At 43.9% G+C, this 66,774-nt stretch overlaps 1 protein-coding gene across 4 annotated transcripts; it reads right to left on the bottom strand.

Annotated features, from left to right (window-relative positions):
• Nucleotides 1-17,046: 17,046 nt before the first annotated feature.
• Nucleotides 17,047-42,990, bottom strand: GJA5 (gap junction protein alpha 5). Of its 4 annotated transcripts, none has more exons than XM_055102271.2 (4): nucleotides 42,804-42,990; nucleotides 27,344-27,502; nucleotides 22,698-24,682; nucleotides 17,047-21,474 (listed from the first exon to the last, which is right to left on the bottom strand). In XM_055102271.2, the coding sequence occupies exon 4, from the start codon at nucleotides 21,439-21,441 to the stop codon at nucleotides 20,365-20,367; it is 1,077 nt and encodes a 358-aa protein (XP_054958246.1). In that variant the 5' UTR covers nucleotides 21,442-21,474; nucleotides 22,698-24,682; nucleotides 27,344-27,502; nucleotides 42,804-42,990; the 3' UTR covers nucleotides 17,047-20,364. The 4 variants fall into 4 exon arrangements, with proteins under 4 accessions (XP_054958246.1, XP_054958247.1, XP_024782024.1 ...); XM_055102272.2 differs by lacking the exon at nucleotides 42,804-42,990 and adding an exon at nucleotides 31,232-31,492; XM_024926256.4 differs by lacking the exons at nucleotides 22,698-24,682; nucleotides 27,344-27,502.
• Between the last annotated feature and the right edge of the window lie 23,784 nt (nucleotides 42,991-66,774).

Raw genomic sequence — 66,774 nt, 5'->3', positions numbered from 1 at the left:
AGAAGCAGTTGGGAACAGAAGAAGCAGAAGTAACTTCCATTTGCATGGCTTTTTGCAATTTATAAAGATTTCATAAGCATGTCCTCATTTGAACCTCCCAACAACCCTGGCAGCTGGGGAGACATGATCATTCCCACTAAACAAATGAAGAAACTGAACTCAGATGAAGTGACCTGCTCCATGGAAGATCTGGGTTCATAGCCTGGTCTTGCCACAATTTTTGTATAGCCAGAGGCAAGTCTTTAGTGTCTATCTCCTCCTCTATAAAGTGTGCACCTTCGATTAGGTCACCTTAAATGATCTTTTCAGCTCTTATATTCTCCAATTCAACAAATTAAGTAAATAGACCCTTCCCAGCATACAAATCACGCTCAGTGAATGCCCATTCCACACAAATGACCATTCCAGCCAAGGACTCGCATCCCTGAAGCAAGGAAGCATTCAAACTCTCCTCTCCTCCTTGCTGCTGGGGACACTTAGGCACCCACTTCAAACACTAGAAACTTCAGGAACTCTCCTTCCCTGCCATTTATACTGGCTGAGGGCACATTCTGCCACTACATGGGCCCTGTGCAGGGGAGAGGACCTTCAAGCGTGTGGCCAGGGCTGTACTTGGAGGAAATGGCATTCATACTGGAATGCAAAATGACTTTTTCTGTTGGAATCAGATTTTAAAAGCTTCTTGAGTTCTATAATGTTAAGATACTATAGTTAGTTACATTATGAGTTAAATTGGCTCCTCTGGAATAGACTGGAAACCTCACTTTCCTATTCATAGGTTTCTCCAAAGTGAACATTTTAAGTTTCCTGTGGTTCAGGAGCACAATCTGTCTGTCTACTGCACATTATCCTGACTTGTACTTAACCGTCTTTCTTACCTTTCAGGGTTGTATCACCCAGAGTCTCTGGTCCAGAGCCTGGCACATAAGTATACTCAATAAATTATCTCAGATGGCTGCTTTTCCCCCTGTATAACCACTTGCCTCCCTTGCTAAGTTCCTGCGTTCCTCCATTCCTCACAGACTAAGCAGTCATGTGTTCACCTCAGATGATAGATCGAGAGTCGAGTAAAGGGACTAAGGCAGTGTGGTGGATGATGTCCAAATGTTTTGATATCAACACCATACTCTGCCCCAAATCGCCAGCCTGGCTCCACGGTTAGACACAACACTGGGCTGAGAGGGGCGGGGAGGATTCTTGGCCTATCAGGGTGGCATTTCTTATCTAGTGATAACCTACCATAGAACAAGGAGTAGAAATTGTGGGGGTCTTGAAAGATCAGCATGTCCTAGGCTCAGGATGGTTGCTCTTAGTGTTTAGATATCTATAGAACTATTCCAAAAAGGTTTTTATAAACTCCAATACGAGAAACTCATCAAATATTTCTTTTGTCAATTCTATTTTTGCTTTCTAAGAGCATACAACATAATAGGAGAAACAGACATTTATAAATAACTCTGATACTGGGCAGACAGATAAGTGCTAGTGTAGATACATGATATACAAATACAGTGGCTTGAGAGACTATTTCAAACTAGAAGATCTTAAAAGGAGTTTTGAAGGACGTGAGATTAGAACCAGGCCTTAAAGAATAACAGATCTTCAACAGAAGACCCTGGGAGAAGGCAAGGGAGGTTGCAGAGAGGAAGGAGAATGGGTAGAGGGCCCAACACGAGTCAGCCAGAGAGGTGGGGCCTGTAGAAGGACAGGTGCATGAAGAATCATGCTCAAAAGGAGGTTGTGGTGTAATTGTGGAGGACTTTGAAAGGCAGGCTTAGGAGTTTGGACTTTACTCCATAAGGATACATTGAAGGAGCTGAAGGAGGGAGTGCTGGGATAGGTCAAGTTGTGTTTCAGGAAGATCATGAGAGCATCAGCGTGGAGGATGGACTCATATTGGGTGATGGAAGGTGGGTGCCAGGAATAAGGCTGAGCGAAAGCCTAGGTGGAATGTTTGGGGCATCTAAACCTAGACAGGGTCAGTGACGTCCAAGCTTCCCATACTCACCTTCAAGGGCCCATTAACTGGATCCTTCATGGCTTCCTCTCCAATGTCATCTGCAAACGCTAATACTGTAACCATTTAGTCCCATTTTGGTCACATCAAACTGCTCATGGTCTCTGGCCCTGCCTGGGTTCCTAACACAGAGGGCCTCTCTCTTCTCAGCTGAGACCAACTTGACTCCCCATCTCCACCTATACTCATACCTACAGGGTTTGTATGCTAAGTTTGGCCCAGCTCCCTTGGTGCAATACTGACATGAGCTAGGAAGACCTGCCCCATGTAGTTTATTTCCAGGTCCTGGCCCTCTTCAGTGTGTCCCAGCCTGCTGGGTCTCACACTGCTCTGCCCTTAGCTATGACAGAAGGGATTTTGATAGCTCATCCAGGCCCACAGAAAGGAGAGACAGAGATGAGACAAAGTGGGTAAGGTTCAGCTACCCACCTTTCCCTGCCTCACAATTCAATTAGGACTGTTCAATCAGCATTGGCCAGTTCTGTGCATGAGCTTACAAGAAATCGTATTTGAAGAGCTTCCCTATTAGAAAAAGGCTTTAAATGCACTGACCTAGACCAACTTCTTTTCGATGCAAAAATGGAAAACAGGGTTGGAAAGATTTGTTCTTTCTATTTGCTTCCTGGTCAGGCGCCTACAGGGGCCCAGGGGCAGGAGCTTAAGTGTGAGGGAATAGGAACCTTGTCCCAAGGCTTTGGAATTTCCATTCAGTCTGTTTCTGGGTACAGCAGTTGTTCAGTGCAACTTATTTTGAGAAACTCTATAATCCTTGACTCAGAAGGTGGTGGCTTTGTGAATCTATATTGAGCAGGAGGTGGTAAAGCAAACCGGTAGAGCCAAGACAGGGCTGTGGTATGTGGTGGTATTAGGGATGGGGGTGGGATGGAAGGCTTGGCCAGCCTTCCTTCAGGAGAGCTGAGACAGGAAAACAACCTTCATTGCTGCCACCAGGTGCCCAGTCTCCCCTTACAAAAGTCCTGTGAGGTACTCTTTATTTTCAGAAGTCAAACTATACTTTCCTAAAACACCTGCTCCTGACAAACAATGTCTGTTTCAGGATTTATTTTTAGCCAATTTTAGCTGCCACCCAACCCTGCTCCACGCTTGGCAAAGATGTTTAAAAGCTACGGATTAAAGAGGGATCAGGCATCAGGCTCCAGGGTTTACCTTATCAGAGGGAAACACCTAGAACTGCCATATTCCCTTCTCTCCCACATCTCTATAGGGATAGCCAGCCTTTCCCTTGCTTGGCCAAAAGAAAGTGTGGCTACTTACACAGAAGAGTCGTAGCTGCTTACAGAGTTCCCTCTCCCTATTGATTATCAGTGGTGGCGCTGCCTCAATCTGATTGCACCCAGTAAGCAAGCCCTCCTTTACCTCATTTCCCCCATTGTGTGTCTTCTGCTTCTCCTAGTCCTAGGCACGCATCACGTTTATTCACTCAGTGAGAGCTGGGCATGAGCCAACCAGGCAGTTTTCCAAAGTGTCAACCTATGATAGTTGCTAAAGCATTACTGTGCTCTAAAACATCACTGGATGTAGTGAAATGAAGAATAGCTTTACCAGAACATCTGTCAAGGAGAACACTAAATTCATTTCATCTATTCATTAAATAAATGTCTATTTGTGCCTATTTCATTCATTCATTCATTCATTCATTCAATAGATACTTGTTTAGCACCTTAAATGATTATGTGCTAGACACTGGTCTGGTCTAGGCATTGGGATATAGTAATAAGCAAGACAGACAAAGTCTTTGCCATGTTAGAACTTACATCCTAATAGGGAGATAGTCAATATACAAGGATCTTGGGTCAAGTTCTTCACAAATAGACACTGAGATGATTTGGGTTTAGTAATCTGTCATGAAATCCAAATTAAAGGTTATAAAGGCAGTATGGGACCTTGTGGGACTGGAAAAGTTGAACTTTCTGGGCCTCAAACAATGGGAGTTAAGGTGCAAAGTATATTTGGGCAACAAAGGTTCATTAAGATTTCACAGTTATACAGGAGGACTCAGGCTATGAAAAAGATCAGCTTCAAGTTATTACCTCCATACTGAACCCTGTGGCCAGATGGTTATAGGGTAGCCTCAGATGAGTTGAGAGAGGCATGAGGGTGAGGAAACAAAGAAATAGGACAGTACTAAGACTTGTGTCTAGGAAAGACTTTTGGGCTACTGGCACATGCAATTGACTGGAAGCAAATAGATTAGAAGCCTACTGTCTTTGAGAGAATTGTGTTGGCAGATAAATCATAATCCTGGCTAAAATAAATAAAAAATACCCTGAAATATAAAACAGCTCTCAGGGCTCCAAATTTGCACTAGTAGGAAGCAGGCTGTGAATGTTGTGTAGTTCCAAGGAAGGCCAACTCAACGATGTTCATTTCAGATGAGACCATGGAGGAAAGTGTACACGGAAGAATCTGCCAAAGGTGGAGCCAGGTACCAGGGAGAACAATGGACAAGGAAATTCCACCAGAGATCAGAATTAAGATCTAATCCAGAAATTTTCCCTCATATTGGAGCTGGCAGTTTTTACCGTGCCTATTCAAGCAAGATTTCATTATTGTGATGGACAAGAGACTGCTCTGTAGCTCCCATTCTTCCCTTCCCGAAAGAGGACTTTAGAATGTCCTGTACTATTCCTGTGTTTCTACCTCCATGTTGTATTTTGGGTGGTGATTAGTGGAACACAGATAGTTGTTTTGAGTTTCTAAGTCTCCAGACCATAAGGAGGTAGATCCAGACTTGCCAAAAAGAACTGCACACCTCTCAGAGATCCTAGACTTTGAGCTGGATGTGGTGGCTGAATGGGATTTTTTATTTCGTGGTGTGTGTTTATGTTCTAAGTGTTTAAGTATGGGAAGAAAGGTATCCACTGATATTTGGTGATCAATTTTGTATTTTTTTTGTATAGATGGGGTTTTGCCATCTTGGCCAGGCTGATCTCTAACTCCTAGGCTCAAGCCATCCACCTGCCTTGGCCTCTCAAAGTGCTGGGATTACAGGTGTGAGCCACCATTGCCAGCTTGTCATGGAGTCTAACATGTAATTGTTTCAAGCATCACCATAATGCTAAACCAAATGCATAATTACCATAATGCATTTGCCTGGCACACAGATAACATTAGACCTAGATGACTAGCTGTTCACCAAATATTCATATAGAATTGACATTGGGATTGACTATTTCTGAGCATCCCTTCCATTTGTGTAACTAGCTATCCCCAATGGAATATGAGTAGAAGTGATGTGTATCACTTCCAGGCTTTGATTTTTAAGAAGTTGATGGGGATGATCCACATTCTCTTCTCCTGTCTGTCATCTGAATGCTGGGAATGTTCAGCTTCTAAGGAATACTAGAGCCAAAAGATGGCCCCTAAACACCACATGAAGGGATACTGCAAATCAGAAATATATACTTTGAACAATTACACGAACAAGAAATAAATTTTCATTTTGTTAAACCACTGAATTTTGTTGTTGTCATTACTGTTGTTACAGCATTATGGTAATTATGCAGTTGGTTTAGCATTATGGTGATGCTAGAAACAATTACATGTAAGACTCCATGACAGGCTGGGCATGGTGGCTCACGCCTGTAATCCCAGCACTTTGAGAGGCCAAGGCAGACTAATGGCTTGAGCTTAGAATTAGAAAAAAAAAAAAAAATTAGCTGGGTATGGTGGTGCACACCTATAGTCCCAGCTACTAGGGAGGCTGAGGTGGGAAGACTGAGCCCAGGAGGTCAAGGCTGCAGTGAGCTGTGGTGGTGCCACTGTACTCCGGCCTGGGTGACAGAGTGAAACTCTGTCTCAAAAACAAAACAAAACAAAAGATTCCATGACGGTGAATCAAGCATTTGTTAAACCCGTAAGTGATGTTCCTGACAGAAGCATGGCGGACAGAGAAGGCAAATCCATATCCAGATAAATATCTGCTCCAATGAGAACCAAATTGTTGCCCCCTCCATGAAAAGGAATCCAATGTAATGAGCCTTCCAGGCAAGTGCTAGACTGAGACCTCTAGGCCATGGTACTAGATTAAAGGTTTCAAGGTTAGTCACTGCCTCTAAGAAATTGAATACTCAGCAGTGGTGTGGTCAGATCAGCCTCAGTAAAGGAAAGTACTTGTTGAGCTTATCTATGATCTTAATCCTACCACCATGGTGATGTTCATAAACTCACTGAGAAAAATACTGCGGTGAGTGGGAAAGAGGTTGACTGACATTCATAAGGCATGAAATCTTGTATGCTATTTGAGAGTCTCCTACACTGTGGACACTTTTGGGAGAACATTCTCATGGAATAAATATATTTTCACCCATTATGATTAGTTTGTTTATATGTATTTTCCCCAAAACTCCTTGTCACAAATCCATGAAGTTTATTCCTTCCAAGTTCCTGACTGCTTAACCAAACCATTAGCCCTTGTCCATGAATTGGCTTAGATCCAGATCTCAGGTCATTTGTCCTTCCACACAAAGTGCACCATGACAAATACCACTCAAAGCTCTGCATAGTGGAAGGATTTCCCTTCTCTACCATCCTGCAGGGTCACCCCTGAAGTAGAGCTGTAAGAGCAGTCCGCTTACTGCTGGTGCCAGAATATTATACAAATCCATCTGTAAACTAGATTATTTTAGGCTGGCATTGCAGGTAGGAGATGATGCAATTGAAATGAGCTCCCTGATTTCACAGGAGATGATTGGATCCTGGAGTGGAAGAGGCAACACTTAGCCATCAGAGGTAGGGCAGGCATGGTTACTACAAAGAACATCAGGGCCAGAGTGGAATCAGCAGGTTTGACCCACGGGAATCACTGGAAGTATTAACCTGATTATGGGTCCCTAAGAGCAACATAGAGGGGCAGCTCAGTAAATTCCTTCTTTGACTGGATAATCAAATAAACTGGAGGTCTGACAAACATAAGCCTGACACAAATCACCACGGTAGAGAATCTAGACCAGAATCAGTTCAAAGACCCAGAGCTCCTTGAGTAAAAGAAAGTCTGCGCCGAGATTGGTGGCTCATGCCTGTAATCTCAGCATTTTGGGAGGCCGAGGCAGGTGGATCACGAGGCTGGTTCAAGACCAGCCTGGCCAACATGGCAAAACCCCGTCTCTAATCAAAATACAAAAATTAGCCGGGTGTGGGGGTGGGCACCTGTAATTCCAGCTACTTGGGAGGCTGAGGCAGGAGAATTGCTAGAACCCAGGAGGCGGAGGTTGCAGTGAGCCGAGATCATGCCATTGCACTCCAGCCTGGGTGACAAAAGCAAGACTCCATCTCAAAAAAAAAAAAAAAAAAGGCTGAAAACACTACAGAAAGAACTCTGAGATAGTGTCACAAGCATGTACTACAAATCTTTCTATCCTTCCCCATGGAGGCCCTCCTACAGTCATTTCTCAAATAACTGTGCACTGGGGGAGAGGAAATTCTCAGACCTTTTCAGAGTTTATTGAACACTAGCTCTAAGCTAAACCCTGACGACCCAGAATATCACTGTAACACACCAGTCAGCGTTGGGGGCTTTGGGGAATGGGTGTTGTGACTTAGAGACTTTTATTTTTTCACTCTCTCAAAGGTATCAGGGTAGGTGGCTTTAGCTCAGGCTTCCTGCCTGACCAAGATAGTGAGGAGGAAATACATGGAATTTACATCTAAGTCCTTATCACAGTAGTCCCAGTAAGTCCACAAACACATCCTGTAGTTTCACCCCAAGTTCCTGAGTGTATATTGGTAATAAAGATACCAAAACACTAATAGAATCTTCATGTTTCTCCCTGACCTGTAGAATGCGGGCTATCACAGTAGAAAGAAAGCAGAATCCTTGGAACTACCCAACCAAAATAGTGGACCAAAGCAATGCCCCATTTATGGTAGAATCACAGTAGAACCACCATCAAAGCCTTGAAACAGGCAAGAAGGGTGACCCCCACTATATTCCCATTTACTAGGACAAAGTTAAGGGGTAAATAAGTGGGGTTCCACATGATCAATACATTCCAACATTCCTGTCTCCCTAAATCACTGGATTCCTTCCTCTACATTATACCAAAGAATTACCATTGTTGCTGATGAGAAATCTGCTGTACTTTTTTGTCTGTTCCATAACCTCTGGAAATTTTTATTATTTTTAATGTTTTATAGTTTATCTATAATGTGGAGTTTACAAATCTATCATTTAACACTTGATGAACTTTATGAAACTAGATATTAATTTCTTTCTTCAGTTCTAGAAACATTTCCACCATTCTATCTTCAATTATTGACTCTTTCCCATTCCCTTAATTCTCTCTTGAAACTCTTATTAGACTATATTAGAGTGTCTCTCTGTCTTTCAATTTTTCTTTCAGGTTTTCTATCTTTTAATTCATTGTGCTGAAACTCTAAGAAAATTTCATCAAGTCTATTTCTCAGGTCACTCATTTTCTCTTCAGTTCTGTCAAATCTTAATTAACCATTTCTTATTTAAATGCTGTATATTTCATTTTAAAGATATACTTCTGTTTTTATCTCCGTGTTCTTGCTTCATAAATCCTGTTTTTCTTCTGTGGGTGCTACTCCATCCTTTATTTCTGTAAGAATTTTCAATGTATTTTAAAGTCTTTTTTCAGATTATTCTGTTATTTGTATTTTCTCAGGTGTGATTTTCCAGTTGGTTGTGTATGGTGACTCATGGTGCTGACTTTCCTCAAATGCTTTATCAAGCTCAAATTCTGAGCTTGCCTTCCATGGCACTTTTTAACAGCTTTATTAAGATATACTTCACATACCACACAAATCACCCATTTAAAGTATAACTCAATGGCTCTCAGAATAGGTAAATATCTGTGAATCTACCACCATAATCAATTTTTCATGACTCCTTCCATGACATTTTATTCCATATGTACCCCTGGACTATGATGGCCTCACTGCACAGCACATTTGCAGTTTCAATGCACAGCACCAAAGTAGGGCTTCTGTTTGAAGCTTGGCTCAAGACTCAGCCGCTGAGAAAATAGAATACTGAGCTCTGAACTCACCACAAAGGTCTATGCCTGAGTATTACGCAGGTGACTTTTCTTTCTTAGCCTCTGGTAGGCACCTTGTTTTTGTGTGCAATTCCAGAAAAGAGGACAGAGTTATTCCAACTTCCTTCTTTAGGTATCCACTTATTCAGGGATTCTGGTTCAGGCCCTTTGCCAATAATAGGACTCCCAACTAGAACAGTGGCCTCTATCCTTGCTTGGGTGTTGAAACCATGGCCTTGATGATGCTTACGTGTTTCCTCTTCCCATGGACCATGAGGCTCCAGTCTTTGCCTGTGGCTGTAAGTTCCTTCCATATATTTTTTTTCTCCTTTTCTTAAGGGTAGAAACTTTATTTTTGGTCCATGAAGACATCTCTTCCTAGCGTTTTATGTATGGATGGAGTTTTAAATACTCGATTTATCATATTGTATTAGTCCATTTTCACACTGCTATAAAGAAGTGCCTGAGACTGGGTAATTTATAAAGGAAAGGTTTAATTGACTCACAGTTTAGCATAGCTGGGGAGGCCTCGGGAAACTTACAATCATGGTGGAAGGGGAAGCAAGGCACCTTCTTCACAAGGTGGCAGGAAGGAGAAGTGCCGAGCAAAGGGGGAAGAGCGCCTTATAAAACTCTCAGATCTTGTGAGAACTCACTCACTGTCACAAGAACAGCATGAGGGAACTGCCCTCATGATTCAATTACCTCCACCTGGTCTCTCCTTTGACACATGGGGATTTATGGGGATTATTGGAATTACAATTCAAGATAAGATTTGAGTGGGGACACAAAGCCTAACCATATCATATATATAATGTGGAATGAAAGTGTGAGGTTCAGCCTGTGCTCAATCCACCCTTGTGCCATAGAATTGGTAAATGCCCTTTTAAACAATCTTCCAGCTGTCCCCTCAGGTGCTCAGGGTACTTATCTTGTCCTTGACTCCCCAGGATGCTTCCACTGGAGTACCCCATACTTTGAGCCATCATCCCTACAAGATAGGCTCTCTGGGAGCAAAATGTGTTTGCAGTTTTGATGCAAGTACACTTACAGGTCAGAACTATTCCTGTCCTTTAACCCTGGTCCTGTAGCATGGGAAAGTATGTGCAGGGGACCTCGTAGCAGGCTGCTGTCTATCTTCATCTACACATCCTTCTCTCTGGCCTGCTAAGATAGAAGGAGCACAGAGAATCTCATTAAAGCTGCGCCTGTGATGGGACAGAACATCAAACTAGAAGGAAACATGGGATTGTAACTGATTCTATCACTAACTAGCTCTGAGGCCTTGGGAAAACCACTTTGTTGTCTCAGCTTCTAAAATGGGAATAATGATAACAGCTGTTTATTATGGCAAATTGCTGTCCATTTCATTCATGCAGCAAGTATTTCAGAGACAGCCTGCCTTGTGGAATGAACTGGGTTCTGGTCTCACCTCTGTCACCAACTCTAACTCACTGGGTGACTTTGGGCAACTCAAACAAGATGGAAATTCTAGGAGCAAAGATTTCAGCTAAAAGAAAACTAAAACATTTCTAACAGAGCTACCTAATGATAGGCTGGGCTGTATTGGGAAATGGCATAAGCATATCTAATATTTATTCAGCAATCACTTTATTAAGCTATTATACTAAGTGCTTTACATGCCTTGCTTCATTTAATCTTCACAGTAATCCTATGTGTTAGATGCTTTTACAGATGAGGAAACAAGCTCAAAGAGGTTAAGTAGCAAGGCTAAGATCTGACCCCAAGATCCATGAAACCAGGCCGAGTACACTTAACCACTCTGCTGCTTTGCCAATGGAAATGCTCAGAAGAAGGTGGAAGACCATTGGCAGGCAGTGGAGAGATCATAGCAGCAATTAGGTTAGGCTAGATGACTGCTCAGCCCTGAGGTTCTAGGACTCTTGCTCCTTCCAGGCTCAGTTTCCTGGAAAATAAGAGTTAAATGTGATTGCTAGGGGCTCCTCACCATTATAAAATCCTGTGACTCATGTGCTAGGGACAGAGGGCAACAGAAAAGTAATGCCAGATGTACTCTCTGATGTCCCAGAGTATAGTTGGGAGGGCGAGTCATATGCACACAACCTCCATGACCCAGTGCTCTGTTGTATGGGAAGGGAAAGTCAGTGGGGTGGATGGAAAGTGTTGGAAGGAATGAGCATGGGGGCTTAGAATGGCAGGGTCTAAGTAGGTGCCAGGGAAAGGAAGCAGAAAGTGCATGTTTGAAAAGCCAGAGGTGTTTCCCTTTGAAAGCTTAGCTGCTACACAGAGCAGCTCTATCCATGCCTTGACAGCTCCCAGACCCAGCTGTCAGAGGGCACCTTTCACTCTCTTTAACCAGCTGAAGTGCCCTGGCTGTCCTGAACTCAACACCTCCACACTCTCAGCTCTCCTGCCTGAGCCCGACATGGGAGGCAGAGCAAAAGGCCACCATCATTTTAGCTGCCCCCTCCCACTCCCACAGAACCCACTGGGTTAAAGGCTGCTATACATATTAAAATAGGGACCCCAACATGTGTGAGTATGTGTGTAGTAATTTTTTATTTTCCTAAAATCTTGAGACTATTTTAGGGGGTAGGGAAGAAGACAGACAAGTTAGTGACAGGGAAGTCCTTGATTAACTGTTTCTTTCCACATTTTAATTTCCTTTCTGATAGAAAATTCAAATAAAACTGGGGGGCTGTCACAGTTTGTCAGTGGTGGTGCGGGATGGGAGGCAGGATGTCTTGGAAACATAGGAGGACATAGGGACATGATAGTAGCATCAAGCTTGGATATTTCCCAAGCAGGGCCTTCAGAGCCACTGTCTGGGGAGGAGAGCTCTTTGGATAAACCGTTGTGTCTGTTGGAAAGTGGTCATGCTTTCATGCTCAGTGTAAGTTTCCATTGGTGCTGTATTTCACCATGCACAGGCAGCACAAGGAGAGGAAGAAAATGCCCTTTTGGAAACTAGTTTGTAGATAAAGTGAATCAGCAAAAGACAAGGTAGAATCCAGAAAAATAAGAAAGAACAACTTCAGTTCAACATGGCAGATGTTTTCCAGCATCTCTTGCCTGCCTAACGTTGTCCTAAATGTTGCAAGGCACAAGGTCTGGAGGGAAAGGTCTATCCAGGTAGACAAGACTCACACACAGGAAACCACAGGCATTTTTAAAAATCCCTATAAATGCTGGCAAGAATACTATCAAATGTCAGAATGTTTTTCCCTACACACATATACTTGTTCTAGCAGTGAAGGATACCTACTAACTTTGATGCCCCAGGCTTGGTCTGAATGTCATACTATTGTAGAATGAGGAAAGCTACATTTCAAACAGGAATCATTGGCTCAGTCTGGATTCTCCAGGAAGCAGGCCTGAGGCAAAGGCTGATGTGCTAACACATCAATAGAGTGTATAGTCTTAAGGGCAACAATAGGGAATGAGGTGAGAAAGACAGGTAAGGAGACAGACTCAATAGGAAGATGTGTCATCAAGCAGGACACTGCTAAGTGTCACTGGCTGCTCAATCCACAGGACCACACCCTTGAGTAGCCCTATCATCCAGATCTCAGAACCACCAGGGGAGTGGGACAGGGGTGGAGACAAACCCACTGAACAGAGGTTTGCCATGTGTTGCATTAGGCCCACACTTTAAGGTTGCCCATGTGTTGGGGAAAGTACTGAGCAGGGTTCTACCACTGCTTCCTTAGGGAAATCCTAGGGGAAGTCAGATGCAGTCAGCTGCACCCATGTGAAATTGATCCATATGGTTTCCAGACAGCTGGAAGAAGAGGCAGGTGAGGCGGAGAGGATCTGTAGTAAAGCAGAGAAGGGTCTACCACACCCATGATCCCTCTACTGCATAATAATTGTCTGACTGCAGCTTTCCTCTCTGAATCCCCAGGTCCTGGTGCTGCATGAGGCATACAGCAGGCCTGAATCTTACGTTTGTTAAATAAGTGAATGGAATAAATTTTGTTGAATGACTAAGACCTAAAGCCTCTTAGTCATTCCTGACTTCTTCCTACCACCATCCCCCACCCCATACCTGACCAGTCACCAAGTCCTACTGCCTGTGTTCCTAGCTCATGCTGACCCCTCTCCCAGCCCCACCAGTCTTCCCTGTCTCACCTGCTGCAACTCTGAAATGTAACTCTGAAGTGTAGCCCTGATCATCCCACTCCCAACACACAAAGAAACTCAACAGGTCGTTACCACTTACAGAGTGAAAGTGTCCAGCATCCCCCACTGCGCATCCCACCTCTTGGCCTCACTCCCTCAGGGCTCCTCCCAGCTCCTGGAACACATCAGTTCCTTATCGGTTCTATTGCTGGTGTTTGTTTGTTTGTTTTAATTTGTGTCATTTTCTCCCACCGGGAAGTCTTCTCCTCTGACATAGGAAATCTTATTTCTCTTTCAAAGGCAATTTCAAGTGCCACCAACTCTATGAAGCCCTTCCTGAGCTCTTCCTCCTCCCCAGGTTCTCCCCTTCCTCTGAAGACCTTTAGTGACATTTTTTCCTCTTACCACACTGAGCACTGCTCCCTGGTAATATGGCATTGTTCCCCTCCTCTACAAAGTCCCGAGTGGTTGAGGGCAGGATTCTCTCTTACAGATATCCTCCCAAACGGTGCCTGCCCGTGGCCCTGACATGGTGTGCAGTGGGTGGTCACCACACTGGGATGTGTAAGAAGAGTTCATGGGGGAAGCCTTGCCTCCCAATTCACTCTAGTGCTCCGCCATTCCCAGAGGCCACAGCTGGTGGGCCATCCGCTGTCACACAGTTGACTGCCAGAACCCTGGGGTGGGCACCTCCTGCTAACCATATCCCATTTAAGGGTGACAGTCTGAGCCCAAACAAAAAAATTTTCCCAGGCATGAGGATTGCAGAAACTGAAAGGCAGCTCCTGGCAGCCACCCCAGGGGAACACCAAATTTAGCCCAAAAGTTGAATATAAATATATTTTAAGTGTGTTAATTTCAAAAATAGCATCATTACATTAAAATAGTTTACAAAATTAAGAGAATTAAAGCACCCCCACCAATCCACCAAATTGCTTTCATTTTTGTTTGTTGCCCTCAAGTCTTTGCTCTTATAAATGCCTTTTTTTTTTTGAGATAGGGGTCTTGCTATGTTGTCCAGGCTGCCCTGGGACTCCTGGGCTCAAGTGATCCTCCCACCTCAGCTTCCCAAATAACTGGGACTATAGATGCACAGTACCACGCCAAGCATAAATGCCTATTTTTGCACATCGTAATCATGCTACACATACAATTTTGTGTCTTGCCTTTTTACTTAAGAATATATGATGAGCACTTAAGAGAAGTATAAGGCAGGTTTAAATCCCAATCCTACTGCCTAGTAGCTAGCTGTGCAAGTTACTGAATCTAAGTCTGTTTCCTTATCTGTAAAATGGGGTCAAATAACCTTGAAGGATTACTGTAAGGATGAAATAGCAATTCATAAAATCTCTTAGCACAATGCCTAGAAAACAGCAAGCACTTAATAATTGAAGGTGTATTTCATTATTACTATTAAAATATGTGAGGGTTTTTAAATTGACTTTTCCCCAGCCAACTACACCCTGCACAAGCTTTTACAATGGTTTCAAATGTGGAATTTTACCTCAAACCTTTGTAAATGTAAACCCCTCCAGGTTATATTTTATCACATTTAAAGACAAGTCCCAAGAAGGTATAAAATAACTTTCTATCCTGCCCTGTTGGCTGAACAGCAGCTGCTGCTGGAGGGGATTTAGCCTTGGCCAGGCTGCAGAGCCCAGGGCGATGAACACTCCTGAAAGGTTCCTGCATAGTTCTCACTTTCTCTGAGAAACCCTTTGTTAGCAAGTACATGCACACAGTCCCATAAGGGCCTTGAATCAAGGTGATGGAAAATTCTGTCAGGTTGAAGGGACTGAGGGGGCTTGAGTCTTGTTTCCAAGCGATGGCCTCCCCCAGGGCTGTGCTGCCCTTAGCTGAAGGTGGAGATAGATAAAGAAAAGCATTAGCCTCCAACCCTCAAATCATCTCCCCACCCGCTGGCTTGATGAGGTGCTTAGAAGTCTCATGGTTGTCATTCCTTTGGTTTAAGGCTTTGAAGGTACTGTATCTATAAACATCATATATATTGCCACCAAGAGCTTGACTCAGTTTATTCATCTGCACCTCTGTAATTCTGATAATGGGCCCCACAAGAGTACAAGAGCCTGCTTGTACTCTATCCAAGACTCTGTCCTAGTGCCTTGCTTAGTAACCCAGCTACTAGGGTGAAGTTCCGCTCTGCCCATGTCAGACTCCCTTCCCTGCGTCTGGAAGTCCAGCTCCAAATCCAGATCAGGGTCTGGGGCCCTACTGCCAGCTGAGACATGTCCCCAACAGTGCCTGCCTGCCTGTCTGGTGTCTTACACAACTTCCACGGCCTGGCTTCCCTGCTATGTGCTCCTCCGCCCTCCCCATTCCCCACCTCTCTGTGTACTTGATGTTTTGCTGCTTTGACTTCCCTGATGCTAAGGCTACGCTGGGCCATGCCCTGCTGGCTCTTTCCCAGACCCTTTGGATATAGTCTTCTTTCCACAAGTCTGGACTGGACTCCCTTCTGTCCCCGAGCACCCCTGCCTCCCCTCTCCAGCCCTACCCCACAGAATAGGCCTAGTTTAGAAGGCCCAAAATGTGTTATCAGAATTGATACTGGTGGATTCTGACAGTCTTCCTGATCATGAAAAAAAAAAAAAAAAATAGGGCTTTTAGAACTTAACATATATTTTCTTGTTTTAATTCAGATATTTTACATATGCCCCTTCTGCTTCCTTGAGTAAAAAGATTACTGTCCTTTGAATTTTTTGCAGAAAGAGGTATGTGTGTTTTGCTACAGTTGGCGCCAAACCATGCTGTTTTAGTTACTACTTGAATTCTGTCTTTCAAAAATGTTGGACTAAACTGAGATAAGGGACAGCTGTATTCTGGAATTTTCTGGAAGGAATTTAGATTCATCCACCTGGGTTCCTCCCCTGCGCATCAGTGCCTGGCTTCTAAACTGTCACATCTCAGCTTCAATGTTACCTCCTCAGAAAAGACTTTCCGCTGCCCTATCTGAATACTAGAATCTCTCAGCCCACCTTTGTTAACCCCTTGTTCCCTTCATGACACTTGTCACAATTTATTTTATTTAGCCCTGGGTGTGGTGAATCACACCTGTAATCCTAGCACTTTGGGAGGCTGAGGCAAGTGTATCACCTGAGGCCAGGAGTTCGAGACCGGCCTTGCCAACATGGCAAAACTCCATCTCTACTAAAAATGGTGTTGCATGCCTGTAATCCCAGCTACTCGGGAGGCTAAGGCACAAGAATCACTCGAACCAAGGAGGCGGAGTTTGCAGTGAGCCAAGATCGCGCCACTGCACTCCAGCCTGGGCAACACAGTGAGGCCCTGTCACACACACACACACAAAAATTATTTTATTTGTTTATTTGTGTTAGAGTGCCTTCCCTACCAAACTGTAAGATCCAAAAGGCAGGAATCATGTCTGGTCTCTAAAATTATACTCCTAAAGCCTAACATAATGCCTACCTGAAAATAGCTGGTCAATAATTCTTTGTTGAGTGACAATATTTTCCACTTGAAACAATAAAAAACTATAGACTCTGCCTATCTCTGATGATCATCAAGTGACCAATGAAAGGGAAAATCCTTAATCATATTCTACTTAAAAATCTAGGATTTTAAAAAATCTGTTTATTATCAAGGACCAACTGCAGGGGCTTCCAGAACTTCCTGAGGATTGGGACGTGGGCAGCTCCCTCCAGCCTCGCTGTTTTCCTGATTTCCACATCATGACAGCAATCCTTCAAGATGCCTGCAAGGTGCCTACCGTCCTTGTTCTTTTGTTTTTCTCTCTGGTATCGCAATTTGCTATTAGGAAAAAATCTGAAACCCATTCATACTATGATTTTACACAGGAGTATTAGCATTTAACCACTTAAACACTTGAGCCATTGGAATGAAACATTCTGGTCTTATCTGGCACTGGAGGAAGCAATTTAAGGAAATGGGCCTAAAGAGGCCTGCAACTTGAGTGTGTTCACTCTATTACCAACCAGCTTATGCTCTTTAGTGACGAAGCTTTAGAAGGGAGGGAGAAAGAAAGAAAATGAGAGTAGACATACATGAGGTTGAAATCTTACTATAAGTTCCTTACTTTTTGCAGTCCAGCATATAATGAACTGTTAAATGTTAATGACTATGTTTATAAAAATGTGAGATGGACTGTTTTTTTTTTTTTCTAGGAGAAAAAAATGGGTTCCAAGTGCTTTCTCTGGTTGGACTACTGCGGTATCTCTGGGTGGAGCACCTTATCCTCAGACAGAGGCCAGGTGTACTCCTAAGTCTCCATATTGGTGTCATAATATGCGTTCTATGATCTCTTTGCAAGACCTTTTTTAAAAAGCTTTCCTGCCCTGATAAACAAGACTGATTGGTAGTTAAGATTACACTTCTGTTTGTCTTTCCTAATCTTCTCTCAGAAATGACACCCATTTGTTGGTGAAAGGCTAAGTGGCCGGTCCCTTGACCCTTTGTTTGGAGCAACAGTTATTTCTCTTCTTCCAAATAGATGAAATATCAATAGGGAGCCACTGAGAAGCAGCCCCACTCTCAGGGAGCTCTCCTGGGCGTCAGTTTACGTATCTGTAAAATGGTGATACAAAGACCTATTTCACAGACTCATCCTTGGGGTCTATACTTCTTTAAAGCCTTCTCATTTTTAGGTCCAGGTCAGGTCTCCCCTATTCTCTGTGTAGTTTGTTAGTTTTTTGTTTTGTTCTGTTTTGTTTTATTTTTTATGTATCACCTCCTGGAGCCTATGGTTCCTAGAATTGATGATAAATGAATTCCTGTTTAATTCTATCCTAATTGTTAGAATAGAATAATGTGAGTTAATCTGATCACATTAGGCAGATTGTGGGCTTGATAAAGGGAATTTCTGGAATCATCCCTCAACATCCCATTTTCAAATACTGTGTATTCAAAACAATAACAAAAATAATCAGACAATAACAACAATTACCATGTAATGACTGTTATTTCCCAAGCACTCTGCTAAACTCTTTACAGTCAACTCAGTTAACAGCCCTATGAGGTACTTAACAGCTCAGTTAACAGCCCCATGAGGTAGATATTAATGGGGCCCAGTTTACAGATGAAGAAACCAAGGCTCAGAGATTGTCTTGCTGGAGTCCAGATGTAAGTTAGCAACTGGAATTTTAACCATTGCATGCCTGACTTCAAAGCTCTTTGCATTACTGGCTTACTGATGGGTATAGTCCAAGCGCTCCCCTCCCCACCAAGTCTGCCATCCTTCTCTTGTAGTCACAGCATGAAGTGGACAACAAAAGAGAGATAGATGTAGAGACAGATTTTATTAAGACAAATTACACATTTTACCATATTTTTCCTTTCTAAAACCCTCACCATCAAAGATTGATCCCACAGAATTTCTAATTCAAGAACACTCATTTCATAAAACATTTCAGAGATAGAAGGAGAGAAAATATTAATGCTAGGCAATAGATTAAAATGTGTCCCCTCCAGGGACCCGGGATGATCAGACATTCCTTCCTAAATGGCATCCTAGTCACTTTCCTCCACCTCTCCACTCTCATTTTTCTTTCCACCCAACAATAGCATCCGAGTGTCAGCTGAGGGCCCAGAGATGGGCAGGTGAGTCAGAGGTTAAACCTCCTTCTGAGCCTTTACCCTCCTCTGTCCCAACCTCTTGTGCCTATCTGTTTAGGTTAATAACTGCCAGGCAGCCGGAGAGGAGAGCAGGAAGACACAAGTTTCTCTGTGGTTTCCTTTCCTTATTTCAGGACTCCCCTAGCCTTTACCCATTCTATCAGCACCCACACACACACACACACGTGCATTTTAATAATGTAATTATCTCTCTATAAGTCTCAGTATCCAATTCCAAGCAACGTTTACCTTCATCCAAAACAACAGCAACCCATTATGGATCCAGTGAATACAGAAACCAGGCCAGTCCCTGGGGAAGGCAAGGCTTTTCTACAGCCCCCACTTGGCAGTCTCATTAGGGGCACTAGGGAGACACAGGAATCTCTGTGCTCTTTAAATAAAGGCGCTGCCAAGAGAGCTGGAGATTCCCCTACTATTTCCATGCCCCTGCTAAAGCCTCCAGGAGAGAGAGATCTGGGGGCCTCCATAGCTGTCATCACACCTCCTCTTGGCACTAAGTTGGCAGTCAGCAAAGGAAGTAAATAGGAGGGGAAAATAGTTTTCCAGTGTTTTCTCTCCATTTTAATTTTCATCTTCACAGCAGAATTTTTTTTTCCACAAGGGGAATCCGAGAAGTACAATGCTTTCTTTGTTTTAACAAGGCCTGGGGAAATTCCACTGGCCTCAGTGGCTGATGATCTGGTCAGGGTTCGAGAGAGGACAACAGCTTCTTGGATATTCCTGTTGATAAGGCCTTCAGGGAATAGCTGGGTGAACAGCCAAGGGAGAAAGGGAAGGGATGGTTTCTATCATTGGATTGAACTGTAAAGGAGCTGCAGGGTGACAGATGTTGGCAGGAATTCCAGTAGAGTTTGTGTGTACAGTGACTCCCTAGCAGAGCTGACACCTGCACAGGCTAGGTGTACACCCTAGCAGAAGGAAAGGTTGCAACATCACCAAGGTGGGGCATTTGCCAGAGGTACATACCAAGGCATTTGTAAAGTTGAGGCTGCTGGTAAAGTTCCAAGAAGCCCTTTTTAAGGCTGAGTAGAGGGAGGAGAAGCCAAGGGCAACCCAAGGCCATCTCACCACTACTCCGAGGAATGGTCCATGGAGACAACAGATTCAAGAGCACATATAATGCAAGTTCCTTGATTCATGCTGTCTATTGGCTGGGAACTTTGAGCTCTTCCTTGGAGGAGGGAGGGTGATCAGGTCAAGGAGGTAGGAACTTAGAGAACGCATTTGGTATGCTGCTGGTATGTAGAGAGAGAGTCATTCTATCCCTCTGGCTATCCCTTCCAGGCCAGCTTTTGCCATGCTTCCCTTCTTTCCCTCTACCCTGTTTCATGAGTAATCTGAAAGGCTTCGTATACTGGGTAGAGGGTGGGGAGGGAATTGCAGTCTGGGTGGGTTGTCACCTCTCTTACTATCCCAGAGCCCTGGTTATAGTTTCTAGAATTAATGAGCAACGTCATTGAGACCCGGGGCTCAAAGGAGCCAAGCAGTGATGACAGTGAGAAAGCATCAGTTCAGAAGGGACACGTCTTTCCTCTCTGAGCCTCCTTTGTTCCCACCTGGTCCTGGTCCTGATCCTCCCATAAAGGAGCGTCACACTGATAGGTCATCTGACCTTGCCTTGCTGCTGGCCTTACTAAGACGTCGCTTGTCACTATGATAGCCATGGGGAAGGCGGTGACCTGGTGAGGCTCCATTGGGCACCTCAGGCTTCTGGCCATAACGAACCTGGATGAAACCTTCCCCAGGAGTCTGCTCCTGACCTCGTACTTGCTCAGTGGCCAGGTTGTCTGTGTTTTGTTGGGAGGCCATATTATTGCTGAAGGGATTGAAGAATTTTCCCCCAGGGCCATTCTCCAGGCACTGATTAAAGTCGGGGGGTGGTGTGCAGCTCTGGACTATGCCCACAGAGGGGCCAGAAAGCTGGCACTTAGCCATGTGCTGCCGCGGTTTGACAAATCGCTGTCTGATCTTCTTCCAGCCCAGGTGGTAGAGTTCAGCCAGGCTAAGGAGGAGGGACAGTGCAGCCACAGCCAGCATAAAGACAATGAAGACATTCTTCTCTGTGGGCCGGGATACGTAACAGTTGACCGGGTGGGGACAGGGACTCCTGCGGCAGACGTGCAGGGTGGTCAGGAAGATTCCGTAGATGAAGTACTGGCCCACAATGAAGCCCACCTCCATGGTGGTGCGGATCAGGATGCTGCACACATAGGTGTTGAGCAGAGTGCCCTGGAGGGCAATCCTTCCATTCCCTTCCTCCCAGCAGGACAGTTCTGCCTTCTCTGCCACCGGGTACTCGTAAGAGCCAGAGCCCCGGACCTCTTTGGCCCTCTCGGCCTCCCGTAGCTTGCGCTTCTCCTGCATGCGCACAGTGTGCATGGCGTGGCCCATGTACACCAGAGAGGGCGTGGAGACGAAGATGATCTGGAGCACCCAGTAGCGAATGTGGGAGATGGGGAAAGCCTGGTCGTAGCAGACATTCTGGCAGCCAGGCTGAATCGTATCACACCGGAAATCAGCCTGCTCATCCCCCCAGGAAGACTCAGCAGCTGTGCCCAGCACGAGCATACGGAATATGAAGAGGACAGTGAGCCAGACCTTGCCTACCACGGTCGAGTGCTTGTGTACTTCCTCCAGGAAATTTCCCAGGAAGCTCCAATCGCCCATCTTGGCACAGCCAGGGAACAGATGCCAAAACTTCTGCAAATGGGAGAGAGAGAAAGAGAGAAAAGGAGAAGGATGTTCTGTGAAGGTCTGGAATGTCTATCATGTTCTGGGATTCCACTGATCCATCCATCCAATGGGTTCTTTAAGAAAATGCAACTTAGAAGTCAAAGCAACCAACGAAAAGCTCGCTCTCCTTTCCCAGCAAAAATAAAAGAGAAGATTCAGAGTAGCCATATTAGCAAAATTAGAGCATGGCTCCCACACTTTAACGGATCTAGAAATCGTGGTGTGTGTTACAATATGGATTCTGCTCTTGCCCCAGTAATTCTACTTCAGGAGGTCTGGGATGGCCCCCAGGAATCTGGATTTACAACAAGCAGCCCAAGTAATTCTGATGCAGGCGGTGAGGGACCGCACCTGGAGAAACACGAGTATTAAAAAGAACACAAGACTGGGGTCTGCAAATGTGACTCTGGGCATTTACCTCACTGAGTCTGTTTCTTCATTTATCGAATGGGGATGGGAATAGCTACACCAGAGAATTCTGAGGATTAAATGATATGAGGTGTGTGATATTCTGAAAATCATTCCACAACTGTTCCAAATGTTTAAATGGCTGTTGGATGGAAAAGGAATTTTTTTATGGCTCCAGAGGGCAGAACTAGGTGGAGGAGGAAAGAGTGAGGATGGGATTGGCAAATTTGGCCCCTCAGGAAGCACTCTGCAAAAATCAGAACCATCCAGCATGGACCAGCTGTGTTGGGAGGTGGCAAACAAAAAGTGTGCTTTGGTCACACCAGCTAACAGTATCACAGATGAATGCTCACTTCCCCTGGCTGGTAAGGCAATGTTGATCTCCCATGCCTCGGTGCAACACAGCCATTCCAGCCACACAGCTCAGCTCGCCCTGCTGCTAAGTTTCTGTGTCTCATTTAAATAAGGTTCCCACACACAGATCTGCCCACCCTTATGTCCAGAATAAATGTCCCAAAACTTTATGTCCCTTACAAAATCCTCCCTCATCTGGCCCTTGTCTGCTTTTCCAGCCTGTTCCTGCCTGTCCACATGAGTTCCTTTTGTCCAGCCATGCCAAGTCTTCCCAAATGCCCTCCTTCTGTACCCCTACATGTCCCCTCACCCCTAGCTGAATCCCATTTACCTTTCAAAACTTAACCCAGTCATTGCCTCCTCCAGCTGTCCCCTCCTCCCTCAAGCTGAGCCTCTTCAGCTCCTGTGATGGCCCCCGGGACACTTACTCGTCTCCCAGTGCTTGCCGCCTTGTGTTGTAATCCTCTGCCTGTCTGTGTTCTCCCAGGAGGGACTGTTTGAAAATGGAGACTGTCTTTTCTTCTGTATCACCAGAGCCTGGCCCAGAGTAGGTGTTTAATACATCTTAGTTGAGTGAATGAAGGAGGGGCTGACAGGCACTGTTGTTTCCTACCCAATAGAAAACCAATTCCCTGTTTCTTGCCTGCCTCCCATTGGCAGGGTGAAAAAGCCAGGTATCACTTTCTTAATCTCCTCTGCAGTTAGTTCTGGTAGGTGAGGTATGGGGAGAATCTAAAGTAGAGGGAATGCTCCAGAAAAGGTTTTTCTACCCCCCAGTAAATGGAGAGAGCCTCACTCACAGTGCTCCCATCCCCCTGTGAACAAGAGGGAACCTCACTCACAGTGCTCCCATCCCCTGGTGAACAGGAGGGAGACTACTCACAGTGCTCCCATCCCCCGGTGAATAGGAGTGAGCCTCACTTAGCCCCACCGCTTCCTGCCTGTGGACAGAGTTGTATGAACCAAGATGTCTAAAGCTGTCCAGAGAATCTCAGAAATGTCAACCAGTGCCCTGAGGCCTCTGAAGCAACTCTTGAGGCTCCCTACCTCCAGAATTCTTACTTAGTGAATAACGAATGTTCTTACAGTTTAAGCCTCTAACCATTCCTAACCAACAGGATGACAAACGTCTCGGAGGGAATGGAGCATAAATATTCCTTTCTTAGAATCATAAACCTCAGATTTGGGTGGGTCCTTAGAGGTTTGTCAAATTCAAACTTTGACCGTCATATCTTTGCTGCCAACGTGCTCCTGGTTTCTGTCTGAACATTCTTCATGCTTATGGGGAAAGATGGGGTCAGGGTGGTGCATTTCATAGTCCAGGCTTCCTCAGCTCTTGAGTTGATTGTTGCCTTGACAGGGACCAACCTCCTGGCCCTGTATTCTCTCAGACCCCAGGTCCCCAAACTTGAGAGTATACAGTGTCCCTGGGAATGAGGGAGTTCCTGAGTGAGCGGAAAGCATCTTATCTCTGCTCCTCTCTATATCAAAGACCCATCCAGGTCTTGAGGCCTTTCCTGTCATTTGTGATCAGACATCTGCCCCATGTCCTTAGGTGGCGAAGCGCCCCCTGTTTCAGCCTCCAGATGTGGAAAATTGTGGAGCATGTGCTCAAAAGGAAAATGGCTGATTAGATAAGAGTTTGAATTGTCTGTCCTCTCTTCTGGGCACATGTACAGTGTTCAGCACCTTCAGGGTCAGCCACACACGTGCAGTGACTGAACTATGGTAAATGTCTGAGAAAAAGAGGGAGGGAGAGAAGGGGAGGCATAAAAAGAAGAGAAGAAAAGGGAAAGACAAGGGAGAGTTGGAAATGGAGAAAAAGACCATGTAGGGTTAAGAAAAGACAGATGCAGGAGTTAGCTTACTGAGGTTTGACAAATTTCTATTACCATCTGCTGAGCTTAGATAAATGATTCAATCTGTGTTCCACTTTCCTCACCTGCAAAATGGACATACTATTAACTCATAGAGTGCTATGAGATGATGCGTGCAAAGCACTTAACACAGTGTTCAGCAAATAAGAACTGAATAAAAGGTAGCCATTACTAGCAACAAGAGCGGTGGGGAAGGATGAGAGTACAAGAAGGAGGGAAAAAGAGAAAGTAGAAAGTAGAGAAAGGTGCATTACAAAGGAGAAAAGAAATGGGAGCAAGAGCAGAAGGGGAGGAAATGAGAGGAAAATGGAAATAGAAAAAAAAGAAACAAATGTCATATTCTTCCAGGATTTGGGGCAAGTTTTCCACACTCAGTCCCTGAAGACTTCTCCCTTGATCTTCTCACTCTGTCACTCATTCCTTGCAAGTCCCCAAGGAAGTATAAAAATAGTTCCAGGCAAAGAATGTGACCCTTTGGTCTAGTCTGCCAAGAGGCTTGACTGCTGACTCCTTCACTGCTGTCCAAGGAATTCCACCTGGAAGAGGTAAAGCACAGGTACAAGAAAGGAACACCTTGGAAAACCAGAAAAGCAGTATTAGGAAGGATATCTTATTGGGAGGGAAAAAGAGAAACTATCTGAGGAGGTATAGGGGTGAGGCAGACCTCCTGGGCCCAGGCAGAGGAAATAGGGTGAAGGGTTTTTCATGTATGACTTCCTGCTGACGCTCAGGCAGGGTCAGAGAAACTTAAAATAGCTACCATGTACCAGATGCTCAGTTTATAATGTGAAAGGTCTCTGGCTGTAGTTACTTTTCCAGCTACGTTGGCTCCCTTTGGATACCCCATCTCAGCCAAAGAAATTTGTAGATTAGATACTCAGTGAGTTTACTGGGCGTATAGCATATAAAATACTTTGTAGATTATTATCTGCTTCTTGGCAGGAAGTGTATTAGGAGGGGCAAAGGAAGCTGCCCATGCCACGAATAAATGCTATCAAACACAATGGCAATTTACCTCACTGCTTTAGCAGTTATCCTCACTGGCTTCCTACCACTTAGAAAGTCCAAACTGCTTAACTTGCCATATGAAACCCTGTACAGTCTTATGCTATCATTTTTCCACTTTTCCACTCACACACTCAATACTTAAGCTACACAATTTCACATGTACTTATATGCATCTCACCATTTCTCACCCATTTATCTTGGCTTCTTATGTTCCCTCTGCCTAGAATGTCCTTTTTAAAATTCATTTAATACGTTTATTGAGTGGCTACAGGGTGCCAGCCATCATTCTGGACAATGAGGATACAGCAGGAAGGAGGGGAAACAAACAAGGGATTCCCTGACTTCACTGAGTGTAACTGCCTTTATACCCCTTTATTAACAGCAGACATTAAATACATGATTTCAGTAAAACACAATGTGTGTTAACATAAAGGAAGTATAAGGTGTCATGGGAATGTGGGGCAGGAGCCTGAATCTGGTTTATGGGTTTTGGGGAGAGTCCTAGGGAATTGTGTTCTAAAGCCCTCTGCCACTGATACAAGTTCTGAAATCAGCAAGGCAAAAAGAGATGGTCCCTAGAACCTGGAAGAGAACCATCCCAATTCTAAAGGTTCTTCACTCCCAAACCTTCAACATCCTCTTTCAACTTGTCCTATCCTGAGATAAAGCAAATTTTGGAGGGGCCACTAGGAAACTTGTTTGGCAATAGCAACATGGTGCTTAGATAAGAGGAAGAGGGCCAGAGGAAGGATTTTGTGTATAGTGAGCATGAATCATTTTATGCTTTTATTTAATGTACTATATGGCCAATGACCAGAAATAAAGCTCAGGCACCTACATTCTGAATCCAGTGCTTCTTTTTTTTTTTTTTTTTTTTTGAGATGAAGTCTCGCTTTGTCACCCAGGCTGGAGTGCAGTGGCACCATCTCAGCTCACTGCAACCTCTGCCTCCCAATTTCAAGCAATTCTCCCTGCCTTAGCCTCTGGAGTAGCTGGGATTACAGGTGTGTGCCACCACACCTGGTTAGTTTTTGTATTTTTAGTAGAGAAGGGGTTTCACCATGTTGGCCAGGCTGGTCTCAAATTCCTGACCTCAGTTGATCCTCCCGCCTTGGCCTCCCAAAGTGCTGGGATTACAGGCGTGAGCCACCATGCCCGGCCCAGTGCTCCTTCTTGTGGTCTCCCTACACGGTCAGTGTTTTTCAAAGAAAATCATTTCAGAGCAACCCAGATTAATCATAAACTCATAGCCAGAACCTCTTCCTCTGACTCTGCAAATCTACAGCAAAATGGATAAGTCTTCTAAAATTGACCTCAGCCCTCTTTGGTGTCCCCTGAACTCCAGAAGACTGAGCATCTGGTACATGGTAGCAATTTTAATTACCATCCAGCATGGAGGATACATCCTCAAACTTGGTTATATATTTCCTTAGACTTGTTTTCCAAACATTTGTCTATCAGCCAACCTGCAGATACTTTGCTGAGTCCCCTTTATGTGCCTACCACTGTTCTGAGTAATGAGAACAGTACCAAAGAGGTGCAAGGCCTGACACACACTGGGCACTCAATGATGTCTATTAAATTAATAAAATCGGCCGGGTGTGGTAGCTTATGCCTGTAATTCCAGCACTTTGGAAGGCCGAGGCGGGCAGATCATCTGAGGTCAGGAGTTTAAGACCAGCCTGGCCAACATGGTGAAACCCCATCTCTAATAAAATTCAAAAATTAGCCCAGTGTGGTGGTGGGCACCTGTAATCCCAGCTACTCAGGAGGCTGAGGCAGGAGAGTCGCTTGAATCCGGGCGGTGGAGGTTGCAATGAGCTGAGATCACGTCAGTGCACTCCAGCCTAGGCAACAGAGTGAGACTCCGTCTCAAAAAAAAAAAAAAAAAAAAAAAAAAAAAATTAATAAAGTCAGGCATGATTCCTTCTGTGAAGTATTTAACAGCTTTTTCTCTCAAATGGGTAGTATGCTTCTCAAAGTTAAAAGCCCTGTCTTCTACTTTGCATTCTTATTGCATTAGGTTCTGTCATTTGGTACACAATAAATGCTTTCTTAATGATTGAAGAAAATGTTTGGCTAGCAGTAAGATTGCAAAGAGGTCCTAAGGAGGCTCAAGTCTTTCTTCTTAAGGTCAGCAGTAAAAATAAAACCTCACAATAAATAAATAAAAATAAAAGCTTACATACTGTTCAAAATGTGCTTCTACATTCTCTTGTTGGTTCCAAGAGAGCAGGATCATATTTGTTCTGTTCAAGACCGAATACCTTCAGAATGTTATAGACATTCAATTTTTATTGTTGAATGAATGAATCCTCATAACCACTCTGTGGGGTGATTGTTATTGCCTGTGTTTTGCAGAGGAGGAAACATATAAAAGTGATTCGTTCAAATAAACAATTAATGGGGGAAGAACCAGGGCTTCATTCCAGAGTTTCTGTTCAAGTCTGGTGCATGCCAGAAAGTTTCATTCCATCTCCCCTCCAAGAGTGGAGCTCATCAATTCTTAGACCTTCGAGAGGACTTCCCAGTGGAGATAACTCTGGTGTAGGAGTTAGGGGTATGTGATGTCTGTAGGGGTGTGGAGTGGGTGGAGGAGTTGCAGAAGAGATGAGGGGATTTCAGACAAAGGCAAGACTGCATGAACAAATTCATTGAAATGAAAACCAGCATGGTTTTAGAGTACAATGAGCAGAGCATGGAAGGAGAGTCTGCATAGCAGGCAGGAGCAGATTGTGGAGGGCTTTAACAGCCATGCCTAGGAGTTTGGAGTCATTCTCAACCCACATGATAGGCCATGCTTAGTCCATTATTTGCTCCTGAGGGCCTAATCTGAAGCCTCCAAATGGGGTTGGGGATGTAAAGGACTGCACAATTAGTAATGTCCATGCTTGTAGCAGTCTTTTAGTAGTGGCTGCAGCATCAACTAGGTAGGCTGCAGATGACAGGTACCTCCCAGCACACTTGCTGTGACTGCACCCTCGTCTCTCCTGCTTAAGAAGGTATATTGCTAGTGAGTGAGGCGCTACCATAGGGATGCCTTGAAAATTCTCTTCTTTCTCTTGATTCCAGTTCTGTCCTGTGGAGTCACACATAATAGCCTTTCTAATATAGTATTTTACAATAATTTCTGTGTCCCCCAAGTCAGCAGCTGGGCCTTGGGCTGAACCGTAAAGCCTTGGAGGTCTCACACACCTGAGAATTAGTTGCTCTACAGGCCATGTATTCTCTCTCCCACTCAACCCTGAGCTCTTTGAAGACAAACTGCTTTTCTGTTCATCATTGTATTATCCTCCTGAAATTCCCTCCACCCCAGACCCCTTAGTGCTCAATACCACACCCTGCACAGTGTGGTATGTACTTTATAAAAACAACGATGGATGAATTGATAGCATTTAGGTCTCTCAAAACACCTAATGCCAAATTGATCAAGGCAATTATTTACCAGTTGCTGAAGAAAAGGATGAGAATGCACACAGAGGCCAAGCAACACGTTGGGGCCATGCTGCATGTCAGTGGAGGGGCCTGCCTGGGAAGCTGGCATAGGGACACCTGCCCAATGACGATGGTGACCAGAACACCAGGGAGATGGAAGCCACTGAGTGTTTCTTCTACCTGTGACAGAGCCGTTCTCTCAGCAGGAATGAATGTGTCTCAAGCAGAAATTCCATCACTGTGGACTACTCTCTCACTGCCTCCTCCCCTCATAGTACTGGGGAACTTATCCAAGCTTGTCAAAATTAGATGACAAGACCACTCCACAGAGTCTGAGTCTAATTTTGGACAACGACACATGTTCTGGACAGTATCTAACAGATCTCTGGTTCTCCATAAAGGTTGTTATTCATAGTAATAATAACAACCCCCTGGGCCCATGCTATAATTCCACTCACCATACAGTGGAATGTGGTGCAGGGCAGAGTTCATTTGCTTCCCAATTAAGAAAATTCTGTTGTGAAAGGACCCAAAGGGCCTCACTGAAAGGCTGCCTGAGAAATAGTATCATATCAGTGCAGTTTAGTTCAGAAAGTGCTTATCGAGCTCCTCTGCCATGTCAGACATCAAAGTAGCTTTATAAAGCAAAGCACCAAGCATAACCTTTATGTCAGAACTCTTTTGTACCTTATTAATTTGTGTACATGTTTTCTGATTTCCTCTCACCCCAATAATTTCTCCTTAAAATGGATATGTAGGGAGAATTACATGAGAAAGTGGTCTTGATCCTCAGCTACTTCAGTAATCTTTGTTATCCTTTGATATTCCCAACTACGTCTTCTAGTTTACCCAGTTACATACACAAAAAAAGAATTTGGATCTAGGTGATAATAATAATAATGGAAATAAAATAACACTCACTGACACCTTTCTATGTGCCAGACACTCTATAAGTGTCTTTCCATATCTGTTTTCATTTGATTCTCACAACAGCCTGAGGAAGTGGGGACTATTCTTTTTTTTTTTTTTTTTCTTGAGACAGGGTCTCACTTTGTCACCCAGGCTGGAGTGCAGTGACACAATCACAGCTCACTGGAACCTTGACCTCCTGAACTCAGGTGATCCTCCCACCTCAGCCTCTCAAGTAGCCAGGACCACAGGCGTGCACCACCATACCCAGCTAATTTTTTGTATTTTTTTTTAGAGATGGGGTTTTGTCCTGTTGCCCAGGCTGGTCTCAAACTCTTGGGCTCAGGCGATCTACCCACTTCAGCCTCCCAAAGTGCTGGGATTACAGGCATGAGCCACCATGGCTGGCCTCTCATCTTTTGTTACAGGGCTCAGAGAGGGTAACTTGAGCAAGATCACACTGCTAGTAAGAGCTCCCAGCTCATCTGACAGCAGTGTCCCTGCCTTGACAACTGTGCTAAACTCTATCTAAATCACTTGAAGTTCCTTCTTTGGAAAATCCTAACCAGTCAAAGGCTGGCCACTTTTATATAAGATGATTGAAGCAGGAATGTTCGTTGAGATCATTGTTCGGATAGGGAGTTGATAGTAAGTGACTGGTGCTAATTCTTACATTTAGGATTTTCATTCTTTTCCTGATTTACATTTGGGGTAACTACTTCAGCCTCAGGAGAAATGATCAGGCATGTGATGTAACTGTAGCTACTGAGCTGGGCAGTGTGGGCACCTTCCTCAGAATTAGAAGTCCACTGAGGGCCAGCATCCCTGAACCTTGTTCATTGTAGAGGGGAAAGGAAGATAGAGATAAGAGAGGAGAAGAGATGAGTGAGATGAAGTACTCACTTCAGTCTTCCTCCTACTCTGGCCAGTGGCACCAATGGCAGATAATTAATTCCTTTTTAAATTTAATTATTTTATTCTGGCAAGAACAGATGGGTCCACTCAGAGACACCCTGCTGGCAGACAGTTGTTTCAAAGCCAAGGAAGTAGAAGGGAGTAAAGTGCAGAAAGAGATTCGTGCTAGGATAAATAATTTTCTTAAACTGTTGGAAGAAAAAATATGAAAAGTGAATGAAAAGGAGTAGTAAATGGAGATATTAAATGTCAACAAAATATTAGTAGGTCCTTATTAATTGCTCCAAGGGGGTAACTTAGTACCCATGCAATTAATTACTAATGAAAATTATATTATAATACCCACATTTCTTTATTATTTTCCCCATTTGTCATAGATTTATAGTGCAGTAGAGCTGAACGGAATGTAGAGATCAATCAAACTCAACTCCTTATTTTTAAACAAGATGACAAGAGTCCAAGGAAGTAAAGTAATAGTGATAACAACACTAACTTGAGTATTTCCCATGTGTGAAGCCCTTTATAACTGTACTTTCTAACCCTCCCATTAACCCTGCAAGGAAAGTAGGATTGCCCCATTTCACTGATGAAAAAACTGAGGCTCAGAGGCTAAGTACTTGTACTAAGTGCCACAACTGGCAAATGCTGCATAAAGGGTTTGAATCCAGCTAGCCTAACTCTAAAGCCCACATCCTCTCTACGTCTCTGACAAGAGAAAGAAAACCAAGGACTAGGACTGATAGATGATGATAAACCCGTGCCCAGAACTCCAGTCTCTTAACTCTCAGAGTTATCATCATCTATTTTTCCCACTTTACCTTGCCTCAGAAGAGACCCAGCGTTTTTCCTTTTAGCTTCTGCCTTACTGGCTGGCCATCTCTTACATATGCTGTTCCTAGAATTAATTATTACACTGGGGCCCTCAGCCCACAGTGGTCAGGATTCCCAGACTCTTCGGCCTCTGCCATCATTTGGCCAGAATTCACATATAGAAAGTTATTTCCTTTTTTAGCCAGCAAGTGTTCTTGGCTGCAGCAGTGTCTACTGCCCGGTTCTTGGCTGGCCAAACAGCAGGCTCTGGTGTTCCATTGATGTGAAATCATAACAAGAACAACAGAAACAGCAATTATTAGGCGGAGGAACTTCCGGTCTCTAAGGACTAGTAGGGCTAGGACCCTGCTTGCATCACTCTCTAGTAGTGTAACCCTAGGCAAGTCACTTATCCTCCCAATTTCTAACTCATCTAACAAATAGGAATGTTTATTCATGGGGATAACGTAATGTGTGGACATGTGGAGTCACCTAGAACAGTATCTGGCATATAGGCACTCAATAATATTAGTTCCTTGTTTTCTTTTCTGACATTTCCAGTAAAAACTCCTCTCAGACATGATCCAACTAGCCAACTTGATGCAGAATCTGATAGTGCTTCAGGCTGGTTAGTGACACAGCAAGGACCCTCATGTGGCACAGGTAAAGGAGGGTAACTGTCAGAGACGGGAAAAACACAGACAATGGAAAGTATAGGAATTTGTCTATAAATTAGTTATCTCACAAGGCATCCAGACCTCCTGGGTCAAGTCTGGAGAATCAGGGAGGTGTAGGGCCCAATCAAATTAAGCCACTCTCATTCCTGTTTCAAGTCCAGCCTGCCTCCTAATGTGTCCTTAACTCAAGATTTTGGGCCTGGAGTTGGACTCCACATGGCTCCATATTATAAAATGTATGCCTCATGGGATGCCTCTCTTCTGAGAAGCTGCAGCACTTTTGAATCTGATCACCAAGCAGAAGGCACACTCACAATAAGAGGTTTGAAGCAGGCTCAGTTCTACTTGGAAGAGAAAGAGGGGGTTGTCTACTCTGTGATCTGAGGGTAAGGGACATCTTGATCCCTAGTCACCTCTGTCCTCTCCTGAGGTTCTGAATCATGGAGTTGCCAGGTTGGAGTAAGATTTGGGAAATCCCCTGTGAAAATGCAATGTTATCATTTCATGAAGAGAGGCTCTTTTCTGGTTCCAGCTGTTTCTTTGTGATCCTAGACAAGATATTTCCCCTCCCTGAGCCTCACTTTGCTCACATGTGAAACAAAAGTGTAGAGGCTCTTCCATCTCTAAGTTAGAACATCTGGGGAGTCTGTGACTTGCCCAGTTGTGATAGCATGGCAAGTTAGTGGCAAAGCCAAGAAGCAAGTCCAGAGTTTCTGACTTCCAGCTTAGAGGACAGCAGAAGGAGTCCTAGAAAAAAAAATTCTGTGGTCATAAAAAACCAGCAATACCTCCTTGGAATTATATGTCGTAGGAAGCCTTTCTATTTGATAGCCATTTAAAATATTTAATCCTCATAAAACCTTATGAGGAAGATATTTATTAGCATCTTTGGCAGATGAAGAAACTGAGTGTAAGAGACATTAAATAATTTCCCCAAGATCACACAGCTAAAATCCTAGCCAAATGTGACTCCAAATGCCCAGGTTCTTCCTTCGGCCCTACCCCTCAATTAGATAAACTCTAAGGTCCCTCTGTGATTTTTTCAATACCTCTCATTCTGCGACCTCCTGACTCTCAGTGGACTGTTGAATACTAAATTTTACTTGCCCATTATTTACTAATATATCAGAAACAATTTATTCTCAAAGTGCATCAAGCTGGCATCACCAGGAGCCAGCAGCTTCCAACAATAGTAAGGAAGTCAGCTTCCTTTCCAGGAACCCTGAAGCTTTCCAGGAAAATGGTCATCTCTCCCCTTTGTCCAGCTCAACCCTTGAGCCCAGGTTGGTGCTTATGGGAGTTTGTTCACACAGAGAGCTACTGGAATCCCCAGTAAGTGAGTCCTTCCCTAGGACGGGGGCAGAGCTTTGGCCTTGGGTCTCCCTGTCCCTGAAAACGGCAGGTCATCCAGTTCCTGTCCTGATTGATCCACATAGACAGGTCCCCTGTCCTAAGAGGTGGGGTCAGCCAGTACCTGAGAGACCAGGCGGCACTGTGGCAGCGCCCTCCACTGCCTGTGCCCCACGAACAGCCAGTGTAAACGATGAAGAGCAGGTGGGCAGGTGGGAGTCAATACCAAAAAATGGAATTGTAGAGACACTCAAGTGGAAGAATCAGGGAGACTCAGGGAGAGATGGAGGCTAGGAAAATCCAGCCGGGGGATGGACATTAGAAGAGCCCTCGGTATGAGTGAGCAGGGCAGGGTGCTCTCCCAACTCAATCAGCCCTGACTCACTGTGTCGTCTCCTACGAGTCATGCCCTTCTCTAGTCCTTGTTCTCCTTATTTGCCAAAGAAGGAGGCTGGTAATGGAAGAGACCTCTTTCAGTTCTAATGTTCTCAGACCTTAGGCAGTACTAGGAGAGGGGACAGGAGTGAGGCAGTTAAGATGCAAGAACAGTGACCAGCTTCAGGAGCCCAGCAAGCACACCTCTGGAGTTCCAAGGCAGAGACAAAGCAGGGCAGCCTGATTCTGTGACTGCTGTGGCTCCGTGAACGTCACATGTGTGGGTGAAGGATGCTCAGAGAGTGTTGGGTTGGAAGCCACAGAATCCCCTCCTGGTACTCTCTGCTCTGCAGACTGTGGTCATTGGGACTCCTCACTGGCAGGTGCTGAGTGAGGAAAAGGCTTGGAGGGACAGCCAGGGGAGCAGGCTCCAAACAGCTCTGCCGCCGGGCAACCTGGCAGGAAGGTGGAAAGTTCAGAGCTGTCCCTAGAGAGCAGTGAATCAAGGGCTGGGCTGGGCTTGGCTGTGACTCTGGGGACAGTGGGTGGAGGGGATGGAGGCTGCTTGGCCTGCTGATGTAAAAGTCAGGTTAGAAGGCCTCTAAATACCAGCTGGTGTTCCCAGCCATGAGCCACAGCACCAAGCAGTCAGAGGCGCTGCACCTCCACACGCTCCCCTTGGTCTCTTCTCTCCTTCAGTTTTGCTGGTTCCAGGTCTTCTGACTCCCTGTTCGGTGCTCTTTGCACTGCCCTGCCTCCCCACGCAGCCAGCTGGAACTCTTTGTGCCAGAGCCTTTTTCCAGAAACAGCAGCCCCAGTGATTTGCTGGGGAGTGAGAACAAGGAATCCCTCTATTATAATGGAATACTGCGAGGGAGAATAAGGAAAAAACTGAGCAACAGAGCAGGATGAGAAATTCTTGTGTTGCGCCTCCCTTTTTCAGTGGTTCTGAGTTGCCTTTGAGCCTATGGAATCACAGCCTTACACACCGTTACTGCTGAATGGAACCAGAGGGAACCTTCTACTTCAAATTCCCCATTTTATAGATGAGGAAACCGAGGCCCAGCATGGGGATGTGTCTGCTACAAGGCCTCCCAGCCCCTGAGTTTGGGCTCTTTCACTGCATGCTCAGAAGAAAGGTCCAGGAAGAAACTAACAGAATCTTTCTGCCCCATGGCCTCCTACTTCACACCACAAGTGGAAAGGAGACCTTCAGTGGGTGCTTTCCTGGGCTTCCTCGCTGGTTTCACATGCCTCTTTCCTCCGGCTGCAAGTGGCAGCCTGGATCTCTCACATGTGGCCACTGCACAGCAGGGACATGATACTCTGCAGGAAACTAAGCAGGGAATATTTTTAAACCATCCAACATGCCTTAGGGAGAAAAAAAAAAAAAAGCAAAACACTCCCCTAGATGCTGCTAAAGGCATTTTGAAAAAGATTCCATGCCTAGCAGAAGCATCGTAAAACAGTGTTGGTTTTATTTTTAAAGGGCCAATTCCCTCTAAGAAAAGTTCTTGGGAATGGACTGGTGACCCACTTCTAAGATGCCCCCAGAGGACTGAACTCCACAAAAGTAGGCTGGAACCCCAAGGGCCCTCCACTCGCAATTCTTCATCTCCCTCTAAATCAAGGAAGTAATTTATCTGCTGCTTCGCTAAACCTTCCTTTTTAATATATCCATACCTCACTATCACAGGAAATAGTGGGAGGGGTAAGGAATAAACTCACAGGTAGAAAGAAAGAGCTTTGTTTTTATCCAGCCTAGAGTCCAAGCTCCCTTCTTCTGGCTATTTCATATCCACCTGTAGTTTTAGCTGTTCAAATTCAAGTCTACTCTTACCTGCTTCTTTTCCTCCTCCCTGGACTTTCCTTCCGTGGGCTTCTTCACACTCTGGCTGCTTCTTCTCCAACTGCCCACGCTTTTTGCTCTTGAGCCTGTCAGTTGTTCCTCTTCCACCCTCTTTTTAATCGTATCTGTCGCCTTCCCTCCTCCCACTTCTTCCTACTCTTTCTCTCTCCACCCCTTTTGCCCTCTGAATCCCTCCCTCTCCTCTCTCTCTTTTGTGCTCTTAGAGTCTTTGCTCTAAAAGTCTTCCTCCCTCCACCTCCTCGTAGCCTCAGCTCACTGTGCTCCCCTTCCCTGGCCCCCAAGGAGGCAGAGCCCCCTCCTCCCTGCAGCCCTCCCCCTGTCTGTCTGCCTGTTGTCCTTGTCCTCACAGCAGTCCTCCACATTGCCTCTCCCCCGGGCCGCTGGTGCACCACCTCCCTAAGTCTCTTCCTGCCCACCCCTCTGCTGCGTCGCCTCAGACTTCCCAGGCCATGGCTTTCCTGGAGCATCAGCAGGAAAATTGGCACTGCCCAAGAGATCCCTCTTCCCATCCTTTTCCCGTCATCAGAAAAAAAGAGGGTGTTCACTCACATAACAAGCCTTTTTTGGGATTTCCACTATGCCCACACCAATGAACTAAGCATAAGCCAGCACAGGAAAACACGGTCTCACAAGTCACAACCATCCAGCACCCAGAATAGGCACCAGGACTAACCTGAAAGGAAAGAAATGCTAACCTCCCAGCTCCAAAAGTGTAGGGCATTCCTCACTCCCAGAATCATACTCTCTCCCCTTCTCCTCTAAAGAGAGGCGAGCACCTTCTATGCATCAGGCACTGGGCTAGAGACTTCATATATATATATTGCCTATTTTTATCTTAATCATTCTATTTTCCAATTCTATAAGGTAGACCTTTTCTGCATTTTACATTTGAGGAAACTGAGGCTCACAGAAATTAAGTAACATGATTATGGTGACCCAGTTTGTAAAGTAAGTGGTAGAATCAGGATTAGAAGTTTTCACCAATGCCAACATTTATCTTATTGCTCCTTCCATGAACGCAAACAGGTCTCCCAACTGGAATTGAACTGATGAAAGTAAGGTTGGCTCTTGTTAGATCACATGCCACAGGTGACCAAATTCAGAAACTGTGGGGGTATCTCTTCCCTCAAACCCTCCCATTCTCCAACTTCTCCCCCAGACTCCTCAACTTAAACACTTAGCCGTGGACCCAGTTGGAATGAGGTAAGTGTCAACAACAGAGGTTACTATGAGTGGACTGAAATCAGACAAAACAATGACTAAGAGCCCACAGATTATGAGAACTAAAGAAAACTTCAGTGATCATCTGGAACAGCCAGGGAAACTGAGGCCCAGAGAAAAGGCCACTTGTCAATGTCATATACAGTAGTATGTGGCAGAGGCAGGGCAGGAAGCCAGAATGGTCCCTTTGCTCCACATCATCACCTGAAACATGCCTTTCCCGCAAAGCACCGGTCACAAGCATTCCAAGATTCTGCAAAGATGTTTCCTTAATGGGCTATATTTTTCATGGGTGAATGAGCAAGATCAGCAAGAGGGAAAAGAGCAAGGGGCTGAATTTCCAGTTTCAAGGGAGGCAACATCCCTGGTGAAAGCAAATGCAGGATTCTTGATTCCTTGGCCAGAGTTTACCCCACTTTTATGCAGCATCAGAGCAGATTCTGGGGCCAGCCTGACTGGGTTTGAATCCTGGCTCTGCCACTTACTAGCTGTGTGACATTGGGCAAGTTAACCTCTATGCATCTCAGTTTCTTCAACTCTAAATTGGGAATATTATCTACTTCACAGGGCTGTCATGAGGACTAACGAGTATGTGAAAAGCACATAGAATGGTTGGGAACATGGAGGTACTGTAGATGTGGCTGCAAAATAATACAATACAATACAATACAATACAATGCAATACAATACAATACACAACCTCCTCCCTGCCTGTACTTGCCATGGCTGTACCAAAGTCCTGTGATGGAATTTAGCATGTGAAACCAATAGCAAGCCCTGCTTCTCCAAAACAGAGATGAGTTTCACACTGTGACTTTGCCTCTACATCCCAGCCTCTCTACAAGAGCAGGGGACACCTAGGAACACCTTATTATCTCCATCCAGGAGGTAGCCAGTTAAAGAACCCATAAAGTCTCAGCTGGGAGATAGTCTGAAAGTGGGAAAGGTTTAGTGGAATGTACACTCCTAGATCACTGGGCTGCCAGAGGAGAGATGATCTCGGGCAGGCCTGGAGATGACAGGAGAATGCCATTTTCCTCTGAATGTGCAGAAGGGAAGAGTTGCCCAGATACAGACACACTCACGACCCTGGAGGGAGAGCAGGGTATACAAGGTAAATTTTCCCTTCGTGCTTGGCTGACAGAGAACTAAAGCAGTGAAGAAACTGGATGGCTTGCTAGAAAAGTCCAGGAAGTTTGCCTCAGAGCTGGGAGAAGGCTGAGGTCTCTGACTGTGATCATCCCAAGTCAATGAGGTCAAACAACTCTCCACCCAGGGACCATTCATCATGGCATCCAGGACAGCTACGTTGCTTCAGCAAGGCCTTCACAAATGTGGTTTATTCCTCACCTGGCTCAGGCAATGACTAACAAAAGTTGAAAAAAAAAAAAAAAGTCATTTGGGCTGTGGATGTGAGGTGATTCTCTAAAGGGGCTTAATCTGGCAATCACCACATAGCTAAGAAGGACCCCGTAAGCAGATATTCAATGCACCAGAGAAAAGGACAGGACGAGGGCCAAGGGTGGGAACTGAGGTTCTCCCATGTCCTCCCCTTCTTCCTCATATTTCACACAAGAAACGGTCTTAGAAAGAAGTATCAAAGTCTGTGTTCCACACATTACAAAATATGGAGGACTCAGGATTTAGAGAGGAAGCCCAAATCCAGTCAAAGAATTAGTAAATCATACCTGTAAGGAAAGGCTGTAGAGGTGGGATTGCAAAATAAACTTTATTCAACATTTATTACGTGCCAGGCATTGTACTAGGCACATTTCACATTCTTTTACTTTGAGATAAAACAGACAGAAAAATGACTTTATAAAGACTTTCTCACTATAATCAGGGTCTTATCTCAACAGGAATCATTGGCTACTCCTATGGGCCCAGCCTATTCTATGTGAGAAACAAGGGCCCTCCCTGTCCACAAGGAGCTGACATTCTAGTTGTAGAAAAGAGCTATTGAGACAAAACAATTAGTATAAAGGGTAGTATTCTATATGTATGTGTGTCAGTGATGGTATAATAAAGTGCTAAATTATGTGAGAAAAAATCATTTGGGAAACAGCTTCATACAGAGTGATCTCTTTGTTGTGCTGTAATGAAGGGGAAGAAAAAGCAATATTTTTTATATTTAAATTAAATTTATTTATTTTAATTTCAACTTTTATTTTTGATTCAGGAGGTACCTGTGCAGGTTTGTTACCTGGGCATATTGCATGATGCTAAGGTTTGGAATACAATTGATCCTGTCACCCAGGTAGTGGGCAGGTAGTACCTGATAGTTTTTCAACTTTTGCCTCTCTCCTTCCCTCCTCCTTCTATACAATAGACACTATTACTCCCTAGTGTCTATTGTTGCCATCTTTATGTCCATGAGTACCCAATGTTTAACTCCCACTTAGAAGTCAGAACATGGGGTATTTAGTTTTCTGTTCCTGTATTAATTTACTTAGGACAATGGCCTCCAGCTGCATCCATATTGCTGCAATAGACATGATTTTGTTCTTTTTAATGGCTGTGAGGAACATTTATTGAAGGCCTTCTGTGTACCAGGTATTTTCACCTCACAACACTGTAAGATAGATAGTATGTTATTATTTCCATTTCATGGAAAAGAAAATTCAGACTCAGAGAAGTTAAGTAACTTTCCCAAGATCATTCAATAAGTACAGAAAAGGTTCACCTGATGCGAAAGATTAGGCACTTTCTCCCCATGGCTGTAGAAGAAATTCTCATGAAACCTATTGGCCTGGTAAGACAGGCGGGCACAGGGCCCTCCAGGTAGGAGCAAACAGACCTGCAGATAGCCCAAGAAGAATGGACTCCAACCCTAGGAGAAGAGATTGTATTCAGCCCTGATTATGAAGGTGGTTCAGCACTGTCACTGATTTCCAGGAAGAAGCACCATCACCTTCTTTACATGTCTTTTAAAACTGGCATACTGAAAATTGCTTCTTTTTTTTCTTCTCTCTAGTGGCAAGGGGGGAAATGAGGAGACCTTCCAATGTCTTCTCTACCCAGTGAATCTCTGACTCTACAAGTTTCCTTCCCAAGACACTGTGGTCCGGGGCTACCTCCCTTACAGCCTACATGACAACATGTGCAAATTATTTGTCAGCATCTAATTGCAAGAACGGTGAGTCCTCCGTGCCTCATTGGAGGCCATAAATGGGTAATTGGAGCCATGGTTAGTGGGCTGAGGTCACACTTTTCTGCTGGTTAAGATGCAGACACCACAGGCATAAGCCGTCCCCTTTAAGACTTTTACTGGCTAAAAAGGGCAAGAACACTCTGTTCCAAGAAGCAGAAAGCAAAAGAAACACAGACTTCCTTGCTCCTGGTGTTTTGATCTATGAGCCTACTCTTATCATATCTCAAGTTTTAATCCCAAAGACAAGATCAAGATCATGTCCATACTTCTTAGGCTTAAGGCAAATGGAATCCTCTGGGATCCCAGGCTTAAGAACTCTTGTGGTGGGCTTGGAACAATAGCCTCCATGGACAGGAGAAAAGGAGAGGGTATCCACTACCAGCCATGCCTAATTCTCTCCCACTGAAGTCAGGGCATGAAGGCAACAGCTGGGTGCAGCTTCACTTGAGCTCTGAGAGTCCCAGGACTGGGGATTTTAATCTTTCTTTCTTTCTTTTTTTTTTTTTTTTTTGAGACAGAGTCTTGCTTTCTTGCCCAGGCTGGAGTGCAATGGCACGATTTTGGCTCACTGCAACCTCTGCCTCCCAGGTTCAAGCAATTCTCCTGCCTCAGCCTCCCGAGTAGCTGGGATTACAGGCGCCTGCCACCACGCCCAGCTAAATTTTGTATTTTTAGTAGAGATAGGGTTTCACCATGTTGGCCAGGCTGGTCTCGAACTCCTGACCTCATGATCCACAGGTGTGAGCCACCACGCCCAGCCTGGGGATTTTATTCTACAGCAAAAAATTAGACCTTGGCCTGGGAGATCTTGGAATGGCATTTGCTCTCTACATCCAGAGGGAAATCTCTGAAAGCAAGAAGACTGAGAGCCTCATATTTTGGTCTGATTATAAGCAAGGTCTAGAGTTTGTAGTGCACCCCTGGTATACATTCCTTCCTCTTCTAACAACTTATGCATCCTTGATCCACACTCCCTACCTACCTCACAAGACCAAAAAGGTCTTGCTTTTCTTTTATTTTGAAAGGTGTTTCAGTCATGTCCAAGATATAGTATTAGGTGGTCTATTGAAAAAAAAAAAAGTCGTAAGACACAAGATCAAGAAACTTTCTGCCAAATATGCTGTTAACTCAGACACCCTCAGACATGTCACTCTGAAATAGAGGTATTTCCTTGTGTGTAAAAGTGAGGTACAATACCCTGTACCTGTCCTGATAATTTAGCCATTGATGTTCAAAGCCTAATTCAATAATGATATGGTTAGGCTTTGTGTCCCTACCCAAATCTCATCTTGAATTATAATCCCCATAATCCCCATGTGTCAAGGGAGAGACCAGGTAGAGGTAATTGAATCATCAGGGCAGTTTTCCCCATGCTGTTCTCGTGATAGTGAGTGAGTTCTCATGAGACCTGATGGTTTTATAAGGGGCTCTTCCCCCTTTGCTCAGCACTTCTCCTTCTTGCCACCGTGCAAAGAAGGTGCTTTGCTTCCCTTCACCTTCCGCCATGATCGTAAGTTCCTGAGGCCTCCCTAGCCATGTTGAACTGTGAGTCAATTAAAACTCTTTCCTTTATAAATTACTCAGTCTCAGGCAGTTCTCTATGGCAGTATGAAAACGTACTAATACAAATAACAAAGGTTTTACGTTTCCTCCCAAATTAGTGTCTAGAGTCAACGTTAGCTCCTAGGGTCAAGCTATTATACAGGATTAGAGGCATTTAGGAGATTACAACTTTTCCCTGGTTTTTCAAAGATTAGTCACACGTTCACTTGGCTGAATACACAAGGTAGAATGGACAGGACTTGAGGCAAATAACCTTGTGGTTAAGAATACTCAGGTTCAGATTTTGGCTCCACCACTTGGCAGCAATGTGACCCTCTATTTCTATATCCTTCTTGCTTTTAAAATGAGTATAACAATAGTAGCTTTTGGTTGGCTATGAAGATTGAGTGAGACATATGTCATATTTGGCATGTAGTGAGTGCTAAATATTCTCTATCATATATATTATATATAATATACAATATATACCTCTCTATATATACATACATAGCTAGATATACAGAGAGATAGATATATAGATACAATGAATCATGCCATTTATGCTGAAGATAAAAATTAAATTATAAATGGGAGAGTACTCTGAAAGGAGATAAGATTTTACAATGGAAACGTGGGTTCTGATGATTATAGCTCTAACTATTGTGCCCACCTTCATTGCCTCCTTTGAGCAAGGCCACCAGATACAGCCAAGCAGTTTGGGCACTGCACACATCCAAAGGCACCATTCACATATAACCTTCCCTTTGTACCTGAGAGCACATGGCAACTACTCTTCAGGTAAGCCTGTGCTTCCCTCACAGTTGTTCCTCCCAGAGTCTGAGGAACAGCACCTGCTCTGTAGAGCCATTCACTCATTAGTCCTTAATTCAGTGAAGGTATACTGAGAACATACTCTGTGCAAGGACTGGGCATACAAAGATAAATGAAACACAAGTTCTGCCCTGAAGCTCCTGGTGGCTAGGGAGAGAGTCCTGTGCACCAAGAAGTAGAATGCAATGTAAAGAGTGCTAAAGTGCATCTATGTACAAGAGATTAGAGGATTGGCAGCTTTCTTTCTACATGGCAGTGGTCATGGACAGGGGTAGTGTGGGGATTCACAGAAGCAAAAATGAGACAAGTCTAACTCTCTTAAAAAAAAGTTCTCATAAACACCATTTTTAAAAGTCAAGAAAAAGTCAATGGGGTACAGTCTCTTCAGAGAAATCCAGTGGGGATCTTTTGTTGTGGCAGGAAGGGACTCTACTAAGAACCTCTAGCAGAGGCACCTCTGGTAGAAGGAAGGTGCAAAAATAGCTCCCCTAATACCAGCCCAGACCAGAAGAAAGGACAGGGATTTATCACTCATACAGTAAATTTGAAATGTAGATTCTTACCTAACATGAAGATTCCCTTCTCAGGGGATAGACCAAATTCCCTTCTCGGGGGATAGACCAAAGCCCGCCAGCTTTAGACAGATGCCTTCTCTTTGCATCTTCATAGCCTCTTTGAGAGAGGTGAACTTGGAGTCAGGAGATCTGAGATGGAATTTTAACCTTGTCCATTTGTTGTTTTGTGATCTCAGGCAAGTCAGTAAGCCTCAACTTTGTTGTCATAATAAGAATTAAGAATGGTCATAATAAGATGGTCTTCACAAATTTGTTCTTTGGACACAAAACACCTTAGTTATTGTCATATGCTCTGGGATAGAGGTGAGATCTTAGGAAGGAGGCAGAGACAGCACAGAAGTCCCTCCATTCACAAACAGGGTCTGCCCACCATCCTTTAAGGAGCCTCTGCAGCTTGTTTATAAAGGAGATCTTGTCCTGAGAGCATTATGCTCCTGAGCTGGCCAGCTCAGCCCTCCACTGGCTCCAGCGCCTTCATTTGTAAAGAAGGAATTCCGAGGCTATCAAAAAGGAAGTCAGATTGTTTTCGGAAAACAATAGCAAAGTAACTACAAGTCATTAGCTTCCTCTTTGGGGCCTGAAGTCAAGCTTGCCTGGGTAGCTGAAAGGACCGGTAGCACTGTTTACTTAAAGACCTCTGGACAGGACCTATAAATTAATTCCTGTGCATGACTTTCTGGAATGAGAGGAGGTGAGTCATGGAAGTGGGAGGATGCCTAAGAGTAGAGATTTCTGTGTCTTAGGACACAGCTAAATCTCTGATGCTGGCCTTGCCTTTTCTGGTCCTCTGGGTGAAAGTTTCATTTGGATCTGTACGTGCACCTAACAGACATCTGCTGTCTGAGATGGCTGTTAATGAGTTTTTTTCCTAGAGCAAAAAGAAAAACAACAAAATATCTGTTTCCTGTGGGTCTCCTGAACGCCTCGAGGAAACCAAATGCTTCTGAGACAGGTGCTGTAGAAATTGCCTTTTGAACAGGAATTTCCTCAGTGACAGGAGCAGACCAAAGCTGGGAATTGTGAAATTCATCACTCCTTAGAGGACTGTCTCAGTGTCATACAGATATCAAGGAATCACAGATACCAGAACACTGGAGCTTGAAGAGAAACTGAAGATCAAGTGGGCCAGATGAGAACATTGAAGCCCAGAGAAGGCAAGCAATTTATCTAAGGTCAGGAGCAGAAGCCAGATCTCCCAAAGAATCAGGAAACCTGGGGACTTCCCTGGGGGTAGAATGGGCCAGTTATTGATCATAGATATTCCTATGATGCTGTTAGAGCACTTAGCTGAAAGTCCCTGGAGCTTAAATTGCTAAAATCTAGAGAAAAGGCATGGTTTCTTGACCTCTCTAGATCCTGGAACAACTTGTATCCAAGAGCTACAGATGATTCTAGACCCTAAAGTTTTCTGAGAGGAGATGCAGAACTTCTACTTGAGCTGTTTTTAAACATCTTTGGTAAAATCATGAGGATCTGTTGAGCTTAATGATTTGAAATTTAGTCCAAAGATTATCAGTATTACCTGCCTGGACCCCTAGAAGATTTTTGGTGGGCTTAATGGAGCATAGAAACCCCTGTGTTCATTTCAAAGCTTTAGGGGAAGAGGGACCACAGTCTTGATCTATTCATAAAGCACTCTTGACCCAAAAAAGATTAAAAGTCACTGTTCTAGGTATAGGAGGTCAAAAAAGATTATTTCACATCAACCTCCAAAGTAATTGAAACAACCACCAAAATGCCAATATGTTCTATCCCTTCCCCAACCTAGAAGCCTCTTATCGAACAGGTTGAAATCTGTTCCATAGGCATAAGGCCACTTCTCAGTTCAGAGTCTTCACCTGTCAAATATAAAAAGGTTTTCTGAGACAAGCATGCTTATTCCTTCCTTTCGTAACTTTCCCAAACTCAAACAGCTAGCCAAGACTGGCACCTCTCATCATGCCTAGTCCAGTATTCTTTCTGCCACCTCAGAAGGTTTTTAAGGATTTATTAAGCACCATTTCTAGATGGTCCTGAAATGGTCCCAAATACTAGAGGAGCTATAGGATTACAGGAACTGTCCCTGAATGCAATACGTTTGTAAATGTGGTAGGTAAATGAGTGCATGCCCCTGAAATGAATTATTTCCTTAATGCCTTTCCCAACAGTGTGGACAAGGGAAGTGAGACTGGAGGAGCGCTGGGGGAGACATGAACCCTGGCATAACTGCCCCATCCCTGGACTACTCCAGCCAGCTTGACAATCAATGAGCAGTAATATTCAGTAACTAGGTGCCAATTTCTAAGACCCCTCCAATCTTGAAACCCCTTTGACTGTGTGCTGGGTTAACAAATAAAGCGTAAGCCAAAAGACTTGTTCACCAGTTTGTAATCTACTACAAAATAATAGAGATTTTTCAAATAATTAGTGAATAAAGGGGAGGGGGCAAGTAAGCAGGTCTCCAAACTGAAAATAGTTGCATCCTAAAAGCTTCAATGTAAATTGGTGGTGTGGAATTTGGAGCATGTTTTCCCGTAGAAATAATGTTATAAAGGGTAGTTAGCTTCCCAGGCTAGCCCATAAAAGCTTATTTCAGGCATAATGTTGCTCAACTACAGTGTTGAGAGTACTAGAGAAGCTAACAACCTAGTTAACATGGTCTCTGGATGGGAGAGAATGATGCCAAGTTCTGGCTGGGGACTCCAGGAATATATCTCCCTCTGAAGAGTTTCAGATTCAAGCGTCTCCACTCCATCCCTGCAATGAGGATGGCGTCTTCCTGTCTCCCTGTCTTCATGGGGAAGGGAAATAATATTTATTGATCACCTAACTTTATTAATGCAAGGACTGACCCACTCAGCATTGTCCCTTTCATAAACTAATATCAGAGACCAACCACAGACAGAAAGCTTTATATTTTTCAAACTGTTCCAGTCTTTTCCTAATTAGAAAAAGTAATAGCGTATTATTGTAAAAATGTAGGTAATATAGAAGAGTCTAAACATGAGATAAAATCACATATAAGTGCTATTAAAATACTGATAGCTTTCTACCACATTTTTATACCTATAAATGTTTTTTAAAAATTGGAATTGTATTATGAACACTTTTTGGTAATCTGCTTTTTTTCACTTAATGATGTGTCAGAGACGTTTTCTATGTCAATAGAAATACATCTTCTTCACCTTTTTAATGATTATCAGGAGTGTAGTCAAAGAGAATGGCACCCAAAGGCAATGTAATGTGTTTGTATCTTTTCTTTCCATAAGGATGTTGCCACTGCACTAGAATTATCAAAGACTAGTATCTGTGCAGTACTCTTTAGACTAATGTCAGGGTATATATATCACCTCCACCCTTTGCTAAGTCCCTGGGTTACACAGTTTCCTGCTCTTGGATTTACCAAAATTCATTTAATGCCCTATTATTGAGCACTTCAATTTTGGGTGAATATAAATATCACCATATTGAATGTAAGTGGTGCCCTTTTAATTTCCAAGACAAAGCAACTTGCTGTTAACCCATTTCTTTCTCTGCCCCAAATAAGTTACTCCATGTAATTCTGAGCTGTCCTTTCAAAGCCTTGCAAACAGCTCATGGGAAAAAGCAGAATTTCTGAACAAAACAATTCAAAACAAAACAAAAAATACTAGCTTCCTCCATTCAACCAACCCCTTCTCTACCATACACATAAGACGCAAAAGGAAGTGTGCTGAGCGAGTGGTGAAACACTAGGGCAGATAAGAATAATCTTGACAGGTTCGGAGAAAACCCCTCATGAATCTTGGGAGAAGATTTCTATGGGTAAATGGGGTAAAGGTTCAAATCCTGAAGGGCTAAACCAAACTTTGCAAAAGCTCACCACCACCACAAGCCTGTTACCCCAGAACAGCCAGCTGTGCCTCATGCCTCCAATCCTGCTCTGGTTTCTGTGAATTCACACACAACCCTAGGATTGAAGTACCAGCTCTGCCTGTGGTGGGAAGGACGTGTGTAACTGACAAAAGCTGATGAGGCAGAGAGGGACCAGGGAAATGCAGGAATCAGGTCTCAGGTCCTATCTCTAACACTTAAAGAATTGAGTGCCCTTGGGTTAAGCTACATCAACTGTGCCTTCTACTTTTAAATTTTAATATCTCTATGATTCTAAGTAATTGGTTATCTCCATACCAAGCCAAAGCTTGGAAGAAGTTGAAATTTGTCTTAAGTGCCCAACTGTATTTACACTTGTAGCTCCTCCCTTTCTTTACCTATACAGCACTCTGGGGAGCACGAGAGATGTTCTTAGGCCATTTTTTATTCCAGATGGTGCTGCGGTATTGAAAACTTAAGGGTATTCCAAATAAGGAAAATACAAATGAGCAACACTTGGAGGTGTGTTTCAATTAGGATGCTACCAGCCATCAGTAACAGAAAACCCAGCTGGAGTCAAACTGCACAGAGGGTGTCAAAGTTAATGGATGGCCCACTTACAGCTGATCCATTTATTTACGCATTTATTCATCTATCCACTGATTTTAAAAGCCCACTGAGTTTGGGACTATGCTAGGAACTAGATATACTAGTGATTCAGACATGGCATCTGAATTAAGAAATCAAAACCTAGGGGTTTTATAAATATCAATGCTCACTGACCCCTCTGAGAGCTGAGTGATGTCACCAACTTAGAATCCCACAAGACTAGCTGGAGACCTAGTTGGAATAAAAATGCTGCCTTGTTTTAGACCATCAAGTCTATGATAATACTGTGATTTCCAGGAATCTATCTGGATTGAGGGAGCTGAGCAATGCATGCTGACATGGCCTGTAAAAGGGATTGAGGTGGAGCTCTGATCTCAGGAGAGTATAGAATGGAAACCAGAAACTAGGAACCATGGACATCTGCATCTATTCACCCTCCATACAAGGGGCTGTAGGGAGTTCCCATTTACCTCCAGGTCTGGTTTATGAACTGTGGGCCTGCAAGCAGCCTAAACATGATTGCTGATGCTCCAGTGGACCTGAATAGGCAGGGACCATGACAGGTGGCTGCAAACAGATAATAGAGAGCTAACAGAGAATGCCAGGCAGTGGTCTAAGTGCTTAGCATAATTTGCTCATTTAACCCTTACAAAACTCTTGGAGATAAGAATTAGTATCCATATTTAACATAGGTAAAAAATCAAGAACAGAAACCTTATCCAAGCTGGTCAGTGGTAGATCTGGGATTTGAATCCAGGCAGTCTAGTTTCAACATCTGTGCACTTAACCACAAAATAAATTATATGACTATGTGAGAAGTGCTACAATAGAGCTACGATCAGAATGCTGTGGGAACTGAGAAAGGAATGAAAGTGCCAGGAAAGGCTCCGCATAGGAGATGACATTTGTGATATGTCTTGAAAAATAAGTAGAAGTTTCAGACAGAGAACTGGAAGTGGGAGAAGTACATCCCAGGCACCGTGGGACAGATGGGCAATGGCATTTTGGAAGACTGCAGAGTAGTTCTTTTGCAGGAGAGGTGAGCCCCAAATCTGGGGCCTTAGCTCAGGAAGGTTTTTGGTTTTGCTCCAGAAAGAATTCAAGAGTGAGCCAGTGGTAGAAGAAAATAGCTTTATGGAGGTGGCAGTGTTACAGCTCTGTGACGGCTCCTGCAGAACGGGGCTACCCCACAGGCAGTGCGCTGACAGCAGCAGCTCAGGGCAGTTCTACAGTCATATTTACACTCACTTTTAATTACATACAAATTAAGGGGCAGGTTATTTAAGAGATTTTTAGAAAGGGTGTGATAACCTCTGGGTCATTGCCATGGAAAGGGGCAGTAACTTCTGGGTATCGCCATGGCAATGGTAAACTATTAAGGCGCTGGTGGACACGTCTTATGGAGCAGTGCTTCCCGTGCCTCTTCCCTGTTTTAGCCAGTCTTTGATCTGGTCCAGAGTCAAGTTCTGCCTAACTCAATTCTACACAGCTGGACCAAAAAGGATGCGGGAGTTTGGTTTCCAAAGAATCCTGAGTTTGGGGCCAGATTGTTAAGAACTTTGTAAACCACTTTAATTTGTTCTGCAGGCAGCAGGGAGCCAAGTAAGGGGATGAGTCTGAATCCTCCTACGATTTTCAGGGATTTCCAGGATGGTTCCTCAGTATGCGTGTCCTGGATCACACCCAGTGCTAAGTAAAATCATTTCTCTGGCCACTTGTTTCTTGCTTTTAGTCTCTTCAGCATTGCAGGTAGAGCCCAGGGCTGGGTAACTTTACTCCTACTGACTTGGAAAGTGAAGGATGCATAGTTGCTAAAAGGCAGAGCATGGCAGGGCACTCTACCAGTGTTCCACCTCAGAATCTTGGACCATTCTTTCACCTGGGAGCCCTGAATTCAAGAAAATCCAAATGGAGACCAGCAAAAAAAGGGAATGCTGTTTTATGGAGATTTTTAAACCAAGGCTGAGGGGCCATTTTCAAGGGATGCTGACTCAGTAAACGTTCTTTGGCAGCAAGCATCAGAAAACAACTGTAACTACTTTAAGCTGAAAAAGAAAAGGAAGAGAAAGAAGTGAAGAGAGGGATGAGGAGGACAGGAACAAAAAGGGGAAGAAAGGTGAAGAGATTTCCTTAAAGTCTCTGCAAGAATCTGTTAAGAATAAGCCCCCAGTTAGAAGCTCCCATGGGCTTCAAAAACATTAGAATGAATAGATATAACTTGACTCTCCCTAAGACATGATTCTTCCGATTTATCAGTCTATTATCTTTCTCTCCAGGACACACCTGCAGCCTTACAAAACAATGAGTCTTTCATTAAGCTGTGGCTCTTCATCCAAAAGTTCCCCTACTTATAAGCAGAAAGTCTATAAGTCCAAGGGCTCTCAGGGCACCTGCTTTTAAGTGTCTGTGGTGACCATTGAGAAGGGGGCCACTGGAGGCCCTGCGGCCTCAAGGGCAAACCGATATAGTCACAGGAATAATCAAACAGCAGCAGAAGCCTTCAGAACAAGCACATCACAAAAAACACTGAACTCAACTCAAATGGAAGTTGCGTCACTTGGTGGCTGTGTGATTCTGGGCAAGTCCCTTAATGTCTCCAAGCCTTAATGTTCTCATGTATAAAAAGGGTGCCCCCTTTTGTAGAAAGGCTATCTGACTGTGACAAATTCATTAAAATATTGTGATGAACAAATGTGTTCCAAGCTGCAATGTGCCAGGCAAGTGATGTTATTATCAACTAGACTCTTGCTCTCCATGCAGTGAAGCCTCTTCCTACGAGTGGAAATTATTCAGCCTTGTCACTGGCATGTCAACAACCAGACACAGCTTAGCACAGAGTCATGCCATAGGTCTGGGGCAGGACAAGCCCAGTGCAGGAAATGTGTCTGGTCAGCTTCTGCATAACCCTGGATGGAACGGGCCAGGGGAAGGGGAAATGGTTTTCCCCCTGCATTCTGCCCGTATGCCTTCCTGTGCCATCCTCCGGACCCCAGGCTCTACCCTCAGGCCTGGGCAGTGGGATAGGCTCCAAGACTCTGGAGTGTCTAGGGCTGGGTGAGTTGGGTAAACTTTAACACAAAGCCTTATAAAATGCTTGTTTGTATTTCACTTCTAGTAAACTAAAGAGGCAGGAAAGTTGAAGACAGGTTTGGATCTTTCCAAGAAGGGCTTGGCCTCACAGGGAAGAGGTCTCCAGATGGGTCAGGGGGAAGCAGGGCATATCGAGCCTGGGGGAAAGAGGGATATGAATATGGCATCTTGGTTTTCAAAAAGTTGGCATGAAAAGGAAGATTTGACTTACTCTGGGCAGCTCAAAAGGATGGAACTGGGATCTGAGTGAGGACGGGGAGGAAGAGGGCTCACATTAACTTATTCTTATCAGGCACTGTTCTTTACAAATGTTATGACATGTAATCCTCACAACAATACCATAAAGTGGTTACTATTATTATCCTCTGTTTTACAGATGAGGAAACCAAGGCACAGAGGTTAAACAACGTGTCCAAGCCACATAGCAAGTAAACAATTGAGCCAGGCTCCAAATCCAAACGTTCTGGCGTCAGAGTCCTATAAAGATGTTTTTGGCCTAATGTGAGGAAGTACTTTCTAAGAATAAGAGTTTACCAATTAAAAGGGGGTTGCTGTTTTATGAAGATATTTAAACCAAGGCTGAGGGGCCATTTTCAAGGGATGCTGACTCGGTAAAAGTTCTTTGGCAGCAAGCATCAGAAACCAAATGTAACGACTTTAAGCTAAAAAATAAAAAGAAGGAAGAGGAAGAAGAGAAGATGGGGTTGAGGGAGGAGGACAGGAAAAAAAAGGAGAAGAAAGGTGAGGAGGAAAGTGAGGAGGAGGAAGAGGCAAAAAAAGGGGCATTTGTTGGAAGTGGGGTGCAGAAAAAATAAACAGCTGAAGATTCAAATTCAAGAAGGACCAGAAACAAGGACTGCCCTAGGATCCAGGGAGCAGGAACTGATTAACCGTTTCTTTAGGGCACAATTACCCAAATAAATCAGCTCTAATGGATTTCTGTCTTTTTGCCATTCTGCTTAAGATTCAAGTTCCAGGGAAAGAACATTCCCTTGGCCTAGCCATGGGAAAGATCGACAATAAAAATCGCTAATATTTATGGTGTTTATTCTCTACCAGCCACTGTTCTAAGCACCACATCTGCATGTATTTTCTTCTCACAGACACCCTATGAGATAGCTACTATTATAGTTAAGAAACTGAGACAGAGAATGTTAGCTGTCATTCAACGTGAGGCAGTGTGGTTGCCACCATGTTTGCTCTAATATCAAAATGGAAAGGATAGGCTCCCTAAGACAAAATGTTGATGTTGATGAAGAAGGGGAATGGATGCTAAGAGATAAAACCCACAGATGCTCTCTCAGGGCTTGGTCTTGCTAGAAGGGAAAGAGAGGACTCCTGAGGTGTCTTCTGACCCAGGAATTCTACATTCTAGTTTCCATCCTAACCCTCTTGGTTATTGCAAGGAGAAGATGAAACAAAGCAAGGAGGCCGGGTGTGGTGGCTCACACCTATAATCCCAGTACTTTGGGAGGCTGAGGCAGGAAGACTGCTTGAGTCCAGGAGTTCGAGATTAGCCTGGGCAACATGGTGAAACCCCACCTCTACCAAAAGTAAAATTAAAAAAAAAAATAGCTGAGCATGGTGGCATGTGCCTGTGGTCCCAGCTACTCAGGAGGCTAAGGTGAGAGGATTGCTTGAGCCCCGGAGGTGGAGGTTGCAGTGAACCGAGATTGCACTGATGCACTCCAGCCTGGGCAAGAGTGAGACCCTGTCTCAAAAAGAAAAAAAGCAAGGAGCAAAAAGACAACAGAAAAGATATAACAAAGGACTGAGTGCAACAGAAACATAGGAGAACAAATAGTTCCTGAACAGGATACAACCAAATGACAAAATTCTGAGAGAAAAAAAAATGCCTATCAAAGTATAACTTGAAAGACAACAAAGAAAAGATTCCAAGTCCTATAAAAGTTTGAGAATGAAATAAAATGAAGAAAAGCAGAGAGGCCAATTTCTCACAGATAGTGAAAACCTGATGTGAAACTCTACTACAAGAGGTTGCACTCCATCATGATTCACAATGAAAGTTTGGAGTCAGGCTGCCAGAATTAAATCCTGCCTCCAGCACCTCCAGCTGTGTCACTTTGAAAGCATTGCATGACCTGTCTGTGCCTCGGTCTCGTCTGTAAGATTTTAATAATGCCTAATTATTAAATTAACAATTTAATAGTTATTAATAATTGTTAGTAGTGTCAGAGGAGTGTTGAAAGGGTAAAGTCTTAAGCACAGTGCCTGGCACATAGCAAGTGCTTACTAAACGTTAGCCACGCGGCCACTGTCTGGGAGCTCCTACAAGCCCAACATGGTCTTGGGACAGGCCGACAGGTTGAGTGCCTGGAAGAAACCCCTCTTGGGGAATCATAAGCAGAGACCCCAGAACAGCAGAGACCTGGTTTCTGCATGGGAGGTCAGGAAAGCGGCACCACCAACAGATGCGGGTCCTTAGCAGAGAGATGAGCAGGTGAGGAGAGGAAAAGCCTCCCAGGAGTCGAGAGTCTGGATAGTGGAATGCCAGAAATGAAGCTCTGGAAAAACATTCTACTTAAAATATAATTGTAAGAACTCCTCTTTGTAGGGCTCTCGGAGAAACCCTCTGAAATCTCCAAGGAGTTGGAGAACCGGACCCTGGGTTTGCAATCAAGAGCTCTGTGTTCTGGCTTCTGCTGATGCTAGTAGGCTCTGGGTCCTTTCAGGGTCTCAATTTCCTTGTCTGAAAAAGTGGGCATAATGGTATCTACCTCAAATGATTGAAGTGAAGATTAAATGAGGAATGTCTGTAAAACACCTGGAACATAGAGGGTACTGAATAAATGATAACTTTCCTTACACTCTCACTCACTGTTACAAAACAACAATGCGGCCGGGCGCAGTGGCTCACGCCTGTAATCCCAGCACTTTGGGAGGCCGAGGCGGGCGGATCACGAGGTCAGGAGATCGAGACCATCCTGGCTAACACGGTGAAACCCCGTCTCTACTAAAAATACAAAAAATTAGCCGGGCGTGGTAGCGGGCGCCTGTAGTCCCAGCTACTCGGGAGGCTGAGGCAGGAGAATGGCGTGAACCCGGGAGGCGGAGCTTGCAGTGAGCCAAGATCGCGCCACTGCACTCCAGCCTGGGCGACAGAGCGAGACTCCGTCTCAAAAAAAAAAAAAAAAACAACAACAACAACAATGCATTAGAACAGGGTGTCCCTGGAGTCAGAAGAATAAAGTAAGTGCATGCTTGTTGAATTCATCAACTTCCAGAATGCCCCATGTGTTCTAGTGAATCCATATCTGATATAGTTTGGATGTTTGGCCCCTCTAAATCTCATGTTGAAATGTAATTCCTAATGTCAGAGGTGGGGCCTGGTTGGGAGGTGTTTAAATCATGGGGTTGAATCCCTCACGAATGGCTTGGTGCCATCCTTGTGGTAATGAGTGAGTTCTCACTTTATGAGTTCAAATGAGATCCGGCTCTTTAAAAGAGCCTGGAATGGGCCAGACACAGTGGCTCACACCTGTAATCCCAGCATTTTGGGAGGCCGAGGCGGGTGGGTCACGAGGTCAGGAGTTCGAGACTAGCTGGACCAACATGGTGAAACCCCGGTCCTACTAAAAATACAAAAATTAGCCAGGCATGGTGGCACATGCCTGTAATCAATCTCAGCTACTCAGGAGGCTGAGGCAGGAGAATTGCTTGAACCCAGGAGGCAGAGGTTGCAGTAAGCTGAGATCATGCCATTGCACTCCAGCCTAGGGGACAGAGTGAGACTCCATCTGAGAAAAGAAAAAGAGCCTGGAACTTCCTCCTCTCTCTTTTGCTCTTTCTCTCTTGCCATGTAACACACAGGTTCCACTTTGCCTTCCACCATGGTTGTCAGTTGCCTGAGGCTCTCACCAGAAGTAGATGCCAGCACTATGCTTCATGTCCAACCTGCAGAACTGTGAGCCAAATAAACCTCTTTTCTTTATAAATTACCCAGCATCACATATTCTTTAGAGCAATGCAAACAGACTAACATAGTGTCCTTAGCCATTCTCACAATCTGGAATGATCTCTCCACTCCATTCCATCCTACCTTGATCTATTCCCTATCTAGCAAACATCTTTTATCTTTCAAGGCCAAGCTCAAATATCATGTCCTCAAGGAACTGAGGAACTTCCTCAGCATGTGACTTGTTCTACAGTTTTGCACTGATTCCCCTGTACTTTGTGTTGTAATTAGTTCTTGTAGACAGAGAGAATGTCCGACTCAACTTGGTGTTAGTCTAGGCTGCATTGCACATTCTTTTGCGGCATTTTACTTTTATGGGGTTATGGGCAGCAGCGTATCCCTGAATTCACATCTCCATCTGAATTAACACTTAGTCCCTCCATTTAGGCCTCAAACAATACTCCCCAAGAAAGAAGGAGGGGATTATCTAGTTTGGAAACCTGGGTACAAGGACTAAGCATGCAGGGCCGACTTACCCATGAAGAACAGTAGCTAGAGTCCACAATACTTTTAAAGGCCCGCACACACACAAAAACATTCAATTTCTTTTGAAATCAGTAGAAAAAATAAAATTTTAGGTCAAGCAAAATGTTTTAACATATAATATTAATATATTTATCTTTATGCCAATGCACATATAATTTTTAATATTTTTCATGGAAGAATGAGCCCATGAAACCAACAGTGCCTATGACCCACAAAAGTCACACAGCTCTGTGGGCATAAGTAGCTCATCCTTTTCTCCCCTTCCTCCTAGGGAGCTGCCTGCCTAGAGGAAACAAGGAGCCTTTAGCCTGCTCCTCCAGGCTCAACATTTGACAGGGGCATGACCATGTCCAGCATTACTGAGTAACTGGGAAGAGAAGCCCACTGTTGCTGCACACCCTACGCCAAGCCTTCAAACAGTCCCAGCAGTAATCAAGGTGATATACTGACTTTTTTCTGACTGGCTCCTGTGTCTATCTCTCTCATTTTTTCTAACTTAGGCAAAGAATGGGAAAGTCATTTATCAGGCCCCCCGAAATCATATTGTTGATCCTCTAAATGACCTTATCAAGTACGTACAATCTTTATTTGACAGATGAAGACACTGATGAACAGAAAGGTTAAAGAATTTACTCAAGGTCAGTCATCCAACAGATGAGTTTAGAACCCAAACTTTTGGACCCCAAGTTAAAGCTCTTTCTCCGACTACACTATAAAGTAGGGGCTCAATAAATGTGTGTTGAAATGAATCAAAACGGTGAGAGAATATTGCCAGGCAGCACAAAGCTTGGATGAAATTTTTCAAAATTTTTGCTGGTGATTTTAAGCTTCAGATGAAGTCTTTGACATTTACCATTCTCTTAATAAACACCTTATAAAACTCCAAATCCACGTTTCTGCCTTGAAGGATCACCATCAGTTGGAATATATTTTTATGCTATCCTCTGCCATCTTTGAAGGAGGAACAGATTAGGGAAAAAATGCTTTATTTACCAGTGTAATTAGAATGAAAATATAATGTTTAACTTTCATGGAGACAGACTGAAATATGAATAGTCATGTAGTTTTTTGAAATTAAATTTCTATTCCAGGAGGCCAACACTCTACTCTCTCTGGCTTTCAAACTTCCACATTAAGACTTGGGAAGTAAAAATGCTTTGGGAATGAAACTGGATGAATGGACATGTTTGTGCCAGTATTCTGGGGGGACTCTTTTTCCTCTCAAAATCCCAGTAGATCACTGGTCACGTTTAGAATCTTCAAATATTTGCTAAAAAAATGTTTTGGGGAGAAAACAATCTCCCACTCTCCTTGCCGAGATGGAATTCCAAGATTGTTGGGCAAGATGAAGTAAACGATTTTCAGGAGAATCGCTGTTTTCCACACTGAATTGACATGCATTTCTGCCTCACCTGGTTCCTACACACACCAGCCCCAACTAATGTTAGGCTTTGAATCACTGAAACGCCTGCTACACCTTAACAGCAAAGATTCAGACAAGATATTGAGTAAGCAAGTTTATGATTTTTTTTAAAGAGAATGATTTCTTAGTTAGACTTGTGTTCAACAAAATATTCTAGCATGTGGTTTCACAAATACAGGTGAACCATCTGGCCAGCCTAGGTTAGCTCTCTGCTGTCAGTGCTGTAAATCTTGCATTCTCTTTCACTCATGTTTCACACATGGAATTAACTCTTCTTTGTCCTCCTGTCCTGTTATACAATAGAAGCTCCAAGTCTTATTCACAACTTTGAGTCTAGTGTGTGGCTGTATAGAACAGAGATTAAGAGCATGGGTTCAAGGGTACGATGGACCTGGATTTGAATTCAACCGAGCAACTTTTTGTGTGACTTAGAGGTAGTCACACCACATTACTCAGTTTTCTCATCTGTAAATTGATAATAGTTCTTACCTCATAGAACTATTGTGAAAATTAAATTCACTCACATATGTAAAGCATTTAGCTTGCCCCGGCAGTAAATATTCACTACTATTATTGCATTAAGTGCTAAAAGAGTATTTCAAGTAGAATTTTTAAAATAAGAGTGAGCCTAGGCACAGGGAATGCATCAAACTGGCCTCATTAGGGAGAATTCTCCAGCCAACTGGGATATTGCCTGACTGGGTTCTGGGAGGTCCTCAACCGAGACCACAAGGGGCAAATGAGCAGATCATAAGCAGCCCTGGAGGCACCAGCTCTTAAGATGTTAGCCCTCATCTCCCCAGAGCAGTGGGAACTGAGTTACTCTGAGACTCTGTTCCCAAGAAGAAAGTGATTCAGAGCAAAGGAGACAAGTTCCACTGTGGAGGAAGTGTGCCCAGGTCCCTCACCGGCCCCCCCCGGACATGCCGTCTGGGAGGCTATCAGCTCAGAGCCCACACCAGCTTCCTCTGCTATTGTTCAGCACTCACCATTCTTCTGATAACCCGGCTGTGGGAACCACTGCCCAGACGCCGGGCCAACACAGAGGCACGACTACAGCTGGGAAGAGTCTCTCCTTCACATGACGACTGAGCTCTGTAGGGGGTTGTGATGGAGAAGACTGAGACGGGGCAATCTAAGGCCCAAACGTGGCCCAGTGTTAAGCATATTGAGACACCCAATACCAATCTGGTGAATTGAATAGTTTCGCAAAACTAAGGAAAATTAACAGTCTCCACAAAAAAGTGTTTATCCAAGTGTTAAAGTACTTAATTGTTCTCAAAAAACCAAATTGTCCCCATTCTGAACATTTTTTGAACTTTCTCAATTGCAGTTAGTCTTCTGGGACATTGAAGAAGGCCTAGAACTCAATCAAGGAACAAAAATATCTAAGCATTGTATTTAAAAAACATGTGTTAGAGGTTTATTACCTTAGGAGATTTTTAAATATCATTTATCTGTTAAATGTAGTTGTTGCATCAGACATTTTGCTCATTTTTCCCTTTAATAATTATATCTTTATACCACTATCTGAATTTGTGTCTTTACTCTTTTTCACCATGAAAAGGGCTTTTTCTTTTGATTATGTAAATAATAGATACTCAGTGTAAAAAAAGTTCAACCATAACAAAAACATGAAGAAAGTTAAAAAATCACCTAAAATGCCACTACCCTGATATAATCACCATTTGCTTTCAGCGACTGTATCTATGTAATCCACATATCTAGATCTATGTTCATGCAGACATATACACACGTGTGACTTTTTATAGAAGCTGTGCATTTTAAAAATTATGAACACTTTTTTCAGTGCAGTGTTCTAGATATTTCTGACACAAGGATCCAGGAAATAGGTTGGTATCTGATCTGTATCTTAGATTTATCTACCTATATATAACTAGATATAGAGTATAATAAAATATCTATAAGTAGATAGATATTTATATGGCCAGCTATATACAACTACCTAAATAGAGATCAGCTTATACAATGTGTGTATTTTTATTTGACATTCTAGTATGAATTCTTAAATTATCAACCAATCATTATGTGCATATGATAAATATGACACATTTGTTCCTTCAAAAGTTTAATATATTATTTGTGATTTGTTATTTTGAAGGTTAACCTGGCATATGTCACAAGGCTTGTGGTGGCTATGGCATCTGTCAGAACCTAAGATCAGGAGACCTTAACGATGATCAGGCTCTAAACCTATGAGGGTGTTTGAAATTCAAAATCCTGAGACTGCCCACAGCTAAAAGTAAATCAGAACCCAAGACACACTCAAAAAAATGTCAACTCTGAAAGGAACTTGGTGACCACCTGCTCCAAATCACTCATTTTAGAGATGATGACAGTGGAATCCAGTGAGGCGGATGATGTGTCTAGAGTCCCAGAACAATCGGTGGCTGAATGTATACTAAAATCTGCTTTCCCAAATCATCATGCCACCTCTTTCCATCAGATTTTGTTTCCTATTACATGTCACCTAAGCCAGAGCCATTTTCCCTTTTTCCAAATCACAATTGCTCAGAGACAGCTGGCATCTGTCTAATTCGGACATTTTCAGAAATTGAGTTAAACGGGCCAGGTGCGGTGGCTCATGCCTGTAATCCCAGCACTTTGGAAGGCCGAGGTGGGCAGAGCACAAGGTCAGGAGATTGAGACCATCCTGGCTAACACGGTGAAACCCCGTCTCTACTAAAAAAAAAATACAAAAAATTAGCTGGGCATGGTGGCCGGCTCCTGTAGTCCCAGCTACTTGGGAGGCTGAGGCAGGAGAATGGTGTGAACCCAGGAAGCAGAGCTTTTAGTGAGCCAAGATTGCACCATTGCCCTCCAGCCTGGGTGACAGAACGACACTCTGTCGCAAAAAAAAAGAAAAGAAAAAAGAAATTGAGTCAAACATAGAAATAGGGAAAGCAGAGTCCCTGAGAATTCAGACTGCATTATATCTAGGAAGATAGAGCAGAAGGAATAGTAATAATAATTATTATTATAGCAAGTGCATTTAGCACTTACTTCATTTCAAACAGTATTCTACTACTTTATGTATATATGCTACTTTACACGTATATATAAATTTATGTAAGTGATATGTATGTATATGTCATTTGACCCTCACAGCAGCTCAATGAAATAACTACCATTATTATCCCCTCTTTCCAGGGGAGGAAACTGAGGCACACAGAAGTTAGGTGACTTCCCAGGATTACATAACTAGTGAGTAACAGAGCCAGCATTATAGAGTCAGCACTCCAGCCCCAGAGTCCAGCCTCTGGACCAATATACCACATACTGTCTCACAGAAGGAGGAACTCGGACAAATTATAGGAATGCTGCTGAAACCTCAGAAGCAACATCAACATCATTGAGATAATTAACCAAACCTTGTCTTTGTCACCTCACACACCCTGGTGGGAGTGCCACATAGAAGTCAGGCAATTCTAGGGCAATTCCTGGAAGCTTTCTGTGTTTACCTTGCTTAGTTCTGCAACTCCTGGCTAAAGTTTCCATAACTGGTTTTTGTCCTTTGTTCTTTGTTTAACATTTTACTATAAAAAATCCCAAACATATGAAAAAATAGTCAGAATAATAAAATACTCCCCACGTACCCAGCTATCTATCTTTAACAGTTATCAACAAATGTTAGCCCATGTTTTTTTAAAATTCACTTATTCAATTTCTTCAGCCTTCTAAAATATGTTTTAATATATTGCGTAATATACGTAAGGTATTAACATCATACATTTTATAATTTATAGGTAAGTAAACGTACATATATTAGAGGGCACGCTCAAACATATGACACTTTAAAAAGCATGGCTATTCGTGGGTTTTGGGTGTAGCCAACGTGTCACTACAGAAATACAGTCAGAATGCCTGGGTTCAGGCCCTGGCTCCACTGCTTACTAAGCTCAGTGACCTGCAGGAGTCACTTCACTTCCCAGAGCCTTGCTCGTCTCATCTGTTCAGTGGGGATAGTAATGCTACCCACTCAGGGTTGTTGAGTTGATCAAATGAGATCAGGGATGTGAGACTTTACAAACAGCAAAGAGACACATAAATGTGAGCAAGAAATCAGACTAACACAGGTGGGGTGGCTACGGCACTGGTGTTGAAAGCTGAAATCCAAAGTCAGGAAGGCCAATCAGAGGATCACACCAAGAGTGACAGGAGAGGCACCAGGTGGAGAACCAATTGCTAACTGAAGTAACCTAGGTAGGCTTTTGTGTCCTCTTTGTCCCTCCTGGGCACTTGAGGTGGCTGCAGTCACAGCTAGGCTCAGGACCCCATCAGACTGAGAACTGAAGGTTGAGCCTTATTTTATCTTCTTAGCCTCCCCTACCTTTTGTTTTCTTTTCTCTTTTTTTCTTTCTTGCAGCTTATTTGGATGTCTTCCCTGGCTGACATTACCCAGAAATCTTAGGTGAGGAATTCCCTCCTCCAGCCCTGGCCTACTAGCTGGGCCATCCCCAGGTCATCTTGCCAGCCAAAGGGAATTGAGAGATAGGCCTTCTGTTCTAGACACTGTGGGTTCTAGTGTTTAAATCATATTTATAATGTTCGCCAACTATCCTCTGAGCACTGTGCCTTATTAGACTAGTCACTCCCTGGCTAAGGACATGGCAAAGGTATGACTGCCACCTATAGTAAGTGGAATCAAGATGGCACCAGGGCTGGTTTCTGTGGCCAGTGGGAAGAACACTAGCACATTGCCCTCCCTTGGTGCCCACACTGCCACCCAGATGACAACCAGCCCTGCCAATGCTGCCCATGCCCTCCCCCAGCTTCCTCAGGAGGATCAGTACTGCCTGATCTCTACCCCCAGAGTACAAGAGTCCCCAGCCAAGCCCACCATTAACTTGGGGTTGCTGATCTCTGTTTTAAGGGGTCCTTGTCCCTCATGGAGGAGACAGGATTAGACAAACACAGTCTCTCTGAATAATCACAAGTAAGAGGAACAAATAAATACAGACAGGCCAGCTGCCACAGCACATGGAAACTAAGAGTAACTGAACTTGTACACATTTTATAAACCACTTGGAGAATATTTTTAAATTGGGATATTTCTGCCCCATAGTCACCCTCGGGACTTTGCTCATCAACATGCCTGACGCCTGAGAATGGCAACTTTCCAAGTAGACTTATGCATTGGGGTCACAAAGGCCACATACTCTGTACGTTTCCCCTGTGATCAAGGCCTGCAGAAACTAAAACGGCTGCAACAAGACCCCAGGGTGCTGCCCTGTTATATGGGCTCAGGGCTTTAGGTGGCCCATTCTTGCCATATTGGGGTATGTGATTTCTCTGCAACCTCAAACTGGGATGAGTGTATATCCTTCAAGTATGAGGATGATAGCCAGGGCTATTTGATTCATGTCCCTGTAATTGCAGGTATTATTCTTATCTGCATGTGTACTCATTTGATGCATATTTATATCTCAGTTCCTGAGAAATTATCAGGCTCAGTGCACACATGACAGATGGAAAAAACAGTCTTTAGGACTTAAAGGATTAGAAGCTGCTCATAGCATGTGTCACAGTTTAAAACTGTATAATTTTAAAGTGCCATTTTCTTTATTCTCACCAGAAAATAGTAATTATACTTGAGAAGCAATGCTCGACAGTACATTTATTGAGCAACTATGGCGTTAGAGAGTGTTTAGCAGGGTTAACAAGACACAGTCCAGCCTTCGAGGAGTTCATAGTCTAATGGTATAAACAGGTGAACCTGTCATTTCAATACAGAAAGGAAAAAAAATACTTAAAATACTATTATAAAGTGTCGTGAGCACCAGGATAGAGTGACCAAGAGTGTGTGAAGCAGGATTTGGCCATGGCGGAAGACTTTGCAAAGCAACTGATGATTAAGGGCAGACACGGTGGGGCAGGAGGGGGAGTGGGCATGAGGACACTCCCGGCAACAGGAACATCTTGGGCAAATGCATCCTGGTGATCTGGCATCTCAAGTAGCTGGGTCACCGATTCAGTATAGGGGTGACAAGAAATGAAGTGAGGGGTGCTGGCAGAGACCGGATTGACAAGGAACGATCTGCAGTGATGGGGCCAAGGGCTAGTATGTGGTACTTTACTGCTTCCCATCTCTAGCAACTACCTCCCAAACCAAATAAATGGTGCATGCTTGCCCTGCCAACGTGGCCTCATGGTATTTCTCCTTGGTTCCCTCATCCTTCCTATCAGATTGCCACCCTTAAACCTCTTCAACATAGAAATTCTGGAATTCCCTCTGCTTCTATGCCTCACTGGGGAGTTTTCTCTAGTATGTGATGGTAGCCACAACATTTTCAGCAAAGGAGGGATATGATAATAACCAATAAATCTATCCCCAACAAACCACTTGTGGAAGATTTTGGAAATCTGGAACTTCAGGGCAGCTACTGGTTCCCAGGTACCTTAATGAAAGTTTTAAAAAAAATGTGCCCCTCCTTCAAGATGCTTTATTCCTGGATGTCAGAAAACTCATAATATACTACTACTTTAATTCAAAGACACTTTCCTGCCACCTACCAGAAAATCATCCTAAATATACAAATCTGGCATATCCAAAATGTGAATAGAACCCCCTTACATGTGGCATTCTGTGCAGTGTACAACCTGCACAACCATACACAATAATTCTACTTCAGAGAAAAGCTTCTCTACTTTCCTAAAAATGAGGCTCTGGGAGCTGGCTGAGATGCAGTGGGGTGGAGGCCTGGAGAAAGGGACCCTGCCAACTGGTCCTATAAAAACAAAATGAATGCAAACTACCCTTTGTTCTCTCTGACATCACCAGGTACTGAGTAGAGCTGAGGCTGGGACCTGGTAACAAGTCTTCCCTAGGGGCTTCTACTCCCTGTCTGCCCTCATCTCCGCCCCCTACCCAGGCTGCCTATGACCTCTGGAAGACAACTTCTTCTCCTGTGGTTTTTGCTCAAATGTCACCATCTTAGGGAGGCATTCTTGACCACCTTGCTTAAAATTTCAAACCCCAGCAACCCACCTCCCAACTTCCCCTGCTTTATACACTTTTTGACACACCCTATATTTAGTTTGTTTATTATTACCTGTCTGTCTCCACTAGAATGTAAGCTCCATGAAGGTAAGTGTTTGTTTCAATTCGCTGCTGGACCTGCAGCCCTAAGAACAGTGCCTGGCACATATGAGACACTCAAATATTAGCTGAATGAATTAATCATCTTCCTTTTGGCCACTTCCTTCCCTGTTTCTGAGGTCCACCCCCTTAGTTCTGTTGATTATGGAAGTTCTGTTCTTCTGACTCACACAGTGTGACTTTCCCAAGATCCTGAACCATCCTGTGCCTCCGTAAGAGTTTTGTTCTCTGGAGTAAGGTGTTGGGCCTTATTAAAATGTTTCTGGAAGGAGATAGTGCATTAATTTAAGGTCCATTATCAATTTGTGTGAATTGATTGATGAGATTCCTTCTCATCATCATATGACTTCATAATAGCTATTTAGCGAGTAGGATTTATAATTCCCTATTTATAGATAAGGAAATGTTCAGAAACATTAAGGAACATGCCCAAAGTCCCATAAATGGAAAGTACTGAAGTTAAGACTCAAATGCAGAACCATCTAAGCCCAAGGCCTAGAGTCAGGTGGCTGTGTTGCCATTCTCAACAGTGGTGCGGCCAAGTGAATATTTACTGTGGTTGGCTCACAGCAGAAATTTATAGTCAACATTAACCAAGTGGACTCCGTTTCCCTCTTGCTATTAGACACAATTACAGTGAAAAATCGTTTTCATCAAGGCAGATGGTTTCCTACCTGGGAAATTGCAAGCAGGGAAACCAAAACAGAGTCTGCCACTGTTTAACTTGGACATAAGAAAAAGATGGGACAGAATAAATTTCAGCCATTGAGATACTCCTTTGAGTAGATTTGTTTTTCTCTCTTCCATGAAGTGACAAAGTAAACAGTTGTACTATGAATTGTACCTGATTCCCTAATACTTAACCATTTGTTAAATGTTTTAAAAAATTAGAGACAGGTAGGTTCAGAATAGGGCACACTAGCCTTGAAGAAATGGTCCTGAGTGGGGCACTGTGGATGGCTGTGTAAGGGATAGCGCCAGGCGCCTGAGCCAAGTTCATTTATTCATCTAACAATGGTAGAGGACCTACTATGTTCTAGTTTAACCAGAGCATACATATACAAGAAAATGCATTGTTAAAAACCAAGTTATGTTCAAACTGAACTACAGAATCAGGACTGAAATAGTTGCAGGGCCCACGGGGCCAGATCCAACACCTAGAAAGTTAAGCAACATGGAAAGAATGTATTTTATCCTTGCTAGAGGATGAGAACTGTATATGGTTTACTGTGTGGTAAATGGCAAACATATACAGATGCAAACATCTCACAGTAGGCCCCTCATGGTGACTCACAGCACCTCCTTAGTAAGAAACTGATGACAACTCTTAACCAGCAGTGCGCCAATGACCATCTTTGGTTTGGTGCATCCAGATTTTTTTTCCCTTTTGCTTCCCCAGATTCTGCTGATCCTTTTCTATGTCCTACACTATCTTTGTCTCAAGCACTACCCAGGGGAGAGGTCACTTCCTTGTGTCATGGATTCATTACTATTTTCAGCAAAGTCCGGCATCTTCACCTACTGTTTGGTCTGACAGCACCATAACCTCACCACGAATAAGGTTTTCATCTCTTCCAATACATGTGGTGAACCATTTGCCAGCATCCCTTAATCATCTTGGTGTCTCTTCGTCAGCTGCCTGCCTTCTGCCCACATGTTCTGCGTCATCCTACCTGTAATGTGGCAGTGGGGACAAGGATTGTAGGGCTGTTCCTTTTGGCAAAAAGAGTAACCGGTAGGTTTATTGGTGCTGAAAATGGATCCCATAAATGAAACATAAACTCTCTGTGATCACCATCCCCCTTTGGCTGAGGCCACATGAGGTTTTATTTGTTTTACCATTTCATGCCCAATACTGTGTGGCCCAAGCAGGCTGTGCACTGAGCCCTGGAAATGCAAAGACAAATAAGACTCATCCCAGCCAGGCACAGTGGCTCACGTCTGTAATCCCAGCACTTTGGGAGGTTGAGGCGGGTGGATCATGGGAGGCCTAGGTCGGGAGTTCGAGACCAGCCTGACAAACATGGAGGAACCCTGTCTCTACTAAAAATACAAAATTAGCTGGGCGTGGTGGCGCATGCCTGTAATCCCAGCTACTCGGGAGGCTGAGACAGGAGAATCACTCGAAACCGGGAGGCAGAGATTGCAGTGAGCCGAGATGGCACCATTGCACTCCAGCCTAGGCAACAAGAGCAAAACTCCATCTCAAAAAAACAAAAACAAAAACAAAAAGACAAATAAGACTCATCCCTACCCTCAAGGAGCCCAGCATTTAGTTGGGGAGACACAGAGTGAATGGGTGACAATTGAACATGATGAGGGCTATCACAGAGCCAGGAAGAGAGGATTCATCATCGCTTGAAGGAGTTTAAGGAAAGGCCTGAACAAGGGATAACAATGAAAAAGCTTAGAGGCCAGTTGCGGTGGCTCAGGCCTGTAATCCCAGCACTTTGGGAGGCCGAGATGGGCGGATCACCTGAGGTTGGGAGTTCAAGACCAGCCTGACCAACATTGAGAAACCCCCATCTCTACTAAAAATACAAAATTAGCCGGGAGTCATGGTACATGCCTATAATCCCAGCTACTCGGGAGGCTGAGGCAGGAGAATCACTTGAACCTGGGACGCAGAGGTTGCGGTGAGCTGAGGTCACGCCATTGCACTCCAGCCTGAGCAACAAGACTGGAACTCCATCTCAAAAAAAAGGAAAAGAAAAAGCTTTGAAATGGAAGGGCTTTTAAGACTAGCTTCTCTCAACAGCACAGTTCTGCCTAAGACATCCAAGCTGGTTGCTGTTTTAGCAAGGAGTTTTAGCTTCTGCCCTCTCTAAGCTCCCTGTGCTCTCAGCATTCAGAGGCAACACAAACTCTTCTAGGGCTCCATTCCCTAATATCCCTGACATATATATGCCTTTAGTGATTCTTAGGTGATTGGATGGCAAAGTCAGGAATGCAGACATGAAAATACATTAAATGAGTTTCCCAATGTGGGAATATCTCCATGAGATGGCGAGCTGGCTGAGCAAGCATCAGGACAACGTGGTTCTCAATACACACTTGGAAAGCTGACAAAAATTACTTCGAGCCACAGAGTGATTCTCAAACCAGGATTAAAAGCAGCAGTGACCATGTATGGCCAGTCTCCATCCAAATCTGGTTTCAACAAATGACACAGGTCTAAATTCCAGTATTCTTAAGACAAAAGAGCTAAGTGAATGAGAGTAACTCTTCATTTCCTCTGCTTCCCTGTAGATAACTGGGAAATTGGAATTCGTCTGGGAAACTAGCTCTGCTCCAGAGCTATGTTGTCTTTTTGAGAAAGTCAATTCACCTATATGAGATTAGCTTTCATGTTATATGTTGGAGACTGGTGCTCTCTCTTACCTACTTTATGGTATTTAATGAGAATTCCTAGACAGTAGGTTAA

Source organism: Pan paniscus, chromosome 1 (assembly GCF_029289425.2).
Source record: "Pan paniscus chromosome 1, NHGRI_mPanPan1-v2.0_pri, whole genome shotgun sequence".
NCBI classification, from domain to species: domain Eukaryota; kingdom Metazoa; phylum Chordata; class Mammalia; order Primates; family Hominidae; genus Pan; species Pan paniscus.
The sequence above is the reverse complement of the archived record's forward strand: the minus strand, read 5'-3'. Positions and strand labels throughout refer to the sequence as shown.

What these genes read in the sequence shown, in the direction of transcription:
- GJA5 (XM_055102271.2), bottom strand. Translation starts at nt 21,441, where the DNA reads ATGGGCGATTGGAGCTTCCTGGGAAATTTCCTGGAGGAAGTACACAAG.